The 72,089-nt window shown below is 39.1% G+C and overlaps 1 protein-coding gene and 1 long non-coding RNA gene across 2 annotated transcripts; both read left to right on the forward strand.

Moving 5' to 3' along the window:
• Positions 1-30,435: 30,435 nt before the first annotated feature.
• LOC121967952 (protein transport protein Sec24-like CEF) lies at positions 30,436-49,909 on the forward strand. Its single transcript, XM_042518489.1, has 16 exons — positions 30,436-30,528; positions 30,627-30,677; positions 32,138-32,215; positions 32,303-32,395; positions 32,578-32,632; positions 34,776-34,852; positions 35,908-35,979; positions 36,047-36,130; positions 39,098-39,217; positions 39,313-39,381; positions 40,295-40,372; positions 40,504-40,642; positions 40,881-41,045; positions 49,228-49,373; positions 49,468-49,647; positions 49,889-49,909. Exons 1-16 carry the CDS (start codon positions 30,436-30,438, stop codon positions 49,907-49,909), a joined length of 1,521 nt encoding a protein of 506 aa, XP_042374423.1.
• An 11,231-nt stretch (positions 49,910-61,140) lies between these two features.
• On the forward strand, positions 61,141-61,555 carry LOC121968015. Its single transcript, XR_006107897.1, has 3 exons — positions 61,141-61,179; positions 61,292-61,323; positions 61,431-61,555. It is a non-coding gene; the product is annotated as an uncharacterized LOC121968015 (long non-coding RNA).
• Positions 61,556-72,089: the final 10,534 nt, after the last annotated feature.

Genomic DNA, 72,089 nt, shown 5'->3' on the forward strand with positions numbered 1-72,089 from the left:
TTGGTTAGGTTGATTGAACTTATGTTGTCAATTGAAATTTTAGTATTTTGATATTCTAATTGGTAGTCTTTTAGGGTATGCATCATCCATAATAATTGAGATTCACATTCTCCTAGGGCTATGTATTCAGCTTCAGTGGTAGATAGGGCAACACAGTGTTGCTTTCTGCTTGACCAACTTACTAGGTACTGACCTAGAAATTGACATCTGCCACTTGTGTTTTTTCTATCTAGTTTGCACCCGGCATAGTCTGAGTCAGAATAGCCAATTAGTTCAAGGGTGTAAGTCCTAGGGTACCATAGTCCTATATTTAGGGTTCCCTTAATATACCTAAGTATTCTTTTAACGTAAGTTAGATGTGACTCTTTTACACAAGATTGTTATCTTGCACACATACCTACTACAAAAAGGATGTTTGGTCGACTTGCAGTTAGGTACAGTAGACTTCCTATCGCACTTCGATAGTATTTCAAGTATACTGGTTTTCCTTCTAAGTCTAAGTCAATTTTAATGTTGGTGGCCATTAGTGTATTAATATTTTTTAAATTTTCCATTCCAAATATTTTTAATTAATTCCTTAGCATATTTGGTTTAGAAAATGTAAATTCCATCTTTTGTTTGCTTAATTTGTAACTTAAGAAGAAATTAAGTTCCCCTACTAAATTCATTTCAAATTCATTTTCCATTAGTTTTATAAATTCTTTTAAAAATTTTGAGTTAGTTGAGCCAAATATTATATCATCTACATAAATTTGGGCTATGAAAATATCATTTTCTAGGGTTTTTACAAAAAGGGTTGGATCTACTTGACCTTGGTTGAACCTTTTTTCTATTAAGTAATTAGACAATCGTTCATACCAAGCCCTGGGTGCTTGTTTTAGTCCATATAGAGCTTTTTTAGTCTAAGGGCATGGTTTGAATGTTCTAAGTCTTCAAATCTTGGAGGTTGACTAACATACACTTCTTCTTTAATAAATTCGTTTAAGAAAGTAGATTTTACATCCATTTGATAGAGCTTGAATCCTTTATGTGCTGCATAGGCCAGCATCATCCTAATAGATTCAAGTCTAGCTACAGGGGCGTAGGTCTCATCATAGTCTAACCCTTCTACTTGATTGAACTCTTTAGCTACTAACCTTGCTTTGTTTGTAACTATTTCGCCTTGATCATTTAGTTTATTTCTAAATACCCATTAATTTCATAAAATTTAGTAAAGTTATAGTTTTCAAATTCTCCCCCATGGTCACTTCTGATTCTTTTTATTTGAGTGTCTTTTTCATTTTCTATTAGTTTACAAAAGACTTTAAATATTTCAAAAGTTTCATCTTTAGTTTTTATAAATTTTACTCAAGTAAATCTTGAGTAGCCGTCAATTATTACTAAGCAATATTGGTTTTTGCTTAGTGACTTGGCTCCATGCGAATCAAATAAGTCTAGGTGAAGGAGCTCAAGTATTGAAGTTGTTCTGTTTAGGTTGGTTAACTTATGGTTTGACTTGGTTTGTTTACCTTGTTGACAAGCATCGCAAGTTGAATTCTCAATGAATTTTAGTTTGGGCAGAACTTTAAATAGATCATTTTGACTCATTTTTGAAATGAGTCTAGTATGAGTGTGACCCAGTCTTCTATGCCACAACTCAGTTTCCTCTTGTTGTGTCAGAAGACACTTTATTGAGGATGTTGATAGGTTAATTGTGCAGACATTATCTCTCCTAGCGCCCTTAAGTAGATTTCAGGGTTATCAATATTTTTAACTATACATTCAGATTTGGTAAAGTTAACTAAGTAACCACTATCACATAATTGACTTATGCTAAGTAAGTTAAAGTTAAAATTTTCAACTAATAATACTTTTCGAATAATAAAGTCAGAACTGAGTTCGATGTTACCTCTTCCAATTACCTTAAGTTTACCGTCGTTGTCGAATGCAACTGATCCTAAAGTCTTTAATTTGAGCTTTGTGAACTTCAATCTATCTCCAGTCATATGTCTCGAGCATCCACTATCCAACATCCATTGTAATTTTTTATGTTTCTACACATAAAGTGTTGGAATTGGAATCTATTTGATGAAAAGATAGTTTGACTGAAGTTAGCTCCCTAATTTTTCATCTCACCCAATCTAGATTTTCAATCAGGTATCCCTTATGAGTGATTGTAAGATGGTTAGATTATCAAGTTATTTAAGTTAATTAAGTTGATTAATTTGACAAGATCAGTTTAATTTAAGTTTAATTTGAATAATTAAGTTTAATAAATTAAGTTTAATTGAATTAATTAAGTTTAATTAATTAAGTTAATTAATTAAGTTGATTATTAAAAAAAATTAAATAATTTTTATCACAATTTTAAATAACGTTTAAAATAATTTTAAATACATTTTTTTAAAAATAATTTTAAATAAGTTTTTAAAAGGATTTTTTAAATAAGTTTTTAAAGAATTTTTAAATAAGTTTTAAAAGATTTTTTAAATAAGTTTTAAAAGAATTTTTGAATAAGTTTTAAAAGAATTTTAAATAAGTTTTAAAAGGATTTTAAATATGTTTTTAAAGGGATTTTTAAATAAGTTTTAAAAGTGTTTTTAAATAAGTTTTTAAAAGAGTTTTAAATAAGTTTTAAAAGAAATTTTAAATAAGTTTTAAAATAATTTTAAACAATTTTTAAAAGAATTTTTAAATAAGTTTTAAAAGAATTTTAAATAAGTTTTAAAAGAATTTTTAAAATAAGTTTTCAAAAACATTTTAAATAAGTTTTAAAAAAATTTTAAATAAGTTTTTAAAAGAATTTTTAAATAAATTTTTAAAAGGAATTTTTAAATAAGTTTTTAAAAGAATTTTTAAATAAGTTTTTTATTTAAAATGCTTTAACTTGATTTGATTTTATTTTAATTTAATTTAATTTTTAAATTTTAATTTAATTTAATTTTTAATTTAATTTTAATTTCAATTTAATTCAATTTAATTTAATTTAATTTTAATTTTAATTTGATTTTAATTTAAATTTAAATTTAAATTTTTAATTTAATTAATTTTTGTCCTTAGTCATCTCACTCAATCTAAATTTTTAATCAGGGAATCCTATAATTTTGTGAGATGAATTAGGTTCAATTATAAGGTTTTGTTTAACTTTGTGTTAGATTCAGGTTTAGCTTTGGGCTCGGCAAATAGACATTCTTTGGATAAACTTCTGGGCTATGGTGAGTCACCTGGATATCATTAGAGTAACCATGCCTTCGAGGTTTTCCAAATAGTCCTATCCACTGAACTTAGTACAAAACCTTGGTCTAACTAGTTAGGATCCGTAAGGGGTAGCTTCGGTCAGTTCCACTTAGCCAAATGCACCGGGTCGAAGCCATATCTTCCTAGACATGCATAGACTAAGCTTCCCTAACGTACTATCATCCAAAACTTCACCAGTACCACAGGTCAAGTTAAACTGTTGTCCCTTTTTATTCTAATCCTAATTACCCTACCGGGTAGGTTACTTTTGGTTACCCTGTCGGGTAGATTAGTTTTGGAAGTGCCAGCTATTCAGGAGCCTCTCCCTGCATTATTGATTTTTTTAAAGATTTTTGTATATTTTTATTTAATTTATAAATTAGATTTAAGTTTTTAATTTTGAATTATATTCCTTTAATGGTTTATCTTTTTATCAAGATAGTTTTTCTTTTGGCTCCCCCTGGATCATAGCCACGATATGGTCTATCAAGGTAATGTATTTGATCCTTGGGGACCCAATATTGACCAAGTCCAACTTGATTGACCAGGTTGAACTTAGGTACCCATGCTTGGATTATCTTACTATTTGATATGTTAATAAGTGATAAATAGGAACAAAATTTCTTTTTAGCTTTAAATCCTAGTCCGGATCGATTGTATACAGCTTTCTATTTTCCAAGAATCAAGTCAAGATTTTTAGAACCCAGTGTAAATCGTTCCAATGCAGTCTTCAAATCCTTGACTCAACTTTTCAGGCTGAAATTCTCTTCCTCAAGTTTTTGGACTTGAGTTGAGGTTCCAGCCTGAACTGGGTCAGTCAAGGATTCGATATTAGTCGCTTCTTTAAGGGATGTTACCTCCTTTAGAAGTGACCTGATTCGAACATTGGACTTAGCTACTTTACGCATTAAATAATTAACTAAATTATAAAGACGATTCGTACTTACAGAGGGGCTTGGCCCTTCGGAAATGGATAGGGATCAGTGGCTTCTCTCGGACTCGGCTTCCGATTCGTCCTCGCTTCCGAATTCGTTGGTGTAGTCCCAGGCCGTCAACGCGAGAAAGCTTGCCTACTCGAGTTCTTCATCGTCAGACTCTTCTGAGGATGACTCGTCCCAGGTTGCCTTTAGAGCTTTCTTCCTTCTTGGTTTCTTCGGATCCTTCTGGTTCGGGCAATTCGCCTTGATGTGCCCCTTCTGATTGCACCCGTAGCACGTCACCTGGAACTTTACCTTTGGTTGGGCCTCCTTGGACTGAATCACCTTTTTTACATCTTTCTTGTTGAAGCCCTTCTTTTTGTAGAGTTTCCTCACCAGGTTGACAAGCTCGGTCGTGAGCTCGTCGTCGTCGTCCGAATCTGGTTCTTCTTCTGATTCCGGTTCGTTTCTGCGTCTTGGTTTTGACTCGTGCGCTCTTCTTGTACCTGCAATCAAAGTCAAACCTTTCTCAGCTAGACGTGAGTTAATCTGTTCATGGAGTTCAAACTCTGTAAATAATTCATCTAATTTAATAGAATAAAGGTCCTTAGAAACCTTGTACGCATCTACCATGGATGCCCACAAGGTATTCCTCGGAAAGACGTTTAAGGAGTACCTGATTATATCCCTGTTGTTTACCTTTTGTCCGATCGCATAAAGCCCGTTGATTAGGTCTTGTATCCTGGCATGGAGTTGGCTAGCCGTCTCATTTTCCTGCATTTTAAAATTATATAGTTTATTAAGTATCAAATCCCTTTCGCTTACCTTGGTGTCGGACGTCCTTTCATGAAGCTCGATCAGCTTCTCCCACAACTCCTTAGTGCTAGAGAAAGGCCCGACGCGGTTCAACTCCTCTTTCGATAGACCACACTGGAGAGTGTAGGTCGCCTTGGCGTTCGCTTCTACCTTTTTGATAAGCGTCGCGTCCCAGTCCTCGTACGGTAGTGGCTTGCCGGCACCGTCAGTTGGTAGTTGGAGCCCGATTTTGACGATCATCCAAACTTCAAAATGAGTCTGGAGATACGCCTCCATCCGGCCCTTCTAGTATCCAAAGTTGTCTCCGGTGAAGAGCGGTGGTCGAGCGGTGCTATATCCTTCTTGAAGCACCATTTTAGATCTAGCACAAAGAAAACAAACAAAAAGAATGTCATAGGACTTGATCCTAGATTAGTAGTGCGGGATATATAAAAGAAAAACGAACTCGAGTGGTGTTGCACTAACTACGAGCAAAAATCGATTCAAACTAAGAAAATAGATTGGAATATAGCAATAATACTAATTCCAATTGACTCCGAAAAATTGAAAACACCACGAAAAAATTGCCTGATTGGTGGTTGCATCAAATCAAAGCTACCTCTCTCTGATACCAATTATTGGATCGAGACCGAGCTAGGAGGGAGGGGGTGAATAGCGCTCGTGGCTTTCACAATCGATTTAAAACGTATCGGAATAACGTAGTGGAAATAACAAAGAAAACAACACACGAACACAAGATATTTACTTGGTTCGGAGCCTGTGACGACTCCTACTCCAAGGCCCACGCTCGTTGAGCGTTTACGTTGAGCAACACCTATAATCTCATAAAAATGTTACAACTGAAAGTACAATTAAAAAGCAACTTAGATTTACCAATGACAAAAGAAAAACTGAAGATTCTGAGCTCAGGGTCGTTGGCGTCAAGTCACAGCTTCGTCGGAACGTCTCGTCAGCAGCTTGTTGCACATAGGTTACGTAGAAGGTGATCATTTTGCTGCTGCCTCGAGATTGCCTTTTATTGGGCATTGAGGACACCTCCAATGTCCCATGGAGGCGCCTCAGACCCAAAACTCTATCCCGAGTTGACCGCTGCGATAAGCCTTCGCGTCGCTACTGTTTATCCGCCTGGAGGCTCCTTCATCATCCACTGAAGGCACCTTTAATCAGCAGCTCAGGGCGCCTCCAAGTTCCATGGAGGTGCCTCCGGCTCCTCTGCGCAACCAGCTTCTGCCTTACACCCGAGGCGCCTCCAAGCTCCATGGAGGCGTCTCGGATACTGTTCATCTGAGGCAAAACTTGCTCCTTTATACCTACAAGATATGTTAGTCCTAAAAATACCCTACAACACAAAGTTAACACATAACAGCAGTATAAATATGATAATAAAATACTCTGACAGTCTCCGGACTGTCCGGTTCTGACTTCGAATTTCCGACCGAAAACCCTAGGTCGAACCGACGCCTACTGTTCCCTCTTCCAGGGGAACACGTCCTCACCTACTCCCCTCAGGAGAGATTACCTGATGTCAGTCCGGTCCTCCAGACCGACTGGACTTTCTGCCTAGGGTTACCACCCCCTAAGACCTAGGGTTACTATCCCCTAGGGTTTTTCTCCACCTAGGGTTACCACCCCCTAGGATTTTCCTCCACCTAGGGTTACCACCCCCTAGGACCTAAGGTTGTCGCCCCTTAGGGTTTTTCCTCCACCTAGGGTTACCACCCCCTAGGGTTCTCACCTTGCCTAACCGCAACTAGAACTTTCCTGTAATCTCAATCAGACACATTAGATAACAAATAATCTTAACTTTGAATCTCTTTGCCATTATCAAAACTTGTGTTCTATCGTCGGATGCTTCCCACACTAACACCTTCGTCCCTTAGATGCACCCGAGCTCGCGGCTCCTCTCCGTGTCATCCTTCACGTTGCCTTGATGTCCGCTTCCCTCGGCTCCATTCAATTGGTTCTCATCCGGCGGTCCCTTGGATATCTTCCACACCATCCTTCACCGACTCAAGGATTCTAGCTCTCGGGTGAGCTTTTGCTCATGTGTTTCACCAAGTCTTACAAGACTCAAACACATATCAAACCAATATGAAAGTCTAACTTAAACTCTTTGACACACACATCAAAATCATGATCATACCAATCAAACCTAGGTCGATTGCACCAACAAAGGACACTAGATGAAAATCTTAGGGGTCATGGACACCAGGTGGAAAATTAGACGGGATGGGGATCGAACGTCCAGCATGAAGTCCTGATGTCTCGGACACTAAGCAAAAGGCCAGACAGTTTGGAGGACCAGTCTGTTAAAAGGTAATTTCTCCTGAGAAGAGTAGTTGAGAACGTGTTTCCCGAAGAGAAAATAATAGGTGTTGGTCTAACCTAGAGTTACAACGAAACTCAAAGTCAGGATCAGACAGTCCGAAGGCTGTCAAAGTTACTTTTTATATATTGTTTTCCTATTATTCCAAATCTATTTTACAGGAAGACTAATACTTTGCAGGTTAGGATTTTGCCTTGTTCGGTCGACCGAACCCCAGAGACCAGATCAGCTCACGATGAAGTTTCGACCAAGGGATCGATTGATCAAACCTAGGGTTCAATCGACCTAACAGTGGATAGACTGCAGGCCAATCAGACCGGGTTGATCAGACTAGATAAATCGAGGAGCGTCGAAGGTTCGGTCGATCGAACGACTGGATCAGTCAACCGAAGGAAGATTTCTATCCGAAGCGGCAGCACCTGAATAGAAAGTTAGGCTGATTCAGAAGGACCAATCGACCGATCAGAGAGGATCGATCGACCGATCAAAGTCGAGTCAAACAATAATCCCGAGATCAGTTTGGAGATCGAATCAGGTTCAACTTGACTATAAAAAGGGTTCGACCAATAGCTTTTAGTACAATCATTGACAACGAATTCTCACGATCTCTCTATTGTGTGCTACTCAAAAGACAAGTTAACAAAGCTGTAACGTTGCTCCGACGACCGAAAGCTCGAAACTCCAACTCTCTAAGTCATCGGTATAACTTTCATTTATAGCACTTAATTATTAGTCTCATTGTAATTATACGTGTCTTTGTAATTCTACGAATTGATAGTGAATTGCCTAAAGTAAACACTCAACGAATGTGGGCCTTGGAGTAGGAGTCGTCATAGGCTCCGAACCAAGTAAAATTACTTGTGTTTGTGACTATGTTTATTTATTTCCGCTGTACATTCTATGTTTTGTGAAAAATATGAAAACCACGAGTGCTATATATTGACCTCCCCTCTAGCGCAACGATCCTACAACTTAAACTTTACTTGTTATACCTGCATCCTGCATACTCATAATACATATCAAATATAATAATAACCCTAACTTAAACCTTTGCCCAAATATTAAAATCTAGGGTCACATATATTGCTCCAATAATCTCTCCCTTTTTGATGTTTAGTAACCCGTTTAAGTTAGAGAAACATATAACAATAACATGCAAATAACACATGCATATCTACTTATGCATAAATAATGGAACCTAATCCTTGGCTCCCTCTTTACCTAAACTCCCTCTTGAGCTAGGATTTTTCGTAAAGGTAAACTCATCCCCCTTTGTCAATAAATAAACAATCTACTCATGCTTATATCATGAAACCTAATCCTAAGTTTCCCCTTCACCTAAGCTCCCCCTTGAGCTAGGATTTCTTACAAAGGTATTTAGGTTTCCCACTTAAACCTAAACTTCTCTTCCTTTGCCAATCATCAAAAAGAGCTCCAACAATATCTTAATTATTGAATTCTTTAACCTCTATGACCACAATTAGCATGTATTAATCTCCCATAAGATTATATGCATGCACCTCATCCTTTTGGCCATTTTCTTGTCTAGAAAATCAATTTCAGATTGTATCAGTTGACTGTCATAGGCCTCAATCGACTGCCCTCATCGAAATCAACTCATTGAAATATTCTATGCTGAAAACCACTATTACCAGTTCATTTGTGTCTAAATCAGTCGACTAGTACCCTATATCAGCCCAATTCTACATTTTGAACATAATTTTAGAAATGCACCAAGAATTCCACAGATATCTAAAAATTCCTAAATTTTATGAAGAGATCTGTTTTACTAGTGTCTACTTGGAAAAAATACATTTAAAAATATATGTATCTCAGATCCCAAGATTGACATAAAATCTAAAATTATTTAAATGGTTTAATTAAACATTGACCTATAAAGTCTTAGTTTTGGCTTCTTTTTAATGTATCTACCCATATTAAACTATAATGCATCCCTAGCATTAGTTTATATGACATTTATACATCAAAAACTAATTTTCATATAATATGAACCTAATTCATATTTTCATGTATAAAACTCATCCCAATTATGTCAATTCCTTATATTTGAGACTTAATTTCATCTCTAAACCACTTTAGCACATTTGATGACCCGTCTAGAGTCCCAAGCAAGATCTGCTTGAGATCTATTGACCATAGGTCTCGAAAAGACTCTTTGAGCTCCCCCTAGAGTTCTTAAGTTTAGTCACCTTCCTAGGTGACTCATTTACTATGGCTAGACCAACATGATGCACATCGAGTGACATTTGGTTCAACTTCTTTAATCTCTTAACTTTAGATGTCTTATCTTTGGTTAATTTACCCCTGTTCTTAACCTTGGACGATCTATCCTTGGTTAAATTCTCCTTGTCATAGTTATATGCAACCCTTGCATATTTTTTCTGTTGGTGCAGGAAGCATCCGACGATCGAACCTTAGTTTTGATAACGGCAAAGGATTCAAAGTTAAGTTAGTGTGTGATCTAACATGTTTGAATGAGTGTTTCAGGAAAGTCCTAGCTGCGGTTAGGTAGGAGAAAAACTCTAAGGGGCGGTAACCTTAGGTCCTAGGGGGCGGTAACCCTAGGTGGAGGAAAACCCTAAGGGGCGGTAACCTTAGGTCCTAGGGGGCGGTAACCCTAGGTGGAGAAAAACCCTAGGGGGCGGTAACCCTAGGTCCTAGGGGGTGGTAACCCTAGGCAGAAAGTCCAGTCGGTCTGGAGGACCGGACTGGCATAAGGTAATCTCTCCTGAGGGGAGTAGGTGAGGACGCGTTCTCCGTAGAGGGAACAGTAGGCGTCGGGTCGACCTAGGGTTTCCGGTAGGAAATCCGAGACTGTCGTTTATTCTTTATTATGTTTTATCAGATTCTAACGCTGTCTTGCAGGGTATTTTGCTCGGACTAACCTTTGTTTGCAGGTGAGGAACCTGCTGGAAGAAGGAGGTCCGGGCGCCCGGGATGGATCCGGGCGCCCGGGACCAAGTTTTATCCCCTGCACGACTTCGCCATGTGGAGCATCCTGGTTGGTTGGCCACGTCACACTCCAGGCGCCCGGAAAGGATCTAGGCGCCCTGAATGTCATATAAAAAGAGGGTCGAGGTGCAGCTTCAAGACAACAATCTTCTAAGCTTTCTTTTGTGAAGTGCTGCCTACGAGACGACCTTGAAGTGCTACTACTCGACGTCGATAACCCAAAGCTCAGACTCTTCGATCTGTTGTTGTCGGTATTAGTTTATTTATTGCTTTAATTGTAATTCAGATTGTAAATTTTACGAATTATAGTTGTTGCCCACCGGAAGCGATCAAGGATCGCGGGCCTTCGAGTAGAAGTCGATCAAGGCTCCGAACGAAGTAAATCCACTGTGTTCATCTGCTTGTGTTTCTTTCATTTCCGCTGCGTTTTTACTCGAGTGTTTTACGATTCCGATAAACGTACAATTTAGCCACGAGCGCTATTCACCCCCCCCCCCTCTAGCGCTTTCGATCCATCAATTGGTATCAGAGCGGGGTCATTTTGAATCGGTGCAACCACCATTCAAAATAATTTTTCGTGGTATTTTTTTCGGGGTCGATTAGAATTTATCCTCATAGCTATATTCTAATTCTTTTTCGCTCGAATCAGTTTTTCTCGGAATTGGTGCAACACCACCCGAGTTCATGGTCCATTTTTTTTCTTACCGCACTACTAAGCCAGGACCAAGTCCTGGGACATGTTTTTTGTTATTTTTCGCTCTAGGTAAAACCAAAATGGCCCTTCAAGAAGGCTACAGTACTGCCCGCCCTCCACTATTCACCGGAGACGACTTCGGGTACTGGAAAGGTCGGATGGAGGCATATCTCCAGACTCACTTTGAAGTCTGGATGATTGTCAAAACCAGATTCAAACTGCCAACTGACAGCACCGGCAAACCACTACCGTACGAGGACTGGGATGCATCCTTGATCAAGAAAGTGGAAGCTAATGCAAAAGCAACCTGGACCCTCCAGTGTGGCCTATTAAAGGAAGAACTCAACCGCATCGGCCCCTTCAACATCGCCAAAGAATTGTGGGAGAAGCTAATTGAACTTCACGAAGGGACATCCGACACCAAAGTAAGTAAAAGAGACTTAATTTTTAATAAATTATTTAACATCAAATTGCAGGAAGGTGAAACAGCTGCACAACTACATGCCCGAATTCAAGATCTGCTCAATGGTCTGCATGCGATTGGACAGAAGGTAGACAATCGCGACATCATAAGGTATTCTCTAAACGCCTTTCCAAGGAACACCTTGTGGGCATCCATGGTAGATGCCTACAAGGTCTCCAAGGACTTGTCTACCATTAAATTAGATGAACTGTTTGCAGAATTCGAACTTCACGAACAGACTAATGCACGCCCGACCGAGAAAGGGTTGGCTTTGGTTGCAGGAACAGGTAGATCTCGCAAATCAAGAATCAAGCGGAGAACCGAACCTGAGTCAGAAGAAGAACCAGATTCAGAAGACGACGATGAACTTACCATCGAGATAGTCAACTTAGTTAAGAAGCTCTGCAAAAAGAAGGGCTTCAACAAGAAGGATCTCAGAAAGGCCATCCAGTCTAAAGAAGCCCAGCCAAGCTCGAAGGTTAAATTCGAAGTGACCTGCTACGGGTGCAATCAGAAGGGTCACATAAAGGCAAATTGCCCGAACCAGAAGGATCCAAAGAAACCCAAAAGAAAGAAGGCATTGAAGGCAACATGGGACGAGTCTTCTTCCGAGGAATCCGACGATGAAGAACAAGAACAGACGAACTTTCTTGCCTTGACAGCCCGGGACTTCAACAACGGATCCGAAAGTGAGGACGAATCGGAAGCCGAGCCCGAGAGAAGCCACGGATCCGCATCCGTTTCCGAAGGGCCGAACCCCTCTGTAAGTAAAAGTCGTTTATATAGTTTAATCAATTATTTAATGCATAAAGTAGCAAAGTCCAAGATTCGAATTAAAGCGCTTCTGAAGGAGGTAACACTTCTTAAAGAAACGCATAACAACCAATCCTTAACTGATCAAGTTCAGACTGGAACCTCAACTCAAGTCCAAAAACTTGAGGAAGAGAATTCCAATCTGAAAAGTCAAGTAAAGGATTTAAAAACTACCCTAGAATGATTTTCCTTAGGATCCAAGAATCTTGACTTGATTCTTGGAACACAAAGGGCAATCTACAATCGAACTGGACTAGGATATATGTCACGCCCCAGAGGAGTCTCTGTCCGAAGAAATTTCGGCAGCATCTCCCCTGTACGGCGGACAATATGAAACTTTCTACATATCACATATACATCAGCCACATGCGGCTGGAATGATAACAAAAATAAAAAAAAACAAACACCACGCAGTTTATAAAGATATTCAGCCTCTGGCTGTCACAACCACGTAGTTAATAATAGTAATCAATAACAATAGGACTCTGACTCGAAATCCACCCTACTCCACTACACTCGTAAAGCTCAAATCCAACGAACTCACCTCTTCTGCCGTCCAGGCAGGCACGTAGTAAAATGAAATCCAATATCATATCAAAAATCCATCAATAGACATCACTCCATATAATATCCATAGGAAAAATCCAAAGACAATACTAAACAAAGTCTGATATAGAAAAAGATCAAATAAAAACAAATAACTAACTAGTATAGAACTGACTCTATGTGTAGATGGGGGGCCAGCGACTGGAACTGCTCCGAACAGCCTCAACCTGAAAATATCAACAATGGAGGCGGGGTGAGTCCAACACTCAGCAGGTACAACTGATATGCATAATAAAACAAATAACAGACAACACTAATCATGCGTACAGTCTCCTGAATACGAGAAGGAATAAATGCAACTGGAACGAAATCAGGAGATAACTGTACTAACCGGGATCAAGGTACAAAGGTAACAGGTCGTCAGACCGAAGAAATCATAATCCTGTATGCATGTCAATCAAATGCATCCATACAAATGCAGCATATAAGTGCAGCAATCACAACAATAAAATGCAATAAATGCATATGGTGACCGTGCACTCGGACATCACTGCCCCTGACAGTGACTGAGTGGACGGAATGCTGTCGGAGTACTCCTGTCCTCTGGCCCCAAATCATAAATGGGGGAGCTCAATGCTCTCATCTCCCGGTACACAACGACGGGGAGGAAAAATCTCTGCCGGCTACCACGCTGAGTCTCCTGACCAACAGAGCCAAACAGAGTCCACCATCTGCCGGCTACCACGCTGCTACCCTAAATGCCAACGGAGCCAAACAGAGCGGGACTGACTGCCGGCTACCACGCTGAGTCACCTGACCAACGGAGCCAAACAGCAGAACCGCCACACACCAGCCAGATATACAACCAATCCATGGGTGGTGTGTGCAGTACATGTAACTGACGATGGGCTCAACCATAGTAGAGCCGACAATCGTACAGCATGCAATCATGATGCATGACACTAAAACATGGCATGGTCCATATAAATAAATACAAGTGTGTACCACGGAAAGATGTGTCAAATAAATGGTACACAACCAAATAGGGCATCAAACAAACCCTAAGTCTAGAACGTAGCATATCATGTGGTTGGGTCACTACTCAAACATATATGATCATATAGATAATATGCAGAGCAGAATAAATAAACAAACAACATGCTATAATCATGTAGTGACCAACCGAACAAAGAGTAACACGATTATTGTTATTTGTTAAACAATTTATCATGCATATCAAAGACATAAGTCAAAGTACCCGCCTCCGAAAATAGAAAGATCCAATCCAACTCCGAGATACTCGTCTCGAATCAGAGCCCTGTGTAAACAAATACATTTACTTTTATTTAGCTAGAATACAATAAATAGCTAAATAAATCCTAAATATAAATTTAGAGATAAACTCTAACCCATCAATCTCAATCTACCTAAATTAAATCCAACGGTTAATTAGGGTTAAATTTCAACTCCCTAACCCTAAGATTAGGGTAAAACCCTAATCAATATACACAACCCAAACCTACTCATATTCATCCATCTAAACAATCGAATCAAAACCATATTTTAAAGCATATATAAAATGCCCTACACCTTACCTCAAGTCAACCGAATCAAGTAGGAGGAAGTGGTGATCTCCAATAGCAACTTTCCATAGCAACCAACCTACTGTTAATGCTGGAACCAAGCAAATCCGCAACAAAGCAAACCCTAATTTGGAGTCCCCTCTTTGTCTCTCTGCCGGCAACTGATGGATGAAGAAGGAACCGGCAGTAAATCTCGGGGTTAGGCCACAGAAGGAAAGAATTCAACTAGAGTAGAAGGAAGGCGACCTGTGGTGTGCCAGCGTTGCTCTGTGAAATGGCAATCTAGGGCAGAGAAGTCTCGGCACTTGGAATCCCACGGCAGAGACCAGGCAAAGGGGGCGGCCGCCTGCCGGCTGTGGTGACGGTGAGCAACTCCACAGTGAGAGAGTAGGTTTCCGACGATTGGGGTCGGCGTCGGCTTCACCTCGTCGGCGGCAGAAACTAGGGCTGAGGAGCGGCTGGCCGGCACTGCTCGGTCCAGAGAATCGGCCGGTGCTAGGGCTCAGGGTGGTCGACGGTGGCTAGGGCTGACGGTCGGGCGTCACAGAGGCAGTGAGGAGGGGCGTCGGCGGTTAGGGCAAAGGGAGAGAGCTCGGGCGGCTACTCGGTGCGCGAGGGAGAAAACACAGAAACGGCGCAGGGGAAAAATAAAAAGAAAAAGAAATTTAAAAGGAAAAGGAAAAGGAATAAGGAATTTATAAAAGAAACAATTCCTCGTTAAAATGGGGTAGCCTAAACAGGCTTTTCCGGGTCCCATTTTTATCCCCGTTAACTCGTCCGTACGAGCTCCGAAAAATTCCCGAAAAGTATCCAAAAATTCCGGAAAATTCATTTATTAATATTCCCTATTTTTTTTTTCCCGGTATTTTACATTCTCCCCCACTAATAAAAATTTGGTCCCCAAATTTCAGTATCTACCATCAGCAAGTACTAATAAAAAGTAACAATAATAAATGCTGAACGGTAAATTAAATCACATATCTCAAGTGAAAAGATGGGGTATCGAGCTCGGATCGTATCCTCGAGCTCCCAAGTAACTTCCTTATCCGAATGATGCTGCCATCTGACTTTAACCAGCCGGATAGTCTTGTTCCGCAACTGACGCTCTTTCCGGTCGAGAATCCGTACCGGAACCTCCTCATAAGTAATGTCAGGCTGAACTGGAACTGGAATATCTGTCAGCACATGCGTCGGGTCGGGCACGTATCTCATCAGCATGGATACGTGGAATACATCGTGCACGCCAATCAAGGACGGCGATACTACCAACTAGTGAGCTACTGCTCCAATCCTTTCTAAGATCTAGAAAGGTCCAATGTATCACAGAGCTAGCTTACCTCTGAGGTCAATCTCTTCACCCCTTTCTTGGGTGAAACTCGCAAAAATACCTGGTCACAAATGGAGAACTCTAAGAGTCTCCCACTCCGGTCAGCGTAACTCTTCTAGCAGTCATATGCCTCTAACATCTTCTGTCCGATAGTATGGACCACTTTGCCTCACGTTGAGCTCTATGAGGTCCCAACAACTGGGCCTCTCGGATTCTCGTCCTGATTAACGACTGAGCAACTATGGTAACAAGACTACCCTGCTCGGTCTATCCCTGCTCCTCAAGGTCTAACTCGGAGAAACCCCGAATCAAGTTTGTTACCACTACTCGGTGGCAAACTAAAGTCCCTCTAGACTTCTGGCTAAGTGCATCGACAACCACATTAGCTTTTCCCCGGTGATAGCTAATGGTACAAATCATAATCTTTCAGAAACTCCAACCATCTCTTCTGTCGGAGATTAAGTTCCTTCTAAGTGAACCGATATTTGAGACTCTGATGGTCAGTGAAAATCTCAATGTAATATCGTACAGGTAATGCCGCCAAATCTTCGGGGCAAAAATAATAGTGGCTAACTTCAGATCATGTACAGGGTAGATCTTCTTATGCTCCTTCAACCGACGAGAAGCATAAAGAGACTACCATATCGTGCTGCATCAGAACAGCGCTCAAATCCTGAATAGATGCGTTGGTGTAGAGGACATATCCGTCCACTCCAGAAGGTAAAACCAAAATCGGAGCCGACACTAGTCTCCGCTTCAGCTCCTAAAAGCTGGTCTTGTCATCCTCAGTCCAAGTGAACTTCACGCCTTTCCAGGTCAGGCGTGTCAGTGACATAGCTATCCAAGAGAAACCCTCAACATATCTCCGGAAATATCGAGCCAAACTAAGGAAGTTGCGAGCCTCTTCTATAGACTTCGTCTACTTCCAATGGCAACAACCTCGATCTCCTGTGGAACCACGGTATACTCCTACTGGTGACCGTGTCTCAAACATCTCACAGAAGACAATCAAAATATGCATACTGATCTTCACATCTAGACGTTTCCATTGTAACATCTCTAGAACTATGCAAAGATGAAATGCGTGACATACCGCTGATTCGTAATAGATCACATCATCGTCTACAAAGACAATGGAATCCGATCCAAACATCCTCGACATACCAGGATCATCAAGTCACTAAATACATCTAAGGCACTGTAAGCCTATATGGCAAAATCTAAGACACAAAATGTCCGTATCACAGACATTCCTATCCATAAGATCTCTGATAATAAGTCAAAAATCTGATCATCCATAACATAAATCATCAAAGAATAAATCCTCCAGTGTGAGAGCAACGCTCCATCACAGGAAACACCACATATGTGGGAGCAACGCTCTACCACAAATAATCTGAAATAGATATCTGCAATAAATATAGGAGCTATGCTCCACTACTAGCAATCCGTAATATGTGGGAGCAAAGCTCCACCACAAAACAATACATAAGTGTCCCAAGGCACCTAACTATCCAGTTAGAGACTGTACAAGATCTCTCTACCACAACCCACTGTGGTTAACCTAGGCTATAACAACCTAGTAAACTAATCAAATCCATCATCAACTCTATCAGCATCCTAGTGGGTCATTCACTGATAGGAAAATTAGTTGATGGGTAAATCCAACAACTGACATAATGCAGTCACTCCACATTCTGCATTCAGCATAAGTAAAATCATCATGCTGCTACCAATATATACCTGGCACACGTACTCACACAACATATGTATGATCGACATATTCCTCCAATTAATATACACCAAACATACTCACAACATAGGTATAAATCATCTTGATACCTCCAACAATGCATACCGAACCCATGTACAAAATCAACATAGGTAAAATCAACAATACACCTCGAACAACACTCATATGACATATATACACCTATGTCAAGAGTATAACCAACATATACTTCCAATAAAGCATACTAAATCCAGGTGCGCTCACAAATCAAACATAATAAAAAAGATACCTCAAATACCACACCAATACATATGTACATTTCATAACTCAGATTAAATCGATAAAATACCTTCATCAAAACACCACCGATGTACTTATACTACAACTCGGATTTAATCGACAAGATATCTTCAATAATACATTCAGATAGATACACCGAACTACATATCTATGATCCACAAGAAACCTTCAACCATATCAGAACATGGATACATATACTACTTGCAAATGGACAGTCCACCCAGGACTCCTACAACACATAACAATCATCATATACGTGCAATATAGACATGCAAAATCAGCATACCAGCTCAATCAAAGAGACCAACCTTATGCTACCAACACTCATGGGTTACGGGTATATCTAAACAAAATTCATGCATATGTATCAAGCATGAATACATCAATCAAAAGCAACTCAAAATGGAGCAGCCTAATCATCCAGTAACAACCCTGCTCTAAGTTCAAAGGAACTAGTATCGGACAAGAAAAATATACACAGCCGTGGTATAACATTGCAAGTCAATGTCATACCCTACCAAGACTATATCAAATGGGAAGAATTTTATCATCACAAATCCAAATGTACTCTCCCAGTATACACTAGTAACGAGTGTATCCCATAAGTGTTAAGCAATTAGCTCTACACTTCCTTACATCAGCGGGGTCATATATCCCAATGCACCCTCTAAGTTATCCCACCAGATATATACAGTCCATGGTCAAAGTTTTCATGGAATAGGATACATCGATCCTCTATAACCTATCCAAGCCGACAATGATATACGGCTGAATCCGTCCTTTCCACGTCAGTACAAAGCATGTACTCAAATGTGCTCTAGATACATAACTAAGCACAAACAACCTAAAGGTTCAAACCTCTAAGAATAGAGTATGACAATCCTCTACTGATCAACCAACAAAACTAAATCATTCATCTACTAACTAATCAAGAATACCTTAATCCTCCACAAGCAACTAAGGTATATCAAACCACGATCAAATGGTATACTACATTATCAAATAACTAAATCAGTTCATGGGTCAATTCAACACTAATACATCATCTCAAACTAGAGAATGTCAATCCACATAATATCATATGAATAAATGTGTACGATCCAAAAGAAAAGCTAGAATTCAATATCATCAAGACACCCTCTTTTTTTTTTTATCCTCAAAAATATCAGCCCACTAATATCAGATGAATAAGTCTCTACTCTCCATGAGGGTAAGTTAGCATTCAAAACATCAAATCATTATTTATCCACATAGTTTAATATCAGATGAAACAAATATCAATTTTATCATCCTGTTAACTAACCACAATTAACCAGATTTATTAAAATCAAAAATCTCATAGGCACATAAACTCTCTAGCTTCCAATTTATAATCTGATCACCAATTATTAACATCAACCTGTGAACACCATACAGGATACTCACTATATCACCATCAATGACAACCCAAATAAAAGATCATCAAAATAGTTATCCACTAAAAGATCATCAACAACCACATAACATTTACTCTCTTAAATCATTAGAAATCAACACATCAAAATATCTGATCTCACAATATCCCTCAACCTCAAACCATTCTCAACAATGATCAAACATGGTAACTCCCCAATAAACAATTTTCATCGTATCGGGTACCCTAATATCCAAAAGATATGAGTATAAAAACTCAACTGACTAAGTCAACAGGAATAGGTAAGTGTCATCCACTACCCAACTAACAATAGCAGAGACTGGTATGTGGCTCCATCTCCTACTAGTAGTAACAGAAGATAAAACTACTGATGCTATGATAAGAAAATCACTAGAGATAATAATCCTTGATATCTATTAAGGTCAATCATGCTCAATGGATAACCCATCACATATAATATGTGCTACAACATCCAGACAAGTACTAAAGATAAAGTGCTAATACATGTCATAACTATCAAATTAAACATCATACCTATATGCCGTCTGGAGATGTTCCATCGCTGTCCAACCCCCAAAATTGACCTCGGAATTCCGTACGAGAAAAACAAACACCGGAAATCCATATAAATCCAAAACGGAAGTCCATAACATAATCGAAACGGACAAATCCGTGCAACCGAAAATAACTGCCCAGACTAATCTGTCTCACAACTAGGGCTAGTATAAAAATGTCCAAAATACCAAACGCAGGTATCACACCCTGCTCTGATACCAATGAATTGGTATCAGATAAATCCCGAAAATCCAACACACGGAAATCAAATAAATATCGCCAAACTTTGGCGCGCTGATACCCAATAAACTGATATCAGATTATTCAAAGTATCCATAATACGAAAACAAAGATCGTATAAATCCAGAACACACAGCAAGTATCGTATACCTGCTCTGATACCACTAAATTGTCACGCCCCAGAGGAGTCTCTGTCCGAATAAATTTCGGCAGCATCTCCCCTGTACGGCGGACAATATGAAACTTTCTACATATCACATATACATCAGCCACAGGCGGCTGGAATGATAACAAAAAATAAAAAAAACAAACACCACGCAGTTTATAAAGATATTCAGCCTCTGGCTGTCACAACCACACAGTTAATAATAGTAATCAATAACAATAGGACTCTGACTCGAAATCCACCCTACTCCACTACACTCGTAAAGCTCAAATCCAACGAACTCACCTCTTCTGCCGTCCAGGCAGGCACGTAGTAAAATGAAATCCAATATCATATCAAAAATCCATCAATAGACATCACTCCATATAATATCCATAGGAAAAATCCAAAGACAATACTAAACAAAGTCTGATATAGAAAAAGATCAAATAAAAACAAATAACTAACTAGTAGAGAACTGGCTCTACGTGCAGATGGGGGGCCAGCGACTGGAACTGCTCCGAACAGCCTCAACCTGAAAATATCAACAATGGAGGCGGGGTGAGTCCAACACTCAGCAGGTACAACTGATATGCATAATAAAACAAATAACAGACAACACTAATCATGCGTACAGTCTCCTGAATACGAGAAGGAATAAATGCAACTGGAACGAAATCAGGAGATAACTGTACTAACCGGGATCAAGGTACAAAGGTAACAGGTCGTCAGACCGAAGAAATCATAATCCTGTATGCATGTCAATCAAATGCATCCATACAAATGCAGCATATAAGTGCAATCACAACAATAAAATGCAATAAATGCATATGGTGACTGCAGACTCGGACATCACGCCTCGACAAAGGATCGAGTGGACGGAATGCTTTGAGTACTCTCCCTCCGCCCCAAATCATAAATGGGGAGCTCAATGCTCTCATCTCCCGACACACACGGGGAGGAAAAATCTCTGCCAGCTACCACGCTGAGTCTCGACCAACGGAGCCAAACAGAGTCCACCATCTGCCGGCCACCTACCCTAAATGCCAACGAGCCAGAGCGGGGGGCCACTACGAGTCACCGACCAACGGAGCCAAACAGAATCCCACACACCAGCCAGATATACAACCAATCCATGGGTGGTGTGTGCAGTACATGTAATGACGATGGGCTCAACCATAGTAGAGCCGATAATCGCACAAAGATGCAATCATGATGCATGACACTAAAACATGGCATGGTCCATATAAATAAATACAAGTGTGTACCACGGAAAGATGTGTCAAATAAATGGTACACAACCAAATAGGGCATCAAACAAACCCTAAGTCTAGAACGTAGCATATCATGTGGTTGGGTCACTACTCAAACATATATGATCATATAGATAATATGCAGAGCAGAATAAATAAACAAACAACATGCTATAATCATGTAGTGACCAACCGAACAAAGAGTAACACGATTATTGTTATTTGTTAAACAATTTATCATGCATATCAAAGACATAAGTCAAAGTACCCGCCTCCGAAAATAGAAAGATCCAATCCAACTCCGAGATACTCGTCTCGAATCAGAGCCCTGTGTAAACAAATACATTTACTTTTATTTAGCTAGAATACAATAAATAGCTAAATAAATCCTAAATATAAATTTAGAGATAAACTCTAACCCATCAATCTCAATCTACCTAAATTAAATCCAACGGTTAATTAGGGTTAAATTTCAACTCCCTAACCCTAAGATTAGGGTAAAACCCTAATCAATATACACAACCCAAACCTACTCATATTCATCCATCTAAACAATCGAATCAAAACCATATTCTAAAGCATATATAAAATGCCCTACACCTTACCTCAAGTCAACCGAATCAAGTAGGAGGAAGTGGTGATCTCCAACAGTAACTTTCCATAGCAACCAACCTACTGTTGATGCTGGAACCAAGCAAATCCGCAACAAAGCAAACCCTAATTTGGAGTCCCCTCTTTGTCTCTCTGCCGGCAACTGATGGATGAAGAAGGAACCGGCAGTAAATCTCGGGGTTAGGCCACAGAAGGAAGGAATTCAACTAGAGTAGAAGGAAGGCGACCTGTGGTGTGCCAGCGTTGCTCTGTGAAATGGCAATCTAGGGCAGAGAAGTCTCGGCACTTGGAATCCCACGGCAGAGACCAGGGCAAAGGGGGCGGCCGCCTGCCGGCTGTGGTGACGGTGAGCAACTCCACGATGAGAGAGTAGGTTTCCGACGATTGGGGCACCTCCGTGCGGCAGCGGCAGGGCTAGGGCACTAGTGGCCAGCGCTAGGAACTCCATGTAAAAGGCTAGGGCTCTGGGTGGTCGACGGTGGCGCCAGCACTGGGGCATAGAGGCGGTTGCAAAGGAGGGCGGCTACTCGGTGCGCGAGGGAGAAAACACAGAAACGGCGCAGGGGAAAAATAAAAAGAAAAAGAAATTTAAAAGGAAAAGGAAAAGGAATAAGGAATTTATAAAAGAAACAATTCCTCGTTAAAATGGGGTAGCCTAAACAGGCTTTTCCGGGTCCCATTTTTATCCCCGTTAACTCGTCCGTACGAGCTCCGAAAAATTCCCGAAAAGTATCCAAAAATTCCGGAAAATTCATTTATTAATATTCCCTTTTTTTTTTCCCGGTATTTTACAATATAAAAAGAAATATAAATCTTACCTATCATTAATAAACAAACCAAATAGAAAAGTGGTCCAAGCATGGGTTGCCAAATCCAACCTGATCAATCAAGTTGGACTTGGACAATATTGGGTCCCTAAAGATCAAATACATTACCTCAATAGACCTTATCGAGGTTATGATCCAGGGGGAGCTAAAATTCAAAATTAATTATCAAACTTAAAATTTTGAAATTAATATTAAACTCAAAATTAAAATTCTAAATTCTAAATTAAATTTAAAATTCAAAATTAATATTAAACTCAAAATTTGAAATTAAATTCGAAATTCGAAATTAACTTCAAAATCTAAAAAACTCAACAATAAAAATTAGAAATTAAATTCTAAATTCAAAATTCAAAATTAAATTCTTAATTCTAAATTCAAAAGAAATTCAAAATTTAAAATTAAATTTAAAATTCGAAATTAATATTAAACTCAAAATTAAATTCTAAATTCTAAATTCGAAATTAAATTCAAAATTTGAAATTAACTTCAAAATCTAAAAACTCAACAATAAAAATTCGAAATTAAATTCAAAATTCAAAATTAAATTTTAAATTCAAAATTCAAAATTCAAAATTAAATTCTAAATTCTAAATTTAAAATCAATTCAAAATTCGTAATTAAAATTTAAAATTCAAAAATCAAATAGAAGGAGGGTCCAGAATAGTTGGCAACTCCGAAATCTATTTACCCGATAGGGTAACCGAACTTAATCTACCCGAAATGGGTAAACAAGAGTAGATTACCCAGATGGGTAAATAAGGATAGATTAAAAAGGGGTTAAATTTTAACTTGAAGCACAGTACTGGTGAAATTTTTGGATGATAGTACGTTGGGAAAACTTGGGCATCGCATGTCAAGGAAGATATGGCTTCGACCTGGTGCATTTGGCCAAGTGGAACTAACCGAAGCTACCCTTAAATGGATCCTAACTAGTTAGACCAAGGCTTAGTATTAAGCTCAATGGGTAGGACTATTTGGGAAACCTCGAAGGCATGGTTACTTTAATGAGCTCCTTGTGACTCACCATTGCCCAGAAGTTTATCCAAAGAACGCTTACTTGTTGAACCCAAAGCTAAACCCGAATCTAACATAAAGTTAAACATAACCCTATAAATTGAACTAATTCATCTCACAAAAATAAATAGGATTCCTTGATTGAAAATATACATCGGGTGAGATGACTTTAAATATCCCTCCAAATTACTTAAACTAAAATTTAAAAAATTCCTCCAAAATTACTTAAACTAAATTATAAAATCAATTTCAAAATTGAATTAATTCTCAATTAAACATGTTTAAAATCAAGTTTACTTAAGCATCCTTAAGTTAATTAAAATATATATATATATATATATATAAAATATACAAAGGTCAAAAACCGGGGGCGGGCGCCCCCGGTATTCAGACCCCGGGCGCCCCGCCTCACACGACCCCGGGCGCCCGGACTCCCTTATATATAGGGGGCAGCAGGCGCCCCCTACCCTTGCACCCAAGTCTTCCTTAAGCTTCTTCTTAGCTTCTCTGCGAAGACTTTCAAAATTAAATTTTTTCGCGGTTGATACGAAGTCGTAACTCAACCGAGGTCGTCAGTTCTTAAATTTCTAACAATGGCTCCTCGGTAAAATTTCTATCCCCTCCTAAACTTTATTTCTTATAATTTTTTTTTCCTTTTCTTAGTATAATATTAGTTTCAAATTTAGGAAGCGTACTAAATCTGGTGTTGGACCCTCTACACCTAGCATTGACCCTAGGTTTCCCACCGACGAGCTTAGGATTAAGTTTATGTCAACTAATTACATGGCCATTAGAACCAAATGTATAGATAGATCGTTCTTTCTGCGCTCTTGTATTCCAGTCTCCGAGGCCATAAACCACTATAGGTTGCGAAACCTTGTTGAGTGCACCAACCCAGTAAACATAAGTTTATGTGCCGAATTTTACAACAACCTAGTGAAAGTAGACGACTACTCCTATACCACTAGGGCAGCTGGCACGGATATCACATTATTTCCCACTACCATTCGTGAGTTTCTAGGGTTACGAGAGTCACCCTGTACCTTTTTATGCTATCCTCCTAGGGAGCTACCTTTTGGAGATCCCTACTCACATATTACCCTTGATACGATCTATTCGTATTTCTTTGAGGACCAGCGTGATCCCACTGAGACTCAATTTAGGTCACTTAACCTTAGAATTCAGGACTATGCCCTTTATAGGGTTCTAGTGCTTTGTATTCTACCGCTAACCACTCATGACATTGCGGTGATGCGTCCATTTTACTCCTTTCTTCTCTATGCCCTGTGTCATAGGTTAGACATAGACATCAGCCTACACATCTTTTCCACTATTATTTACGCAGCTGGATACGTGACCAGCAGACGAGTACATATGCCTTACTGTCACATTTTGACAGCTTACATGTCCTCATTGCACATTGATGTCACCGGAGGTGACATCCGCCACATGACCGAGTTTGACATCATAGGAGCTAGGAACTTTTCCCTAGCAAATATCCATATAGACGATGAGGGTACCATGTCCTGGCGTAGGGGGGCACAGCATCAGCAGGCAGAGGAGGCAGAGCAAGATGAGTTCATGTTGGCACTATTTCCTGAGGAGGCTGCTCCTGCCCCACCACCACCTCGAGCACCACACCCAGATCCCCGCACTCTATCTGATCGAGTCTCCGGACTAGAGAGGGCTATATCGAGTCTCCAGCACGAGAGCTCCGAGTTTCATCAGTCCATGCGGCGAGAGGTCTCCGATCTTCGACGAGAGGTCCGACAGGAGGTCTCCGACTTACGACGAGACGTACGACAGGAGCTCTCCGACCTGCGCCGAGATCTACGAGAGGACGATCGGGCTCGTCACACTGAGCTCCTGACACTACTCCGGTCGCTGGGTTCCGGGCCACCTCCCTCATCATCTCAGTAGCTCCTACTGTAGCTCTATTATGACTCTAGTACAGCTTGTAGCAGCTCTATTATGACTCTTTTATCTATGTCGACTTTTTAATCTAATAGACTGTTTTACTACAGGCTTGATTGACTATAACTTAATCTAATAGATTAGTCTTTTAGTCACATTTTTTAACTTCTAGGCAAAACTGATTTTCCAAATCCCTACTTTACTAGACTTTCGAAAGTTGGATTTAGCCTAGGATTTCCCCCTAGAAATCATGTTCCCTCAGGACTCAGCCAGAGCATCTCACAAACACCTAGGTTTACCTTGATTGTGTTTGTAAAACATAGAACGGTGTGAGATGCATAGGGTACAGCCTGGACTCGAGAATGCTTATTTCTATGCATCAATATGAGTCTGGGCGTTAAATACATGATTAACAGTAATCAAATCAAGTCTTCCAGCCTTAGTCAAATCTAACTGGATCAATTGACTTGACTTGACTAACCAAGTGAACATTGTTGCCCTCTAGGCAATCAACAAGTAGCTAAATGGTTAGACAGTTGGTGAAGGAAATAATAAGTTTAAGCATGTCTGTACTTAAGGGATCTGATACCTGATCAAAACAAATCTTTACTCATGCTTGGACTTTAGGGCTCTGATACCTTACTAAAACAAAATGACAAGCTATTAACAAATAAGGTTATCGCTTCTCCTTTGCCTTAAGTATTTTTGAAACACATTTCAAAGCAGCCTTTTCAAAAACCTTCTCCAAATTTTCAAGTGGCAACTATTCTGAAATTTTTTTTAAGCTGAAACATCTTCGAAAATTTGTCAAGTTTTTTTTAAATTTATTTAAAGCTTTTGAAAATTTTTTTGGAAACTCTCTTTAAAAACTTGAATATTTTTTTAAGAAAATTTTTGAAATGGAACATCTTGTTAGAAAACTTCTGAAATTGAAAATTCTGTTTGAAAATTTCTGAAGTTGAAAATCTTGTCAGAAAAATTCTGAAGTTGAAAACTGTGTTTGAAAATCTCTGAATTTGAAAATTTTGTTTGAAAATTTTTTTTGAAGTTGAAAATCTTGTTAGAAAATTTCTAAATTTGAAAATGTTGTTTGAAAAATTTCTGAAGTTGAAAACTTTGTTTGAAAATCTCTGAATTTGAAAATTTTGTTTGAAAATTTTTGAAGTTGAAAATCTTGTTAGAAAATTTCTAAATTTGAAAATTTTGTTTGAAAATTTTTTTTGAAGTTAAAAATCTTGTTAGAAAATTTCTAAATTTGAAAATTTTGTTTGAAAATTTCTGAAGTTGAAAATTATGTTTTTCTGAAAGTGAAAATTTTGTTAGCAAATTTCTGAAATTGAAAATTTTGAAAAATATTGCTATGTTATCTCGCTCCTTGCCTAAGTTAAGAGGTTTTCTGCTAAATTCTGTCTTGAAAAATAGCTCATTTTTGATATATGGCAAAGGGGGAGAATAGAGAAATTCAAAGAAAGAAAGAATAGAAATTCAAATGCAAAAGGGAGCTTGTATTAAGGGGGAGCTATGTTTATGCTTATTTTGCTATCACGCCTATCTTGTTCTTATATATATAACTGCATAATTTTTACTTAACATTGAATTTCGGTTGCCATTATCAAAAAGGGGGAGATTGTTGGTGCAGGAAGCATCCGACGATCGAACCTTAGTTTTGATAATGGCAAAGGATTCAAAGTTAAGTTAGTGTGTGATCTAACATGTTTGAATGAGTGTTTCAGGAAAGTCCTAGCTGCGGTTAGGCAGGAGAAAAACCCTAAGGGGCGGTAACCTTAGGTCCTAGGGGGCGGTAACCCTAGGTGGAGGAAAACCCTAAGGGGCGGTAACCTTAGGTCCTAGGGGGCGGTAACCCTAGGTGGAGAAAAACCCTAGGGGGCGGTAACCCTAGGTCCTAGGGGGTGGTAACCCTAGGCGAAAAGTCCAGTCGGTCTGGAAGACCGGACTGGCATCAGGTAATCTCTCCTGAGGGGAGTAGGTGAGGACGCGTTCCCCGTAGAGGGAACAGTAGGCGTCGGGTCGACCTAGGGTTTCCGGTAGGAAATCCGAAGTCAGACCCGGACAGTCCCGAGACTGTCGTTTATTCTTTATTATGTTTTATCAGATTCTAACGCTGTCTTGCAGGGTATTTTGCTCGGACTAACCTTTGTTTGCAGGTGAGGAACCTGCTGGAAGAAGGTGGTCCGGGCGCCCGGGATGGATCCGGGCGCCCGGGACCAAGTTTTATCCCCTGCACGACTTCGCCACGTGGAGCATCCTGGTTGGTTGGCCACGTCACACTCCAAGCGCCCGGAAAGGATCCAGGTGCCCTGAATGTCATATAAAAAGAGGGTCGAGGTGCAGCTTCAAGACAACAATCTTCTAAGCTTTCTTTTGTGAAGTGCTGCCTACGAGACGACCTTAAAGTGCTACTACTCGACGTCGACAACCCAAAGCTCAGACTCTTCGATCTGTTGTTGTCGGTATTAGTTTATTTATTGCTTTAATTGTAATTCAGATTGTAAATTTTACGAATTATAGTTGTTGCCCACCGGAAGTGATCAAGGATCGCGGGCCTTCGAGTAGGAGTCGATCAAGGCTCCGAACGAAGTAAATCCACTGTGTTCATCTGCTTGTGTTTCTTTCATTTCCGCTGCGTTTTTACTCGAGTGTTTTACGATTTCGATAAACGTACAATTTAGCCACGAGCGCTATTCACCCTCCCCCCCTCTAGCGCTTTCGATCCATCATTTTCTTGGCCTTGGAGGGATTAGGTCAGTAACCCAAACCAGATTTATCATCATTTTTGGGTCTTTGACCACCGAAACACATGTCAAGTCCTCTAGATCCAATAATAAATCTATTTAGGACTTTCTCACTGTTCAATTGATAAGGTTTGAAACTGAAGAAGAGACACAGACTAGTAATGATGACCATCTTGAAGTCGGTTTGGTAAGAAATTCCATCGATGTTTGGAGTCATTGCATTCGTGGAGAGGGCCAAATATTCAAGGATGCTGCAGAATTTTGAAAATGTGCTAAAAATTATGCAGTTGCTACGAAACGGTCATTTTTGTATAACAAGAATGATAATAAGAAGGTTATTCTTGTCTGTAGCACAAACAACTGTTCTTGGAGAATATATGCTTCAAGACATAAAGATGACAAACTTTTTGGCATTAGAAAATGCAATCTAATTCATACTTGTAGAGATGACAATCTTCGTAGTAGAGGACATCCTAAAGCTGATGCTGCTTGAGTTTCTAATATTATGATGGACAGATTGAGGGGAGAGCCCTCGTATCGACCATGCATGATGTTGAAAGATATTCACAGAGATTATGGGGTTGAGCTTAATTACAACAAGGTTTGGAAAGGGAAGGAATTGGCAATGCATGATATTCATGGTGTAGAGGAGGGGGCGTATGATAGATTAAGATGGTATTGTAGTGCTATCAAAGAAACTAATCCTGGAAGTTTTGTCGAGTGTGAAATTGATCATTGTAGTAATAACTTTAAATGATTATTCATCTATTTCAACGCATGCGCAACTGGTTTTATCAATGGATGTAGGACCTTAGTTTTCTTGGATGACACTCACATAAAGAATAAATACAAGGGATGTATTTTGGTTGCTGTGGCAAAGGATGCTAATGATGATCTTTTCACATTAGCATACTCAGTTGTAGATGCTGAAAATGATGATAATTGGGTATGATTTTGTTTCCAACTTAAAAGTGCTCTGCTTTCACATCGCTTTATTGGGTTCCATGAGTTTACCTTTTTCTCTAACAGACATCTTGGAATAATCAAGGCTATTCAGTTAGTATTCCTAGGCATGTCATGCCTACTGTTTAAGGCATTTGGTAGATAATTTCGTGAAACAGGTTTGTCTAATGGTATACTTTTGTTAGGAAACATTACTTTTTAGATATTACTTCGTGTATACTAGTTTATATTCTTTTTTTTTTGTTATTTGAATGTAGGTCATGCGAAGCCTACCCTCTTCATAACAAAAAATATTGGTCATCTGTTTTCAAGAAAGCTGCATATGCCCTATCGAGACAAGAGTTTCAAGAACATATTAACAATATAATACGGTCAATGCCACTTGCTAAAGACTTCATAGTATCTTTGTGTCCAAAAAGTTGGGCAAATGCATGTTTTCTAGGAAATCGGTGGGGTGTCATGAATAATAACATAGCCGAATCTTGGAATAATTGGGTTAAAACAACACGTTTTCTTCCTATTGTGCCCATGGTGGACCATATACGCATTCAAATTATGGACATGATGCATAGACGACGTGAAGCAACAATGGGGATGGTTAAAAAATTGAGTCCATCAAAGGAGAATGCTCTTGCAAAAACATATGCGGAATCTCGTAGCTTGAAACTGCGTAAGGAATGTGGCTGGAGTTTTGAGGTTGTGGATGGGGATAAATCATTTGCTGTTGATTTGTCTGCTATGACTTGTTCGTGTAGAGCATGGCAAGTTAATAGGTTTCCATGCAAACATGCATGTGCAGCAATAGAGTCAAAGTCATTGTCATTATATGATTTCTGTGACAAATACTTTAAGATAGACTTGTATCATGAAAGCTACAGAGGAATTTTAAATCCAATCCCTACATGTCACATGTATAAGTCCAATCCCGAGCACCCATTTGTAATCAATGCTCCTGATGTTCGAAGTCAACCAGGCAGAAGAAGAACTCAAAGGATACCTTTACAAGTCGAAAAACGTGTGACAAAGTGTGGTCGATGTGATGGGCGAGGCCATAATCGATGCAGTTGCAAAGAAGCCATTAACTAACTCTGCTTTTGTTTTGCGAAATAGTGTGAAATTGTTTGATTTACAAGTAAATCACTGAAATTTCTTTAACGAGCATATACTCATATATTTGAACTAAAGATTATGATTGTTCTAAAAACAACTAATATGTTTTCCAATATACAGGAAAAGTGGGATGATAGAACAAAGAAGAAGCGAGGATGCATCGACAAGAAGGTGTACTCGATCTAGCGGCAGTATTCGTGGCATGTTATTGCGTTGATGGTCCTTTTTTATTATTGTATTCTGTTAAGTCAGTGACTCCTATGTACTATTTATGAAATGTGAGCTTATTAGTAGTTGATGTTTGAGAATGGTGTGATAACTATATTTCATACTTTTAGTAAGTGACTTGTATTTGTTGTTGTTGTGTCAGTGTATTTTCTAAAAAAAATTTACAGGACCTAGTTACTAGTTGATGTGGGATTTAGGGGATTGGAAGGGGAGGAACAGCCATTGAAGGGAGGAGAGAAAGCTAACATTGGAAAAAATGAGATTGGAGAGAGTCAATTGTTAGTGGAATAAGCAAAGCTAAGTGGCAGGAGCTAGCCATTTGTGAAAATGAAGGGTGAATTGTCCAGGAGGACTTGGAAAGCTGAAATGCCCAATCTGTTAGAAGGGATATGAATTACATGTATGCACAATTTGGCTCAGTAAAATGAAATATGGTCTTGATGTAGACACATGACCCGGTATCTTTAGACAGTGGTGCATGCCTAGATGAGTGGAATGGACCATGATACAATAGATCCCCCTTTTTTTTGGATTGTATCTGTATAATACTAGGTAATCAAGGTGGTTTGAAATGCAATAGAGAAGAATTTTTAAAAGGAGAAGCAACTTGAGAAGAGAAGAAACATCCAGGCCAAAACCTATGACTAGGAGGGAAAAGAATGATGATAATAACAGCCTGGGATATTTTTCTCATCTTCTCCCTCTATTATTCTATTTTCCTTCTCGAGTTGAAATTAAATGGTACTTTTAACCTGGCTAAAGCATACTAAAAATTCAAAAAAGAAAACTATCCTAGACTCAATTGATTCAATTCCAATTATCTTATGATTTGAAGTGATTATTCTAAGTGGACCTAGATTCAGCTGATTCAGCTTGAACAGTGGCTAAAATATGCTGTTTTATTGGACTCTTTTACTGCAATTACTGCATGTATTTCAATTTGAATATGTACTTTTGAGTTTTTTCTTTCCGAATTATTAGTTGATTGTTTCACTAACATACTTCTGAATGTTGAATTCATACTAGGACTTTTTGATACAATCTCATCAACAAAATAAATTTGAAACCATGTTTATTGCCACAAGTGTATTGTTTAGAATTTCATAGCCATGTTTTATTTTTCAGTACTTCTAAGCATGTAGTTGAAATATTGAAGAAATTTGTGTTAAAATATTTCTATTTGAATCTTGAAATCTCACAAGACTGGTATTTATTGTTGTCATGATTTTGGTATCATGTTCTGACAATGGATTGATTTATCATAGTTTTCTACAGCTTGTAAAAGTTTTGTTTCAATTTTTATTGCATTATCACCATTTTTTACTCAACCATGTGGGCTCTCCCTAATTGAAAAATAATTTGTGCGTTCTAACCTTTAATACTGTTGCTCTTGTTAATTGCAGCCTTTAATGCTCATTGTCCCTGATATTCATGATGTTTATACACCTCTCCATACTGATGTAGTCGTTCCTCTTACTGAGGTTAGCCAAGCTTCCATTTTTTGTGTACCTTTATGAATGATTTTATTTTTCTTTGATCGTGGTGCGGTGATCATCCTGAAAATTCAGTGCCGCCAAAGTGTGGAACAGTTGCTAGAGAGCATCCCAAGCCTGTTTGAAAATAATAAGGTTTCTGATTCTGCATTTGGTGCTGCTATCAAGGTAAAATTAAACTCAATTTATAGTCCTTCTGCCTTTACTTTTTATTAGGTGGCAGGACTTTTAGGATACCACTTCTACGTAAGTTATGGCGGCTTCAACTATCCTGCTAGTTAAACAATAGTATTGAATAACTGGCCTTTTTATTTAATTGAACTTGATGTTTGAGAGTATTGTTTTGTTAGGCTGGATTCTTGGCGCTTAAACCTACTGGAGGAAAGCTTCTTGTTTTTCAGTCAGGTAAGCTGGAAAATCTATTTCATTAAATTCATGTTTATATTAACTATTGACAGCATCTTTACAATTATCATTCTAAATTTGAATTGGACCTAATGCCCTAATAAATTATTAAACTGTTATATTTTTCTACATACATGATGCCATTCATCCTGCATTATGTTCCAGGTTATCCACTTTTTGCCACATAATAGACCACATTTCTGAATGTTATAATTAATAGTATATCTTAAATTTTTTACTATGTCTGGAAACAACTCCCAATTCTCCCGTGTAGCACTTGATCAAAGGACCAGAATAGGAGGTTTTATGCACAATGAGTCAGCAAAAAGTTTTCAAACGCTTCCAATATATTTTGGGTTGATTTAGTTTCATGTATATATTTTATCATTGTGTTCAAGCGTTGTGTTTTTTTATCATCAGATGTTAGAAATCTAGTTTACAGAATAGTTGAGATTCATGGCCTCCTGTAGTTGTACGCCAGAAATTTTTTCCTGATGGCATTGTGGTTTCTGGTCTTCATTAGCACCACTACTATCAGGCGGTTTTAAAGTCCTAATTATTTTGAGTTCACTTTTGAATTTGATTCCTCGATTGAGCACTATTCAAAGGCTATGTCTCCAATCAACATGCAGGTGAAACATCCGATCCTTGATAGGCATAACGACTTCTATACAACACCCAAGTTGGATGACTCATGAGTACACTCACGTTGCACCCAGAGACAACGTTGATCTTGGGGAATTGCTGAAACCTCTATAAGGTCCCGAAATGCTAACAACTTAAGTAGTGGTCCCCAATGATGGTGAATGCTTTGCTGGTGGACTGCAACAACGACATAATTTCTGGTCTTGAATGCATCTATGAGGTCCCAAACATGCAATATTTCTGACTCTTTCCTCCTTTTTTATTGCTTGCTCGGCACATCCACTGGCATCAACCCGACATTTATCAATCCAGTTGGGGATGAGAAATAACGGCTTGGCTCGAGATTTCAGAATTTGATTCAGTGGTTTTTTTAAAAAACCTCTTTAACTAATATATTTGTTTGTTAGTCTCTAGTCTTTGCATCATCCAGTCTTATCAACTATTTGAACTATCAAATCTATTAGTTTCCTTTAAAAATGCCCATATGATTTATTTTCTCTCATTTACATTAGTGATTAATACATATTCATTTTTTATATTATTATGAGAGAATTGCCAAGGATGTATTGGACTATTATCTGGTCAGTTCATTTTGTTTCTCTAAGACTATCACTAAAACTTATTTTTTTAGTATTGATTTTTTGGTGCTTTTTGAAGCATGAAACTATGGTGCTTGCTAGGCGATATGAGATAGTTAATAAGTTAGAGTTAAACTAGCTTGCCTTGATGATGATAATTGATGGAGCAATTTCCTTACAGTACATATTATAGTGCTAATTAATGAATTAAATTAAATGGTCATTCCCAAGATAGCTTGTGGAATTATGCTTTTTTGGTGAATGTATCCTACAGATTAAGAAAAATGTGATCAGCCATAATTGGTTTTATTGTCAGAGAAGACTCTACGCTCTGCCACTTTCATGTATTCTGCCAGATAATGATTGGAGATGATCTTTTAAGTACTCTACATGGTTATACTTCCTTTCTCTAGCATGGTCGTGAGCTGGGTTGATGGCATTTTCATACAGGGAACAGCTAGGAAAGAATGAAAAGTAAGGAATGAGGTTTAGGCCTAAACCTTTTGCTGCTATAATATGGTTCGAGTATAAGTCCTCTGGCAGTGTGACAGACTATCTGGCATGTGATACTTTAATTCAACATATAAGATAACGCAATGGGTCATATCACCTTTCATAGTGTGATTTGATGCCTGACCTTTATACAAATTGAAACAAATAAGCCCAGAATTGGCTTTGATCATGTTGGTTTGAGTTGTGGACTAGTGTAAACCTACTGGTATGGTACAAACTTGTTTGGATCATTGACGCCTGTCAATACATGCTAATCCATCTTTAGTAAGTGTGATCAGAAGAAGGATTGATAAAGCTTGTAATAGTCAGTTTACTGTGTTCTGTATCTATGAATTCTTGTTTCTCCTTTTCTTTTCCTGGCATGCGATGCTTGCAAAATAACCATGTTCTCCACCTACATTTTGTAGTCTTGCCATCAGTTGGTATTGGATCTCTTTCTTCCAGAGAAGCTGAAGGAAGAACTAATGTTTCTGCTGGTGATAAGGTAAAATGTGATATATGTTCTTTCTTTTGTTGTATTTTTCAGTTAGCTTATAGTTATTTGTTTATTTTGATTATCAACTTTTTGTGACTTGTCGGGAATTATGGTTGGTTGCTGTCTGAATCTGGATTCATTTTTATCCTCGTATATAAATTCTCTATGTAGTTTTGGTAAATTGCTAATAATGAGATAAGCAAGCTATAAATTCTCTACTTATAAATTTCAAGTTTTGGTTGACACTACCAAACATATTTCTGATTGATGTCAATGTGTCACCTGCGCCAATATAATTTTGATGGCACCAACTAAAACTGGGCTATATCAATAGGTACTATCTTAACCCAATAAAGATTCTCTTCCCATAACTCAGCTTTCAATCCAGTCTACTAGCATGTGGAGGAGATGAAATAGTAAAATGTGAGAGGGTTAGTAAAAGGACATGCTTTGATTTCAAATGGAAACAATAGTACTCTTCCTATAACTCATGCTTTGATTTCATAAAAGCGAAGAAGGGAAGTGGTGATGCGCCAATGATACTTGGCAGCAGTAAAAGGAGTGATGTCAATGCTGAAGAGTTTGAGATGCATCTATTTTGTAATTATAGTGCTCCAGTTTCAATTGTGTTAAGGTTCAACTCTCAGTGATTATCTATGTACATTGCTAAGACTAACCCCAATGTTGGATGTCTTAGAAGCAATCATTCAATGCATGACTCTTATTCTGGTAGAAGAAAGATGCAATCATTACTCATATTACATTTTTGTAACTAGTCGTTCTTGAATCTTAATGGACTTTATAATTGTAATAGACGTATATTCAGAGATGTATACATTACCTCTGGCCTCATGTTACTAATGCATGTGGGCAGACCATTGCCTCCTTTACTGACCAAAGAAAAAAAAGAAACACACTAACGGTAACTCACTTTGAGAATGAAAAAGGTCATCAACTGATGAGTTTAGGTGGCAAGAATTTACTATTTAAAGTTAATATGACTTGTGCTTATTATCTATTAGATTGCAGTATGTCTATTCTAATTTTCTTCTATTGGATGGCAGGAGGCACATAAGTTGCTCCAACCAGCAGACAAGACACTGAAAACAATGGCCATTGAGTTTGCTGAGTACCAGGCAAGATACTTTATCTTACATCGCTCCTATGGGGTTGAATTATTACTAACGAAGCTTTACCCTATAGGTTTGTGTTGATATATTTATCAACGCACAGACTTTTGTGGACATTGCTTCCATTTCTGTTGTTCCTGGAACCACAGGAGGACAGGTGATTTTTTTGAACTCCTTTGAACTGGGTGCAGAGTATAATACTTTTTTGGAATGCTAATATTGCAGTCTGCAATGCTGTGCTTAGATTTCTTTAGTTACTGATCTTGTTACTAAGACATGTTACTATATGTAGTTCATAAAATGCACTGCGTTCACCAACATAGAGTCGTGTTACTGGATCTAGTGATAGGTTATTGTTCTGACAAGGTGTTGAAGTTATTATAATCAAGGATTTAATTACCATGATGTGTCAGTTAGCATAGCTGAAGAATCTTATCTGCTTCCAATCAATACTGACATAGAATTGACATGACGAAACTTCCAGAGGAGGGCAAGCATGAGCTATCTGCTGGAGTCTGACTGTTAGGAGTAAGGATTGAAATCTTGTGTCACTTTTGGTTGGTGATCTTGTCCGAGCGCTGAGTCGACGGACGCTGGGTACGTGACGCTCTCCGCTGGTTCTGGCTGATGACGTGGATCTGCGGCGAACCTGCAAGGAAGTCGGGCCGGGAGGGGGTTCCCGGCGACGACCCTCCAACGCTCAAGTCAGGCAAGAGAAAGATATGAAGTGGCTCCAAAGATGCAAGCTCGCGTACCTCCGGTGAAGTCTGAGGGCTCTTATATAGAGCTATGGGAGCTTGGTGCACACATACCAAGGTGTACACGTGTCCTGTACCATACCGCAACATGGGCTTGTCAGAGGAGCATGTCTGACGCCATACTGCTACAGTCCGAGCATCTCCTTGATGGGACAGCAGAACCCTTTGTCGTACGATACTGAGTATGGCCTCTGATAATCGAACGTGCCTGTTGTCAGCAACAGGGGTTACTGAGATGACGCCCCCACTGTCCCATACCTTTTGACTTCCTCCTCCCGGGCCGACCGTCAAGCCGCTCGGCTAGAATATTTACCTCTGATCTGGCGTAGGTGGTCGTCCGTCCGGGAAGATTCAGGGTCGTCGCCTGCTCGGATCACCTTGCCTGACACCCTGGCCGAGCGGGCAGTCCGCTCGGCCTAAATTCTCTTGCCTTGCACCGCGGCCGAGCGGACCCTCCGCTCGGCCATATGATCTTCTTTCCTTCATTGGAACCCCGGGCTCACGGCCAGGTGGTTGTATCAGTCCGACCGGGAAGATTCGCGGTCGTGTGCTCGGCTGAGACTGTTCCTTTACGGCATTGCTGTCTTACGCCTCAGCCGAGCGGGCTACCCGCTCGGCCAGGCGCCCCTGTTCCCCATGAGCGTCGGAAACCCGACTCCCCGTCGGGCTGTCTTTGATTCCGCTCGGACCCGTTTGGCCGGTCAACCCATCGGGACACCACCCGATCGGCCGGTCGACCCCACCGGTCCACTCCTTTCGGCCGGTCGCCCCACCGGCCCACTCTGATCGGCCGGGTCCCATGTTGCTCCCCTTTTGCCCTTTGACCTCTACGTGGCGTTGACTCTCCTCCAGAGGAAGTCCCCCGACTGAAGTCCCCCGACCTTACTGCCGGATCAGTTGGCATAGGTGAAACTTACCATCCAGCTCGCCAACTTACCAATACTTTTTAGTATAAACATTCTGTAGTTAGAACAATTCATGCTGGCTGATATCTCATGGTATCACAATGTACTGAGCAAGTAAAAAAGATGGAAATTATTAAAATGACTTTTATAGGGCGATTTAACAAACTCTTAGTGTCATGTACTTGGTTGTTTTAGGATTGAGCTTCATCTCTTTGATTAGGGTCCATAAGCACCAGTTTCCTTTCCTAGAATATTTTAAATATGAAATCACGTCAAATTCCTGTCAATGTGGTTACTGCCCATTGTTTTGCTCCTAATGTTCTAGGGGTTGATATTTAAGCTTTTGCGTAGTTTGTTATTTATTAAACAATGTTTAAGGTGCCAAATCTGGATGACTTCATATCCCCAATCCTACTGTTAAAGTTTTGGTTGCTACTCATACAGACAGAATAATTGTTGGTACTGATAATGTATGAGTAGTCTGCAATAGCAGCACAACCTAATGGTTCATCTAACAAGGTTTTTTTTACGCTTGATAGAAAATTAATTATGTTTGGGCTAGATAGAGATGCCCCAATGGAACAATAAAATGCATAGAGATTGATTAACATTTGGCTCATATCATCGCTGACAAAAGGAGAGCCTATTTACTAATAATTCGTCTTGAATCTCTACTGATAAAAGAGAATATAGAGCAGTTTAAGAATGATATAGAAGTCAACCTGTTATGCTTGCAATTCAACTTGTTCACTTTCCTCTCGGCTGAAACTGCAACACACACTTGTAATTGAACACTCATGAAAACTACAGTAAATGCTGTGAATGAATCAACCCTACTGAGCTTCTTGTATGCTGCACACTAAAAGGAATAAGTCTCACTATTGTTGACAACTTCTTGCGTGCCGATTGATTGTTGGCACATCAATTTTATGCATGAATTTTTAACATTGCGTTCTTTTCAAATGAATCTTCTTTGTCATTCATCATGACCACATAAGCCAATTGTAACAGTCTCAGAACAATTGAGAGCGCCAGATGTAGATTGAGCATGCATACTGAGGAGGGGGGTGGGGGGGATGCTTCAACCCACCCCAACTAATCATTTAGACTCCACTATAAACATATGGGTTATTGTTGATGGATAATGGGCTTCCATGGTTCCAGGCAACAATAGAAGTCATTGGGATTATTGTTGTTGGACAACAGGCAGCCATAGTTTTAGGTGACAATAGAAGTCAATAAACTTGCTATCATCTGACCATTGGTATGTGGGACGTGTGAGACAGACTGTTTCCATTTGACTGGTATGAGTACCACAGTCAATTAAACACACTTTATTCTGTTTATCAATGTCTCCATACTATAATAGTATCATTTAGCTATCAATATATGAGAATAAGATATTGACAAACAAACTGTGCACTGGACTAGTAAATTCAATTTTCATATTTGATGCTGCAGGTATATTATTATTATCCATTTTCCGCTCTCTCTGATCCTGGGAAACTCTACAATGATCTTAGATGGAACTTAAGTAGACCCCAAGGTTTCGAGGCAGTGATGCGTGTTAGATGCAGCCAGGTAAAGCTATCTGGCATGAAACTTTTTGGTGATTGAAATGCTTGCTATCATAAGTTCTCATCTTTGGAATTAATCTTTATTTTACATTTTTCTAGGGCCTTCAAGTTCAGGAATATGCTGGAAGCTTTTGCAAGCGTATTCCCACTGATATTGATCTTCCTGCGGTAAGTTGCTCTGAAATACCATAACTGACATAGTTAACTATACAATTCCAAAACGCATCGTGGGAAGCTTCCTTATGCAGTGATCTGATAACATGGAAATTTTTTTCTTTTTCAATTATAAAATTACTAAGATAAGAACTAGAAATCCATAATCCTAAATAAAAATCTAGAAATTTTCACCAAATAGCATTTGCTAATTTTCATTAATGAATTAATTGAAAATTTGCAATTTTATTAAGGATTGACTTTTATGACTTCAACCAATCAAAATATGTACAAAACCTGAGTGCATGTCGTCTCCCATGACTTTTCCCTTGTCCATTGTTGTTATGGTGTCTATTACTTTGCAGCCCATGTTTTCTCATATTGATGGAGCACCACGCCTTACGCTTCAGCTTCAGTGACACACTATCCCATCTAGCCTCATCCTGCAACCCCATTGTCAACTTGGCTCCCACAATGCTTCTGTGTCAATGCCCATAACCTTTCCCTCCCACCTACTCTAGGTTCCACCTTACCCTCTGCTGTCTAGCAACAGTCACCCTCATCTACCTTACCCAAGTCAGTCAACCTTGGTGCCATTGCTTTCTGCTACTACAAAACCTGATTGGATTAGGTTGGGTTGTCCATCAGTGTTCTGGATCATGATATAGCTCAATTCTGGAATAACTCTGATCCCATGTGAATCTGAATCACTCAAAGCTAATATGGCATAGCATATGGCTCAGCTTTCTGGAAATTACATTATTTAACTCTACCTACACAACCACTTGAAATGGAAGGTGATATCTGCTCTTATCCAACATCAAGATATCTACTTACCTTCTAGACCTTTAGAGTTATTTTAATGATGTATATCAATTATTTGTTCATGTCTACACACGAACCTGATCTGAAGATGTCTGTGTCACAGATAGACTGCGAGAAAACAATAATGGTCACTTTCAAACATGATGATAAATTCCAGGAGAATTCAGAATGTGCCTTTCAGGTATGCAGCAGTCTATGCATCCAGAAGATACTTTAATAGGGGGTCTTTTCTCTTATTTCCAAACCTAAGTGTGCCTTGTCCTTGTACATGATCTTGTCGATTGTGACTTTTTCTTATGCTTCTTTATGCAGTGTGCACTTCTTTACACTACTGTGTATGGGGAAAGAAGAATTAGGGTCATAAACCTCTCCCTTCCTTGCACTAGCATGCTTACTAATCTTTTCCGCACAGCTGACTTGGATACTCAGTTTGCTTGTATTCTCAAGCAAGGTGAAATGCTTTAAAAGCTTTTATTTGTTTTTATATTTTTCTTCTTTTGATTCTTCTGTAACTTGCTATGCTTTGATCTACTGTTCGTAACTTAAATAACTATGTTTTTGTTTGTTTAGACAAGTATTACAGGTCCGTTCCATTTGAAAACTGGAAGTAATTGAACTTGTTAAGAAAATTTGCAGTATGTTTGAAAAAATCTGACAATTGAAGTATTTTTGATGTCTGGAATTTCTAGCTGCAAGCAGCATCCCAGTGAACTCTCTTTCTCAAGTTCGTGAACAAATCACAAACCTATGCATCAACATCCTACATGCCTACCGTAAGTTTTGCGCGACAGTATCATCTTCAGGCCAGCTAATTCTTCCTGAAGCTCTTAAGCTATTGCCTCTATATACTCTAGGTATGACCATATTTAAAGAACACATTTTTTGCATTGATGTATCTATTATTAGCTGTGATGGTGTCTACATATTGCTAGGTTATAGAATTTCGCTGTTGGGATTATTTGATGCGTAAGCTAATATATTAATGCCATGAAATGTATTGTTACATTGATGACTAGCTAGGATATTTTTATTGCCTAATTCATCATTGTTCAATATGAATAGAACTGTTGGATTTTGCATGGCGATATTGCTACAATAACAAACTATGTCTGAACTATTTGAGGTTGACTAAATAGACCATTATCATGCTGCTAGACTCTATATAAAATCATAATCGCCTTAAAGTAATTTGCATTATGTTAAATGGAACTCTGTTTTTTCTGTCACTTTTAGTTTCTACTCTGATGAATTCAACTTGTAATCTGATAGTTTTTCATTTCTGTTTTATTCTTTTTTGTGTTGTTGTTTAACCTTCCTTTCTTCAAAGGGTAAGTCTATTTGTCAAAAGAAATAAAGTGTATTGAAAAAAATCAGTATTGGTCATATCGAATTGGTAGCATCACTGGAATCGAAATAAGTTAAGATTAAATCAAAGAAGAGAAATTAAAAAATGTATTGTGTTTAATGAAATGCATTATTGAAATAACATATTTTAAATAATAAGAACAGTTAATAAAATTAGATTATTAACAACTAATGTCATTATAATCTCAATTATATCACATTATTGTTATTTCTAGTTTGATGATATTTGTTTTTTTTTATAATATACTAAAATAATTAATAATGTCATCTTTATTCATATAAAGTCATTAAGAAATAGTGGATTATTAATATGTAGGTAGAGGATTTTAAGGATTCTATTGATAAAGAGAGGTACTATCAGGGTTTGAAGTGCCGAGCCGTGTCGCCCAAAACCGCAGGAATTTATCGTTTTGGTGAGGAAGCGAAACTGGCACAATAGACGAACACATTCGCCTTCGTCATTTGCTCGCGATCGACACCTCTGTGTCGCTGGAAGCGTTGCAAGACGCTTTCGGCGGAGGCGTTACGCGACACTTCTGTCGTGGAGTCGCGCGACGCTTATGGCGCCGCTAGAAGCTTCCCGTGATGCTTCCACTGGCGTCGGAAGCTTCGTGCGATGCCTCCGTCGACACCGACGGAAGTGTTGTGCGAGCGCGACTCGCGGGATCGCTGTCTACAAGTACTGCAAAAGAAAAAAATTTAATTAATTAAATAATTCCCAACTGGAGTGTGATATTTTAAATATGCTTTTATAACCCTAATTAAATTATCCCTATAAAATATATAAAAATATATTTAAAATTTTAAAAAATTAAAATTTTAAAAAATTAAAGTTTTTAAAATTATTAATTGATATTATAAAAAATTCTTTTTTACTGTTTTAAATTTATCTATTTTTTTTAAATTCTAATAAATCATATTTATATTCTGATAATTTATTATTATTATTTTTTATTTTTTATTGCTGTTTAATTGATATTTTGATTTTTTTTCTATTTTAAATATATAAGATTTAAACTAATAATTAATTAAATGAATAAACAATTAATTTATATGATTATGATTATGATTATGTTTTATCAATGTTTTTAGTCTAGTTCCCTTATATAAGAATAAGGGAGACGTACAAAATTGCGCAAACTATAGGGGTATTAAACTAATGAGTCATACTAAGAAACTTTGGGAAAAAGTAATAGAAAAAAGATTAAGGAAGGAAATCATAGTGACAGAAAATCAATTTGGGTTCATGCCTGGAAGGTCGCAAATAGAAGCTATACATCTTCTTAGACAATTAATTGAAAAATATCGGGAGCAAAAACAAGATCTACACATGGTATTCATTGACTTAGAAAAGATATATGATAGAGTCCCAAGAGAAATTATATGGAGAATTTTAGAAAAGAGAGGTGTTAGTGTAACATATATTGAACTAATTAAGGATATGTATGAGGATGTAACGACCAGAGTAAAGACTTCATGCAGAGTAGCTGAAGCATTTCCAATAAAGATAGGGTTACATCAAGGATCAGCTTTAAGTCCCTATCTTTTTACATTAATTATGGTCGAACTCACTACACACATTCAAGACATAGTACCGTGGTGCATGTTGTTTGCAGATGATATTATTTTGGTAGATGAGACACGTGAAGGAGTAAATGCTAAGCTAGAATCTTGGAGAGAAACACTAGAAGGGAAAGGTTTTAAGCTTAGTAGATTAAAGACGGAATATATGGAATTTAAGTTTAGCAATATTAGAAGTAATGAAACAATTGTTAAGATAGGAGAGGACAAGTTGCCTGGAACCGAGAGATTTAAATATTTAGGATCATTTTTACAAAATGATGGAGGGATTGAGAGAGATGTCTTACATAGAATACAAGCAGGATGGGTGAAATGGAGGGGAGCGTCGAGTGTTTTATGTGACCGTAAAGTACCTCTTAAACTTAAAGGTAAGTTCTATAAAACTGCAGTTAGACCTGCTCTGTTATATGGAGCTGAATGTTGGGCTATGACTCGAGCACATGAGCAGAAGATGAGAGTTGCAGAGATGAGGATGTTAAGGTGGATGTGTGGACATACGAGGATGGACAAAATAAAAAATGAGAGCATTAGAGAGAAAGTAGGAGTTGCATCTATTGAGGAAAAACTCAGAGAGACACGTTTAAGATGGTACGGACATGTACCTAGATGACCAATAAATACTCCAGTTAGGCGATGTGAAACTATGATAAACATGCATATAAAACGAGGAAGAGGAAGACCAAAAAAGACTTGGTTAGCAACAATAAAATAAGATAAAATTTATTTAAATATAGATGATGATATAATAGGAGATAGAGCTCAATGGCGTAAAAGGATTCATATAGCCGACCCCACCTAGTGGGAAAAGGCTTGGTTGTTGTGTTGTTGTTGTTGTTAATTTGATTAATTAATACATCTTTAAAGAAAACTATATTTAATTATTTTTTCTAACCATGTTAAGTTTTTCAAACTTATATAAAATCAATATACAATTTATTTTTAAACACAATAAACATATTTATCTAATAATTACTATATATAAATAAAAAAATACCGAAACTGTCAGCACGATACGATACTGAAAGTGTATTGTTCCGGTCTGAGATTGAAATCTCGGTACGGGTTGAAATTTTAAACCTCAGGTACTATGCTATATTCTCTCTTGATTGAGACTAACTGTTAGGACCGAAAGTGAGCTAGAGGGGGGGGGGGGTGAATAGCTCTTCGTTTGCTCGTCGCGCTTCGTTGCTTCGTTTCTTCAAGAGATGGCAGCAGAAATACAAAGAAACAATTACAAACACGTTAACACTTGGATTTTACTTGGTATCCACCTCCAAAGGAGGTGACTAATCCAAGGATCCACACAACGCACGCACCCTCCACTAATGAACACTCCTTTTCGGTAACTACCGAAGGCGGAGAAGCCCTACAAGACTCTCAGTACAAAAGAAAGGGAAGGGATACAAGAATACAAGCACAAGCTTACAATAGGCGTAGAAAACCCTAACCCTAACTTTTCTCCTTGCCTTTGATCCGCCTCTTGACTTGGAAAGCTTCCAAGATCCTTCAAGAACTGGCGATCTGAGCTTGTTGAGAGAGCTGTGGAGGAGCTGGTGAAGATCTGAGATGAGAGCGTGGAAGAATTGCTGAAGACAACGCTCGCCTGCAGCTCAAATACGACGCAACGGTCGGATCCCAATCGATTCGATTATTCCCAATCGATCGAGGAGACTTTGGATCGATCCACGGATCGATCCAGAGCGCCTCTGTGCTCTGGGAAAAATGCCTGGATCGATCCACGGATCGATCCAGCGCTTAGAGACGTGAAACAGCAGCATCCCAATCGATCGACTGATCGATTGGGACCTTTGGATCGATCCATTGATCGATCTAGAGGCTTTCTGTTCACTGGAAAAAGCCTGGATCGATCCACTGATCGATCCAGAGGCTTTCTGTTCGCTGGGAAAAGCCTGGATCGATCCACTGATCGATCCAGTTCTTGGTTTCTGCCCAAAACCAAGTCCCAAGCCTCCCAAACCAACATCCGGTCAACCTTGATCTGTTGGTACATCATGCCTAGCATCTGGTCACTCCCTTGACCTGCTAGGACTCCCCACCAAGTGTCCGGTAAATCCCTTTGACCCACTTGGACTTTTCTCTTCGTGCCAAGTATTCGGTCACTCCCTTGACCTACTTGGACTTTCACCAGATGTCTGGTCAATCTTGACCCATCTGGATTTCCTCGTGCCAAGTATCCAGTCAATCCTTTGACCTACTTGGACTTCCCAACACCAGATGTCCGATCATCCTTGATCCATCTGGATTTTCCTTTGCCTGGCTTCACTCACCAGGACTTTCACCTTCTGCCTAGCTTCACTTACTAGGACTTTCCATCTGCCTGGCTTCACTCACCAGGACTTCCCTTCTGCCTAGCTTCACTCACTAGGACTTTCACCTGGCTTCACTCACTAGGACTTTCACCTAGCTTCACTCACTAGGACTTCCACCTGGCTTCACTCACCAGGATTTTCCTTCTGCCTAGCTTCACTCACTAGGACTTTCACCTAGCTTCACTTACTAGGATTTTCACCTGGCTTCACTCACCAGGAGTTCTCAGTCAAGTATCCGGTCACTCTTGGCCTACTTGACTCTCCTTCAATCAACCTTGTATTGTCAAACATCGAAACCCAAATCAAGACTCAAGCTTGGTCAACCAGGTCAGCCTTGACCTGAGGGATATTGCACCAACACTAACCTCTATTGATCAACATTAAGAGTGATTGATAAGGTGCTTGGTTTAGTTACTGAGATCGAAGTGTTAGGGCCTTAATGTAAATATTTGGATCTGTTTGTAAATTTTATATATATAGAGAAATGGTAGCCTACGAACTTTTATCTACGGAATGGTACGGACCACCTGCCACGTCATTTTGTTTTTCATAAAATCTTTTTCTCCTCTGTTTTTCCTTCGTTCTCACCGAACCGAAGCAGGTCACTGCTCCTCCTCGCGCGCCCGCCACCCGCCCGGTCGCCGGCCATCTGCCCACCGCCGGCGGCCTCCAGCCGCCGCCGGCGGCCTCCAGCCGCCTGAACCAACCCACACTATAGCCAAGGGGTGAACCCGTCGGGGATCGTGGCATGGATTCCGGCTGTTACCGCCTGCCCACCGCCGAGCTGAGAGGAAGCCTCGACGGCGAGGGGATCTAATTGCACCGGATTCCGACTACGATCGCGCCGGATTCTGGCCACGATCGCACCGGAATCCGGTCGCGATCTCGCCGGAATCTTGTGCGATCGAGTCCAGTCGCGATAGCGTCCGAAATACGGCCGCGATCGCTCCAGATTGGGTTCCTTCTCAGCTCGATTCTAGCCGCGATCCAGCGTTATCACGACCGTGTTGGGCAGGCGAACGAATTCCGGCGCCATAGCGTCTGGATTCCGGTGCCATCGCGTTCGGATTCCGGTGCCATCGCGTCCGGATTCCGGTGCTATTGCGTCCAGATTTTGGCGCGATCGAGTTTGAATTTTGGCCGCCTGCCTCCGGCCGCGATTGCGGTCGGAGGCAGTGGTCAGGCGGCCGACGGACAGGTGGGTGGCCAGCGGCGACGAGGCGCGGTGAGCGTGGCTTCGTTACAGCGAGAACGAAGAAGAAAAAAACCATGAAAGAGAAAATATTGTATTAAAGAAAATAAAATAATATGACATGGCAGTTGGTCCGTAACAATCCGCAGGGTAGAGTCTGTAGCATAACAATTATATATATATATATATATATTATTATTAGGGTCTTGATTAAATACTTCAATGATGAATAATGTATATAAGTAGATTGGAGTATTTAGGGGATATAACCATTAATTTTTCCCTTCTGTCTTCATGGTAAGGGAGCCTTCAAATTGGCACCAGCCTTCCTTAGCTTTCGCCACTCGGATTCACTAGGTAACCCTTGCACCACCTCACTCACATCCCTCATCTCATGATTTCTCTGCACCCTTGTTACCACATTGTAGCTCACTAATCTTGCCAATTTTCCAGGTTCACAAATAGATCATGCCGGATCATGGCTCTAGAAACACTAATGTTTGAGTACATGTCATTCCCAAATCAACTGCCATCTGCTGCATTGCTAGTGTTATTCATCGATAGTTCTTGATAGTTGTCACCATTAGAATCGCTAGTCATCCTACACGTATGGTCTCCTTTTCTTCCTATTTCTTGGATTTTTTCTGGTGATGGATTTGATCTTCAATAGCTGCTTCATCTTCTTGAGCAGTGGAGCTGTTTTGATCCTTCCTATAGTCTGTTGTTCTAAAAAAGACAATCAACACAAGAACTAGACTTGAGGAGAATGTGAAATAAATGCTTTGGACCTATTTATGTGAAGAAGGATTTTAGTTTTAGGGAGGAGGGAAAAAAGAGGCTGTTTCAGTGAAAAAAGAATTACAATATCAGCTTTCTTGACTACCACATGCTCAGTCTACTCCTTTGAATCTTTCCAGGTCCATTTATATTAGTACAAAAAAAAAAAGAATGAATAATGTTTCTTGGGCTATAATTGTTTGTCTTTGGTTAATGATTTGTGGTTGAAACACCTCACTATCTGAGTTACTGAGATTCCCAAGTTTATTAGAGCCTTATGGGAGCTTATTAATGCTCTGTTGCTTCCTCTTTGTCAGTCTAATCTCAGCCTTATGAGCATCCTTTGTGCTTGTTTTCATTCTACTAAGCTTGGGCACAGACTAAAGATCTATAAACTGATATCTATTGAGCTTATGATATTATGATGTGATTGTCTCTTTATGTCCTGGCAGTTTAATATGGAGATTGCCACATATATTGATTATATTCACACTGTAGTTGATCTCCAAGATATTTTTCTGATAATTTGAGATGTAAGGGTCAACTAGATCCTCATCATTGTGTTTCTTTCATCGAGAAAAGTCAAGTCATTCTTGAATAGTCATCATAAAGGTAACAAAATTTTTAAAAGCTTTGAAAGACCATAATGGAATGACTCATTTTCTCGTTGCCCATGTCAACATTCTCCCTATAAAACTTAAATTATGTGTGAATCATTTTCAAACAAAAGACGTTTACAACTTAATTAACTCTAAAGATAGGAAATTAAATCTATCAACAGATATAAAATGTAGTATGTATTAGCAATCTAATTATTTATTAACTAAATATCATAATTAATTACAATAAAAAATTATTTCTGTTATTAATAATTCAATTCACTAAGTACTGACACTGTAGTGGCATGACACAATAGGTATTGAAACCATATTGTTCCAGCCAGAGGATGAAGTTTTGGGTGGCTTAAAGTTTTAGGGAGGGAAGGTGAAGTTAGGCATTTCACAGTAGTCTCCTAATTTCTCTTTAGTCTTTACATCAGCTTTATCTAATACTCTGTCTAGAGGGTGAACTTATATTTTTATACTTTCTATTGATTTAGGATGTTAGATAGGGATTGAGTTGGTGTTAATTAAGTGAGATGTTTTCAAGGACTCTTACCTTTTGTAAATAGGTTATTAATAGGTTCTGTTAGACTTTTTAGGTCTTCCAATTTAGCTCTTATGAATCTAAGCCCCTCTTACATTCTGATAGAATCTTATACATCATCTACAATTTTCTCATATCTCTTATAATTGTGGTGGCACTATCTATCATCATGGCAATTTAGATATAGAAAATAAAATTGCATGATATTCTAGAAAAACAAAATGGACAAATACACCTTTTAGGACCAAGGAATGTGAATTTTGTTGGACTAGGATATACACACACACATACTTTAAAGGTAAAATAGAATTGATTTTTTTTTAATGGCTACTGTGCATATTCCCTTATGTTTTTTTTTATAGAAAAATTAAAGATATCCCGATGCACGAAGCTCCCACCAATGTGGGGTCCCAGGGAAGAGTTTATTGTATGTCTTACCTGCTTTGCAAGAGGTTGTTTTCGATTTTAGAAAAAATAACTAAATGCAAAAAAAAAAAATTTATTATGCTTTGAGATATTACTATCTTTTACCTCATCATGGTTTTATGTCATTAAAAGTTTCATGTTCGATTGTCTTTTTTCTATACACATGACTATTATTTACTTGTGAACCACTAATCTTTGTTTTTGGTCCATGCCATTCAGCTTTAGTTAAAAGCATTGGTTTGCGAAATGATGGCCGGTTTGATGATCATTCTTACTGGGCTAGCCATGTTATGTCACTTTCCATTTCATTAGCTGTTCCTTTAGTATATCCCAGAATGATATCTATTCATGATCTTACTTCTAAGGTATTTATGATTAATTGTTGATTTTAGGTTGAACTCTAGACTGAACTGGTACTTTCAGTGCTTGTTTGAACTTGAAAATATATCAATGCTACAGGAAAATGCTGGTTCCCTTTCATCTTCCAATATTCCTCTTTCAAGTGAGCACATTAATGATGATGGAATATATCTACTGGAAAATGGTGAAGATTGCTTAATCTATGTTGGAGATATGGTCAACCCAGACACACTTCAGAAATTGTTTGGAGTTACTTCTGTGGATGGACTTCCAACTCAGGTCACATGCTTTGTTACTTTTATCTTTGTTTGTCCATCTGTGAAGCTTCATAGGCACGATCAGTTACATTTTTTTTGTTTGTTTGTAGTAATTTACAATGGTAAAAGTTGTACCCATTGGAATGAATTCATAGGCATTAATGTACAAAAAGGAATTTGTAGGGTTTTACGCTGTTGCAGTAAAAGATAATTTAACTGAGGGTTGATATTTTGATCATATAATGCTCTGACAAATTTTCTAGGTTCAACTAGCTGCGTTCTAATTTTCTAGTTTAAGAATATAATGTTCAATTCCTAATTATGATGGAAATGTTAGGATCGTTTGTCACGCCCCAGAGGAGTCCTTGTCCGAAGAAATTTCGGCAGCATCTCCCTTGTACGGCGGACAATCTGAAACTTCTACATAACCCATATACCTCAGCCATAGGCGGCTGGAATAATAACAGTAAATAAAACCAATCACCACGCAGTTTATATAAAGATTCAGCCTCTGGCTGTCACAACCACGCAGTTAATAAAAATAAACAACATAGTAATACTCTGACTCGAAATCAACCCTACTCAACTACACTCGTAAAGCCCAAATCCGATTTTTCTTACCTCTTCTGCCGTCCAGGCAGGCATGTAGTAGTATAAAATCGAAAACAAATCCATCAACGAGACAAATTATATAATATCTAAGTATTCAACATCCAAATCCAAATATAGTCAAGTGAGAATAAAAAACAATACAAACGATAGCAAATAGCTGGAGGTCTGCAGGGGACTAGCAACTGGAACTCCCTCCTGACAGCATCAACCTGAAAATAACAACAATGGAGGCGGGGTGAGTCCAACACTCAGCAGGTACAGTTGATATGCAAAGTAAAGAAATAACACCTAGCACTAATCATGTGTACAGTCTCCTGATAAGAAAGATAAAAATGCATCTGAAGTAAACAGGAGAATACTGTACTAACCAGGTCCTGAGTATAAGGTCAAACAGTCCGAGGGATAAGGAAATCCTGTATGCATGTCAAACATAGGTATCCAAACAATATGCAGCATATAAATGCAGCAAACACAAACACAAGCAATAAATGCATCATGCATATGATGCCAATGATGCGTCCTGGTCACCCCTGATGTCAGTCGATCATCTCACACAATAGTGAGGCCGAGTGGGTAGGGCTGTGACAACTGTGCACTCTGTCGTCACTACTCCTGATGAGTGACCGAGTGGACGGGATGCTGTCGGAGTACACCTATCCTCCTACCCCAAATCATAAATGGGGGAGCACAATGCTCTCAACTCCCGGTACACGATGACGGGGAGGAATCCCTGCCGGATAACTCGTTGTGTCACACTACCCATGAGCGGACCAACGGTGCCTAACAGAGTCCCTGCTGCAACACACTCTGCCTGAATCGACCACTAACCCATGAGTGGTGGTGTGTGCAGATCCATGTAACTGGCGATGTGCTCAACAATAATGGAGCGGACTATCGCACAGCATGCAATCATGCAAATGATGCATGGCAATAACCATATAAACATCCTGACCTAATCCATATATATAGAAAAGTGCACCCTAGGTCAACGAATCATATCGAATCAAAGGTACACAGAAGGTATAAAAACCTAGGTCCTGAACATGGTGAAGCATGGTATATCACTACCCCCTATAAGCATGTATAAACAGGTAAAATATACATGAGATGTAAATCAATCAATCAATCAAGCACGTACCAAGATTTGGGTAGTGATTAACCGAAACAGATAAGAAACACAATTGATGCAATATGTTAATTTCATTACTAAGCATATCAAAGACAAAAAAGTCAAAAGTACCCGCCTCCGACAAAAGAAATGTCCAATCCGTCGTCGAGATACCGTCTCGAATCAAGGTCCTGTGTCACCAAAGCACATATATTTTATTTAGCTACATTCATAAAAATAGCTAAATAAAATCCCCAAAACTAATTTAGGGTAAAACCCTAATCACATAACCTCAATTACCTATTTAAATCTAATAGTTAACTAGGGTTAGTAACTTAATCCCCAATCAACTCATTAGATTAGAAATCCAACTTAAATCCACTACACAATTAGATTTAAAGTTAAACCTAAAACTAATTCTAGTAACAAATTCTTTCTTTTCTTCACAGTACACATTCTTACCTTTGCTCTTGATCCAAAACCCCTGACAATGCTTGTTTGAGTGCTGCCGGCAAGAAACACCACTAGAACCAAGATCACTTCCAACAAATCCTCACTGGTTGGGACCAAAAGAAGAGATCAAGCAGTGACGATTACAAATCAAAGAATATACCTCAATCCTACCTTACTCCGAGACCCCCACAGTTTTAAGAAAGAATAAAACAGTGATCCTTCTTCAGTGGTCGGCAACAGGAAGAATCCACAGACTATGCCATGCGCGGGAGGCAGCCGACTGATGCGGCACCACCCTTTGATCTGCTCCAACAAAAGGGGCGACTGAGATCTCCACGGTAAGGCGAAGGGTGCGGCGGTGCTACTCGGGTCGGCGGTGGCTCTGTGCAGAGCTCGGCGTGGAGAAGGTCGGCGGTGCTGAGGCAGAGGAGGAGTCGCCGGCACTGCTCGGCTTCGGCGGAGATGCTAGGGCTCGGCGGCGGGCCGGCGCTAGGGCAAGGAACCGCTCGGCTGAGGAGAGGGAGAAGAGAAATGCCAGCACCTCTTGGTCTCGGCCTTTTGCACGTGAGGGAAATGAGGAAAATCGCAGCGGCAAGGCTCGGGCACGGGTCGGCGTCGAGAGAGGAATAAGAATAAAAGAAAACGAAAACAAATAAAGAAAATAAAAGAAAAAGGAAATGTAATTATAAACATTTCCTCGCTTAAATGGGGTAGCCTAAACAGGCTTTTCCGGGCCCTGTATTCATCCCCGTTACCTCGTCCATACGAGCTCCGAAAAATTCCCGAAAAATTTCCAAAAATTTCTGAAAATTCCCTTATTAATATTCGCCTATTTTCGGTATTTTACATTCTCCCCCACTAATAAAAATTTGGTCCCCAAATTTCGTTATCTACCATCAGCCAGTACTAACAACAGATACAGAGTATAAATGCTGAACGGTAAATAAATCACATACCTCAAGTGAAAAGATGGGGATATCGAGCTTGGATCATATCCTCGAGCTCCCAAGTAGCCTCCTAGTCTGAATGATGCTGCCATCCGACTTTAACCAGCCGGATAGTCTTGTTCCGCAACTGATGCTCTTTCCGGTCGAGAATCCGTACCGGAACCTCCTCATATGTAATGTCAGGCTGAACTGGAACTGGAATATCTGCCAGCACATGTGTCGGATCAGGCACGTATCTCCTCAGCATCGATACGTGAAATACATCGTGAACGCCTGACAGGGACGGTGGTAGTGCCAATCGGTAAGCTACCGCTCCGATCCTCTCCAAGATCTCGAAAGGACCAATGTACCGCGGAGCTAGCTTACCTCTGAGGCCAAATTTCTTCACCCCTTTCGTGGGTGAAACTCGCAGAAATACATGATCGCCAACAGAGAACTCTAGTGGTCTACGTCTCCGATCAGCGTAACTCTTCTGGCGATCCTGCGCCTCTGACATCCTCCGTCTGATAGTACGGACCAACTCTGCATCCTGCTGAACTCTATGAGGTCCCAACAACTGAGCCTCTCCAACCTCATCCCAAAGGACAGGTGTCCGACAAGGTCTACCATACAACGCCTCAAACGGTGCCATCTGGATAGCCGAATGAAAGCTGTTGTTGTAGGTAAACTCTACAAATGACAAGTGGTCCTCTCAACTGTCTCCAAAATCCAATACACAAGACCTCAGCAAGTTCTCTAGAATCTGAATAGTCCGCTCTAACGGTCCATCTGTCTGCGGATGGAAAGTTGTACTGAAACAGAGCTGCGTGGCCAAGGCCTGCTGCAGACTCTGTCAAAAAAAAAACGAGACGTGAACTGGGGGTCTCTATCTGAAATAATAGTCGAAGAAACACCATGTAATCTGATGATCTCTCGACAATATAGATCTGCCTATCGATCCAGGGAATTAGTCTTCCGGATCGCTAAGAAGTGTGCAGATTTGGTTACTCGATCAACGATAACCCAAATCGCGTCATAGCCTCGTCGTGTCCTCGGCAATCTCACCACAAAGTCCATAGTAATATGTTCTCATTTCCACTCAGGAATAGGAATCTGCCGAAGTAAGCCGGCAGGTCTCTGATGCTCGGCCTTCATTCGCTGACAAACAAGACATCTAGCTACAAAATCCGCGATATCTTCTTTCATGTCGTCCTTCATGTCGTTCCACCAATAGAAACATCTCAAATCTTGGTACATACGGGTACCGCCTGGGTGGACAGCAAATCATGAGCGATGAGCCTCCGGAAGTAACTCCTATAAGACCGGATAAGACTGAAGCACGCAAAATCTGCCTCGGTAGTGTATAACACCCTTCTCGTCTCGTGTAAACTCGGTCTGCTGCCCGGAAGCTATCTGACTTCCAATAAACTGACAATGCTGATCACCAGCCTGAGCCTCTCGGATCCTAGTCCTGATCGACGACTGAGCAACCATGGTAACCAGAATACCCTGCTCTGTCAGTCCCTGCTCCTCAAGGTCTAACTCAGAAAAACTCTGAATCAAATCCGTAACCGAAATCCGGTGGCAAGCTAAAGTCCCTCTGGACTTCCTGCTGAGTGCATCTGCAACCACATTAGCTTTTCCCGAGTGATAGCTAATGGTACAATCGTAGTCCTTCAGGAACTCCATCCATCTCCTCCGTCGGAGATTATGTTCCTTCCAAGTAAATAGATATTTGAGACTCTTATGGTCAGTGAGAATCTCAAATGTAATGTCATATAACTAATATCGCCAAATCTTCATGGCAAAAATAATGACGACTTGCTCCAGATCATGTACAGGGTAGTTCTTCTCATGTTCCTTCAATCGACGAGAAGCATAGAAGACTACCATATCGTGCTGCATCAAAACAGCGCTCAACCCTGAATAGATGCGTCGGTGTAGAGGACATATCCGTCCTCTCCAGAATGTAACACCAAAATCGGAGCCGACGCTAGTCTCCGCTTCAACTCCTAGAAGCTGGTCTTGTCATCCTCAGTCCAAGTAAACTTCACGTCTTTCATGGTCACGCGGGAAAGTAGCATAGCTATGCGGAAGCAACCCTCGACGAAAGGTCTGTAATATCCTGCGAGTCACAAAAGACTGCGGATCTCCTACACTGATTTCGGCTGCTCCCAACGGTAACAACCTCTATCTCCTGTGGAACCACGGTACACTCCTACTGGTGACCGTGTGTCCCAAACATCATAACAAAAGACAGTCCAAACCAGCACTACTGATAATCACATATAGATGTTCTCGTCGAATCATCTCTAGATCTATGCAAAGGTAGTGTACGTGACTTACCTCGGATCCGTAATAGATCACAACATCGTCCACAAAGATAAGGGACACCTATCCAAACATCCTCGACATACCAGGATCATCGAGTCCCTGGAAACATCTAAGGCACTGTAAGCCTATATGGCAAAAACCAATACACATAATGTCCGTATCACAGACATTCCTATCCATAAGATCTCCAATAATAAATCAAAAAATCTGATCATCAATAACATAAATCACCAAAGAATAAATCCTCCAGGGTGAGAGCAACACTCCATCACAGGAAACACCACATATGTGGGAGCAACGCTCTACCACAAGAAATCCTCAATATGTTGAAGCAACACTCCACCACAAATAATCTGAAATATGTATCTGCAATAAATATAGGAGCAATGCTCCGCTACCAGCAATCCGTGATATGTGGGAGCAACGCTCCACCACAAAATAATACATAATTACCCCAAGGCACCTAACTATCCAGCTAGAGGCTGTACAAGATCTCCCTACCACAATTCACTGTGGTTAACCTAGGCTATAACAACCTAGTAACTAATCAAATCCATCATCAACTCTATCAGCATCCTAGTGGGTCATCCACTGATAGGAAAATTAATTGATGGGTTAATTCAACAAATGACATAATGCAGTCACTCCACATTCTGCATTCAGTATAAGTAGAATCATCATACTGCTACCAATGTATACACCTAGCACACATGCTCACACAACATATGTATGATCAACAAAATCCTCCAATTATTATACACCAAACATACTCACAACTCAGGTATATTCAGTATGATACCTCCAACAATACATACCAAACACGTGTGCAAAATCAATGTAGGTAAAATCAACAATACACCACAAACAACACTCACATGATATATCTTCACCTATGCCAAGAGTATAACCAACATATACTTTCAATAAAGCATACTAAACCCAGGTGCACTCACATATCAAACATAATAAAAAAGATACCTCAGATACCACACCAAACACATATGTACATTTCACAACTCAGATTAAATCGACAAAATGCCTCCATTAAAACACCACCGATGTACTTATACTACATCTCGGATTTAATCAACAAGCTATCTTCAATAATGCCTCCAGATACATACACCGAACTACATATCTATGATCCCCAAGGAACCTTCAAATCATATCAGAAAATGGATACATATACTACTTGCAAATGGACAGTCTACCACAGGACTCCTACAACTCAAAACAATCATGATATACATGCAAAATCAGCATACCAGCTCAATCAAAGAGACCAACCTTATGCTACCAACACTCATGGGTTACCGGTATATCTAAACAAAATTCATGCATATGTATCAAGCATGAATACATCAATCAAAAGCAACCCAAAATAAAGCAGCCTAATCATCCAGTAACAACCCTGCTCTAGGTTCAAAGGAACTGGTATCAGACAAGAACGATATACACACCGTGGTATAACATTGCCAGTCAATGTCATACACTACCAAGACTATATCCAATGGGAAAAATTTTATCATCATAAATCCAAATGTACTCTCCCAGTATACACTAGTAACGATTGTATCCCATAAGTGTTAAGCAATTAGCTCTACACTTCCTTACACCAGCGGGGTCACATATCCCAACGCACCCTCTAAGTTATCCCACCAGGTATATACAGTCCATGGTCAAAGTCTTCATGGAATAGGATACATCGATCCTCTATAAACTATCCAAGCCGACAATGGTATATGGCTAAATCAGTCCTTTCCACCTGATCACCGACTATAATCATCAAACCCGGGAACATCAAACATGACACTATGTCACCATCAACGACAACCCAAATAATAAATCATCAAAATAGTTATCCACTAATAGATCATCAAACAACCACATAACATTTACTCTCATAAATCATTAGAAATCAACACATCAAAATATCTGATCTCACAATATTCCTCAACCTCAAATCATTCTCAACAATGATCAAACATGATAACTCCCCAAATGACCAATTTTCATCGTATCGGATACCCTAATATCCAAAAGATATGAGTATAAAAACTCTACTGGCTAAGTCAACAAGAATATGTAGGTATCATCCATTAGCCAGCTAACAATAGCAGAGGCTGGTATGTGCCTCCATCTCCTACTAGTAGTAACAGAAGCTAAAACTACTGATGGTATGATATGAACAATCACCAGAGACTATAATCCTTGATCTCTATTAGGGTCGACCAAGATCAGTGGCTAACACATCACATGTAATATGGCTACAACAACCAGACAGGTACTAAAGATAAAGTGCTAATACATGTCATAACTATCATAAAATAAACATCATACCTATTTGCTGTCTGGAGATGTTCCGTCGCTGTCCTGTCCCCAACCTTTGACCTCAAACTCCGAACGAGAAACATCGCCGGAAATCCAAATAAATCCGAAACGGAAATCCGAAACATAACCATATCGAAAATCCGAAAATGCCCAGTTTGACTCGCAAACCTGGCTAACCCAAATATCCAGAATACCAACAACAGGTATCTGATAAATCTCCAGAACACCAAAAGTAGGTATCATAACCCGCTCTGATACCAATAAATTGGTATCAGATAAATCTCGAAAATCCATAATACAAAAATCCAACAAGTATCGCCAAACTTGGCGCTCTGATACCAAGTAAATAAATTGGTATCAGGTTATCCCAAACATCCAAAATACGAAAACAAAAGATCGTATAACCTGGCTCTGATACCACTAAATTGTCACGCCCCAGAGGAGTCCCTGTCCGAAGAAATTTCGGCAGCATCTCCCCTGTACGGCGGACAATCTGAAACTTCTACATAACCCATATACCTCAGCCACAGGCGGCTGGAATAATAACAGTAAATAAAACCAATCACCACGCAGTTTATATAAAGATTCAGCCTCTGGCTGTCACAACCACGCAGTTAATAAAAATAAACAACATAGTAATACTCTGACTCGAAATCAACCCTACTCAACTACACTCGTAAAGCCCAAATCCGATTTTTCTTACCTCTTCTGCCGTCCAGGCAGGCATGTAGTAGTATAAAATCGAAAACAAATCCATCAACGAGACAAATTATATAATATCTAAGTATTCAACATCCAAATCCAAATATAGTCAAGTGAGAATAAAAAACAATACAAACGATAGCAAATAGCTGGAGGTCTGCAGGGGACTATCAACTGGAACTCCCTCCTGACAACATCAACCTGAAAATAACAACAATGGAGGCGGGGTGAGTCCAACACTCAGCAGGTACAGTTGATATGCAAAGTAAAGAAATAACACCTAGCACTAATCATGTGTACAGTCTCCTGATAAGAAAGATAAAAATGCATCTGAAGTAAACAGGAGAATACTGTACTAACCAGGTCCTGAGTATAAGGTCAAACAGTCCGAGGGATAAGGAAATCCTGTATGCATGTCAAACATAGGTATTCAAACAATATGCAGCATATAAATGCAGCAAACACAAACACAAGCAATAAATGCATCATGCATATGATGCCAATGATGCGTCCTGGTCACCCCTGATGCCAGTCGATCATCTCACACAATAGTGAGGCCGAGTGGGTAGGGCTGTGACAACCGTGCACTCTGTCGTCACTACTCCTGATGAGTGACCGAGTGGACGGGATGCTGTCGGAGTACACCTATCCTCCTACCCCAAATCATAAATGGGGGAGCACAATGCTCTCAACTCCCGGTACACGATGACGGGGAGGAATCCCTGCCGGATAACTCGTTGTGTCACACTACCCATGAGCGGACCAACGGTGCCTAACAGAGTCCCTGCTGCAACACACTCTGCCTGAATCGACCACTAACCCATGAGTGGTGGTGTGTGCAGATCCATGTAATTGGCGATGTGCTCAACAATAATGGAGCGGACTATCGCACAGCATGCAATCATGCAAATGATGCATGGCAATAACCATATAAACATCCTGACCTAATCCATATATATAGAAAAGTGCACCCTAGGTCAACGAATCATATCGAATCAAAGGTACACAGAAGGTATAAAAACCTATGTCCTGAACATGGTGAAGCATGGTATATCACTACCCCCTATAAGCATGTATAAACAGGTAAAATATACATGAGATGTAAATCAATCAATCAATCAAGCACGTACCAAGATTTGGGTAGTGATTAACCGAAACAGATAAGAAACACAATTGATGCAATATGTTAATTTCATTACTAAGCATATCAAAGACAAAAAAGTCAAAAGTACCCGCCTCCGACAAAAAAAATGTCCAATCCGTCGTCGAGATACCGTCTCGAATCAAGGTCCTGTGTCACCAAAGCACATATATTTTATTTAGCTACATTCATAAAAATAGCTAAATAAAATCCCCAAAACTAATTTAGGGTAAAACCCTAATCACATAACCTCAATTACCTATTTAAATCTAATAGTTAACTAGGGTTAGTAACTTAATCCCCAATCAACTCATTAGATTAGAAATCCAACTTAAATCCACTACACAATTAGATTTAAAGTTAAACCTAAAACTAATTCTAGTAACAAATTCTTTCTTTTCTTCACAGTACACATTCTTACCTTTGCTCTTGATCCAAAACCCCTGACGATGCTTGTTTGAGTGCTGCCGGCAAGAAACACCACTAGAACCAAGATCACTTCCAACAAATCCTCACTGATTGGGACCAAAAGAAGAGATCAAGCAGTGACGATTACAAATCAAAGAATATACCTCAATCCTACCTTACTCCGAGACCCCCATAGTTTTAAGAAAGAATAAAACAGTGATCCTTCTTCAGTGGTCGGCAACAGGAAGAATCCACAGACTATGCCAGGCGCGGGAGGCAGCCGACTGATGCGGCACCACCCTTTGATCTGCTCCAACAAAAGGGGCGACTGAGATCTCCACGGTAAGGCGAAGGGTGCGGCGGTGCTACTCGGGTCGGCGGTGGCTCTATGCAGAGCTCGGTGTGGAGAAGGCCGGCGGTGCTGAGTGAGTCCAGGCAGAGGAGGAGTCGCCGGCACTGCTCGGCTTCGGCGGAGATGCTAGGGCTCGGCGGCGGGCCGGCGCTAGGGCAAGGAACCGCTCGGCTGAGGAGAGGGAGAAGAGAAATGCCAGCACCTCTTGGTCTCGGCCTTTTGCACGTGAGGGAAATGAGGAAAATCGCAGCGGCCGGCGGTTAGAACTCCGACGGTTAGGGCTCGGAGGAGTCGGGCGCGCGGCAAGGCTCGGGCACGGGTCGGCGTCGAGAGAGGAATAAGAATAAAAGAAAACGAAAACAAATAAAGAAAATAAAAGAAAAAGGAAATGTAATTATAAACATTTCCTCGCTTAAATGGGGTAGCCTAAACAGGCTTTTCCGGGTCCCGTATTCATCCTCGTTACTTCATCCATACGAGCTCCGAAAAATTTCCAAAAATTCCTGAAAATTCCCTTATTAATATTCGCCTATTTTCGGTATTTTACATCGTTAGAATGACTTGTGTCTGACTAGAGGAGGCAAATAGATGATACACATAAATTGCAAACAATTCAAAGTGTTAGTGGCTTGAGGGTGCTCGTGTCTATTTGGTTGTCCATGTCAAGTATAAAGACGCAACTGAGAGGTTGTCCATGTCAAGTGTAAAGACGCAACTGAGATAACATAGGAATAAATACAATGTTAACACATGATGTTTAATGTGGTTCAAATACCTGCTCCTAATCCACAATTTATGACGCGTCTGGTGCGTCACTTCTAAAAGTTCCACTATGAACTGCCAATTTTTAAAAGGTAATGGAGCAAACCTCTTGTGATCCCAACCTTCAAATGATTATAGTGATCATTGCTCTCAAATACAAAAAATGTATAGCTAAGAAAAGATAAGACTACTCAGAGCTTGAGTTGAGTATTAATAAATTGGTGCATGGACCATATTTATGAACCTAAACTGCAAGTAGATATGAAGATCTATTATTCTTTATCTTATCCAATAGAATTTTGATTTGCCTGAAGTGATCTTTTGTTGTCAATGCAGCTTGTATTACAGCAATTCGATAATGACTTGTCAGACAAGTTAAGTGATGCCATGAATGAGATAAGGCAGCAGAGATGTTCATACTTGCGGTATGCAGATTATTTTCTTGTCTTAATAGTAGCTAATCTTTTTTTATTATTATTATTATTATTATTATTATTATTATTTACAACAATACTGAAGATTCAGAATTCTCTGCAGTTTGCGGCTATGCAAAAAGGGTGATCCCTCAGGTTGGTTCAAATTCAAAGTCGTTTTGAGTAGAACTATGCTCTTCCTTTTAAATTGTTTTGGGCATATTTTCTCAGAACTCACTTATGAAGCATGTGGTTTTTTATAGGCATGCATTTTATGTCATATATGGTCGAGGACAAAACGCCTGGAGGTCTCTCTTATGTTGAGTTCCTTGTACATGTTCACCGGCAAATTCAAACCAAAGTGGCTTGATCCACAGATGTATGCTAGTGTAACAGATTTTGTTCTTTATCCTCTCTTTGATTTTGTGGAGCTTGCTATGACCAGAGTGGATGAGATAAGGAAAGCAGCAGACACTTTCTTGCACGTTTTAGGTGCAGCTGTTGCCGACTATCCCTTCATAAATCAAATAGCGATTACCGGTGTTTTCTGCAACTTCTACAATTACTAGTACTGGAAAGTAGACAATTGCAGATGTTTCCCGAGTAAATTATATCCGGCTGGACCTTGTTTTTTGAAAATTTTCCTTTACAAGATGTAGACAATGGTGGTGTACGATATCTGCGCAGAAGGTGGTGCTTAGTTATAAAAAATGTTTTTATTGCTACTCATGTTTCATTAGATGGTTCCAATTTTTAGTTCAAATTTATGAAGTCATATTGATTGCATGTTTACAATATTGTTAAACATGATTATTGATGAATTGTGGAATGCCGTCTTTATAGTTTCCTTGGCCCATGGTTATTTCCTTTTCTTCACTTGCCTCGTAATTTTGTAGCGTCTCTCATTTACTGTGTGACCCAGTACCCCCAAGTAGACCTGACCACGGTTCGGAACCGACGGTTCGGAACCGACGGTTCGGAACCGACGGTTCGGAACCGCCGGTTCGACGGTTCCAGGCAGGTCGACCCTTAACCTTAACCGCCCAAGACGGTTACGGTTCACGGTTCAGAACCGCCGGTTCACGGTTCGGTTCACGGTTCGTCACGGTTCGTCACGGTTCAAGATTAATATGTTAATAAAAATTAAAAATTAAAAATTAAACATTAAACATTAAAAATTAGAAATTAAAATTTATTAAAAAAAGGGCTTGCACTTATTTAAGTTGCCTACGTATCCCTTTAGGGGAATCAAAGCCCACGTAGTTCTTTTACATTTTTATCCTTTTACATTTTCATTCACTTCCATTTCCTGTTCCTGTCGTATTTGTTCCTTCAGTATCAAAATCTTCAACTTCGTCATCGAAAGTTGCATTCCTTGGATTCTTTTCTCCGCTCTGGTCCAATCGTCCAGTAATGCTTGGGCTTCCAATGAGTCGAGAGACAAAGTTGATCGTCGTTCATCTAATATGTTGCCGCCGGCACTGAACGTCTGCTCCACAGCAACAGTTGACACTGGACAAGAGAACGGGAAAGCTTTGAGCCTTCGTGACCACCACTTTAAGATATCAAGTTTTCGCTATCTGCTTCATTAAAATCAAAAGAAGTCGTAAAATAATTCTCAAGTTCTGTGTGGAACTTGAGGATCCCCGTGGACGTTTTGTCCGTTCTTTTAATAAGAGTTGTGCTTTTGTAAGTTTTAAATTACTACTAGTAGTTTGTTGAATTTCAGAAATATTAATTTGTGTTCCATATTTTGCATAATATTGATTATAAATATCATATAAATAAATTCTAACATTATATATAATATTAGTTGGATCAGGGAAGAAGAATCTTTAATTGGAATTAAAGCATCATAATATAAAGTTAACATTTCTTGTAAAACTTCTAATTTAAATCTAGGATCTAAAGCAAATGCAATTAAATAAATTTCAGGAATTAAATAAAATATTTTTCCCATTTAGTTTTCATAGCTAAGATGCAAGGAGATAAAGATTCATTATTAATATGTTCATTTAAAACTAATACTATATTAGAAAAATTTTCTAAAACTAATTGAGCAGTGGGATAATAAACACCGGAAAGTTGTTCGGTTGCATCATTAAATACTTTTAAAATTTCACAAATACTACTACAAATATTCCATTGTTGTGAAAATAAATATATATTAGCATTAGTGTTTTGTGCAAAAATGAACATAATAATTCTTTATATTGAAATGAATCTTGTAATAATTGGTATGTTGAATTCCAACGTGTTGGTACATCACGTGGAAATTTTTAGGTCTCATTCCATTAATTTTACAAAACCTACCCCATTGTTTCATTATAGATGGATGAGACCATAAATAAGAAATTGCAATTCTAATTGGTTTAATATAACTTTCTAAAATTTTTAAACCATCTTGAACACATAAATTTAAAACATGGCATACACAACGAATATGAAAAAATAAACCTCCAATAATAGGTTGACAAACAAATTTTAGATCATCTATACAAGCGGTATTAGAACTAGCATTATCTAATGATATTGAAAATATTTTATGAGTTAAACCATATTCTTCTAAAATTAAACATAATAATTGTGCGATATTATGAGCATTATGTGATTCATCAAAAACTCTATAAGCTAATAATCTTTTTGGAGATTCCAAGAGTTATCGATCCAATGGCAAGTCACACCCATATACGAATGTGTTTGCCAATTATCACTCCAAATATCGGAACATAAAGAAACTTTATTATCTAATTTACTAAATTCATCAATTAAATTCTTTTTCCTTGTTTTACTAATTTTTTAATTATACGAGTAAGTGTAGTCCTAGGAACACGTTTAGCACATGGATTAAGAGATTCTTTACAAAAATCTTCAAATGTGTATTTAGATCCAAAACTAAAAGAAAGATGTTCTACAGAAACAAATTTAGCTAATGATTCTCTTAATTTATTATCCGAATATAAAAATAAACCGGAATCGATACTACCGCTAGTTGAAGAAAATCTTGATAATTGTGTTTGAGAACGGTCGAGTCCATATTCCGTCGGATGCTTCGTTTCTACATGTCGTTTCAACGACCCATAGCCGCCGCCGGCTTGGAATTTGTAAGAAGCATTGCAGTGCTTACATTTTGCACGCATTTCTCCCGACGGAAGAGTGACTTCTCAAAATGTTTAGTGAAAATAGAAGACTTTAGAGGAGGAAGTTCTCGAACCTTAGAAATAATTGCATCGGTACTTCCTTGTGTGTCGGGTGTCGGATTCGGAAGATGCTCGATCTCATCATCGGTGGATTGAATGTTGGGGTCCTCCTCCCGCGGATTCATTATTTGCTTTCCCTTCCGAGCTCGAGATGATGCACCTCCGCGGCCTCCTTCCATTGTAATTGAAAACGAAAGCGTGTAGAGATTAGAGAATACGAAAATGAGATTAAGAGTAGAGAAGATGTGTGTGAAAAATGATGAAATAAGCTCTCTATTTATAGAGTTTTGATAGTAACGGACACTAAATCATAGCCATTGATCAAAAAACGGTCAAATGATCCTAACCGTTGAAAAAAAATACCTAAAAAACCCTCCCAACGGCTACGAACCGCCGGTTAACCGGCGGTTCCAACGGCTATGAACCGCCGGTTAACCGGCGGTTCAAGCCGTTTAAAAAAAAAAAAAAATTGCGGCTGAACCGCCGGTTAACCGGCGGTTCGCCGGTTTTTACACCCAATGAACCGGAACCGGCCCAGCAACTTGCCGGGCCGGTTCCGGTTCGACCCGGTTACGGGCCCGGGCCGGGTCCGGGCCAGACCCGGCCCGGGGTCGGGTCTACCCCCAAGTGACCCCAAGACAATGAATTGTTCGTGGGCAGATAAGAGTGACGTCAACTACTGTTTCTCTCGTTGCCCATGAATTTGTTAGATAGGACCAGTTTAGCACGAACACCATCGAGAATCATCGACACGAAGTGTATATAATGAGGTCACATTAATTAATTCTATTTTTTTTTAAGTAGTACATTTTTAATTTTTGTTAATCTAAGTATTTAGTTATTCAATTAATCTTGAAGGTGGTGGTCTTTTTCTATGAAAGTTTTTTATTAGCTATCAGGGTATATCAGGGAGTACAGATAAGTCCTAATGGGTAATTTAGGATTATAAGTTCTTTAAACTTCCAAATATAATATGTCATGAGTGAGATTTAAATTCTTGTTGTCTAAGAAGCTCACAATAGCTTCAAGGGGAGGTGAGCGGAGAGGATCAAGTGTGTTAAGATAAAGAGAATCACGATTTCATGTGAATTTATATTTCAAGATGATTTTCGCATTTGAATATATATATATAGGAATGATATGTTCCCCAACTCCTGCTATGTGATTGTTACGGTAGCAGTACTTTGTCATCATTTTTTTTTATTTTTCTACTATAGCAGTGCCCCATCAGAATTAAAAAAAATCATTTTCCTCTAAAATATTCAAACATCTCTAACAAATTCTTCGAACTTCCTCATTTTCCTTTGTGCTACCTCACCTCCTAGAATTGTCGATCATCGTCTTCACTGATCAACTCCCTCGTTGTTGCATCGCCTCGCCGAGCCTGCCTACCATTGTCATCTGTAGTAGGTTCCCCATGTACATACCCTAAACATCTTCCTTCTCCATCCAAATGCTACAGTTTTAAAGTTTATACAATGTTGTATCAGCTATGCAATCGTAGCTGTTATAATGCTTTTGTTTGTAGTCCTACCATATTGTAGCAGTTATGATTTTGTAGTTGCTACAACATTTTAGTGCAACAACATTGTAGCAGCTATGAAATAGTTGTAGTAGCTACAATTTCGTAACTGCTATAACGCTCTTAGACCAGAATGTTGTAGCAACTACAATTTCATACCTACTATAAAGTGGTAGACACTTTGTAGCAGCTTCTAAATCGTAGCTATTATAACATTATGATCTAACTAAGTTATAACAACTATGATTTCATAGTTGCTACAATATTCCTAGACCAGTACGTTGTAACAGCTACGGTACCCTACTTGCTACAACGTGCTTAGATCAAACCAACACATTGTAGCAGCTACAAAATCGTAACTGTTACAACGTGCTAAGACCAGCTTGTTGTAGTAGCTAGGGTACCCTAGCTACTACGTCTAGTTAATATGTCAATTTACAATATTGACAAATAAAATTACTTTAGGAAGAATTATTGAATCAGATTTTAAATTCTTTAAATTGCAATGCTTAAGTAATATCTTTAATTTGTGACAACCTGCACAATATATGAAATATGCTATTATTTGAATTACCTACCATGTAATGTTTAAAATGACATTTTAATCTAGAGCATAACCTCTATTCTTCTTAACAAGCTTGAATCTCTGTGCTGCAACAAGACCTAGTTGAGAACTTTAGATGATTAAAGAATATGACATTCCCAACAATGGAAGAAAATGACAGCAAGAGGCGGTTATAGATTCTCCAAGTTGTAAATGATCGAAGCTAAAAATTAGGATGAAATTCTCATCGATAGAGGATACATTTTCGTTTTATAAGCAATATGTACGAGAAACCATATTTAGTGCAAGGATAAACAATAACAAAAAAAATAAGAAGATAAATAAAGTTGTTTGGAAAATATTTGTATGCTTTAAATAAGGCCATACACATCAAATGTGATAGAATAAACATGCAAAAGGTGATCAATGGACAAGTGTTATAGTATGTGGCAAAATTAGAGCTGGTTGCATGCCAAAGATTTCACTTGTCAAGTAACAAACTAGACTTAATTTGGTTGTCACTAACTTCATGGAAAGCTATAATCATCCACTCTCAATTCTTTCAAAGATGCATTTGTAGGATTAAGTTCACATGGGTGGACTAAATCTAATTAAGTCCCCATGGATGAGCTTAATCTTCATAAAGTGGGTTTACATTTGATTAGCACATACACAAGTAATTGTCATTATAAAAACTAAATCCTAATTAAATGATCTAATGCGTTAATTGCATATAAGGGGGGTTTGGATTAAATAGATGTGGATTTAATGTGTAGATCTAATAACTTGGTTCATTATCATTGATGGACTGCTAATGAGGGATGTGCTTTATGGTACATAGTCCCAATAGATTGAGTCAAGTATATAAAGGAAGAGATTAGTTCAATTAGGGAATGTTGAATCTTGCTCTCTTCCTTTTGCTTCTTCTTCCCCATTGAGAATAACCTTTGGCTTGCCAGCTCAATTCTGTGGAAGACTCCCTCTACTCTTATAGGATCATTGGTGACAAATAAGAAGCAATCGTCTTGCGATGGATTCAGGTCAGCTCTTCATTAGCTATTGTTTCAGTTTTAATATTGCTTTAGAGACTGATGATAGCTAGATCCTGATATAGATGCATATCGACATAAAATTTTTAGTGGTTAAAGAAAGAATTCAGAATGATCAAATAATGATAGATCATATAAGGACAGATTCCATGTTAAAATCTATAGAAAATTAAACTGGTATATAAGAAAATATCAGGGTCAACTTAGAAGAATATCTAAAGGATATGTACCCCCTAAGTTTTTAACCAACTCTGTAGGAAGGAACCTTTACTGGGTTCCAAAATCTTTGCTAGTTTAAATTTTTTTAAGTTAAAGCTTACAGTGAGAAAATTAAACAATGAGTTCCTTTATGAAGGCTTTGTCTAAGGAAGTGGTTGTTACTCCAATAACCAAGAAGGCCTAGTGCCTCGCCACTACTTGGAAGTTGAAGTATCGAAATAAAATGTTTAATTAACTTTATGATAAAAGAATTAAAATTAGAATAAAAAATGCTTTAAAAAGTTACTTAAATATTTTAAAAATTATTTTTGAAAATGCTGCACTTGGATTTTAAAAAATAATTTTGTACTTAGAAAAATTTCTTTCAATTTTTTTTTCTTAGAAAAATTCTCAAGTTTTTCCTCAGTTAAAATCTCTTCTTATCTTAGAATTTTTTTTTGGAAATTGTCTTAACTATTTTTTTTAAAATGATTTAAATATTAAAATTTTTACTTAGCAATTTTTTTGGGGAAGAACAATTTTTTCTCTAAGTTAATATTTTGTTCTAAAATTACACATTTCTTTTCAGAAAAATTATCTTCCTTAAATTTTATTTAGAAAATTTTTTCAAAAGACATAGAAAACGCTTTGAAATTGTTTTGAAAATTAACTTAGATTTTATTTTAAAAATATTTTGTAACCCATTTTTGCTGTGATCAAAGGGGGAGGATAGGTACAAGTTCAGGGGGAGTTAAAAATATTTTCAATAATATTCTTTTCAAACAATTGGAATCAGCTACAACTAAAATTTAGCTAACTAAATTTCGATGTTGCAATTTATTTTAATTACAAATTTATGCCTAAAATGTTAGTTTAGTATTTTTTTTAAATTACTATCTGTTTGTTTTACCCTAACTTGAACTTGGGTCGATGCACATCAAAAAGGGTGAGATTGTTGGACCCTGTGGTTGTTTTGATGTGATCAACCAAGTTAGGTTAGGTCCTGTTTATTTTTGATCCCTGTGTCTAAGTGTGCTGGAGCTTAGGAGCGTAGGAAGTCGAACAAAAGATGCAGCTGACGAGAAGGATGACACGGGAAGGGAGCCGACGAGCTCGGTGCGTCCGAAGGATGGGAGAGTTGCGGAAGAGTACACCGGTGGGCGAGAAGAACGTGTACGACGTTCGAGGCATGTAAAGTTGGGACGGAAGACTGTTCGAGGAGAAGGCCGGGAACTGGGTTCGGGTGAGCCCTACTCCGGATGGCTGAAATCACCTATGTGAGTGGAACCAGAGCAAGTCAACCAGGAAGTTGACTTGACAAGTGTTCGGTTGATCGAACGCCTTTATCGGTCGACCGAAACCCCAATCCTTAAAAGCCAACCGTTGTTGTTAGTGAGAGCTCTAGAGCCAATCATGTGATGGTTACTTTTTGGACTCTTTGTATCATATTCTTGTACATATATTTCTGATATATAAATAAAGGCATTGTGATTATTATATTTGTGTGTATTTGTGCTATATAAATAAGTATAATAATGTCCTAGGGTAGTAGGTTCATATCTATATCAATCGATTAGTTGAATCGATAGTGAGATGATATAGAGAACACTACACTTAATTATTCCTAGTCAAGTATTAACATAGAAGGACAATGTTAATGCATTGAGACTAGCATGTAGGTCAACATGATGACTTGATCTCACAAGTCATGGATATGAGATATCAAGTTGACACATGGGTATACATTGGAGAATGTATATTGAATGACCCGCCCTGAGAAAGTATCATGGATCGTTATATGAGTGTCATATACTTTCTCAAGTGTCTATTAGTATGACTTTAGTCCTTAGACCTGAAGTCACCATGGTTCCTACATAAGGAGTTATGTACTTTGGTTTCGTCAAACGTCACAACTGGGTGGACTATAAAGGCGATTCTGGGTATGTAACAAATTATGCGGAGGGATGTGAGTGATGTAGATGGGATCTATCCCTCCTATATTACAGGAGTGATATCATAGTCTTGATAGAGTGAGATCACTAAGTGCATGGCCATGCCCAAATAAGGCAATATGTGATATTGCGCTTATTTGATTATAGTGAGTCTACTTGGAGTTCAAGACACTTAGATTGATTGGAGGATGACACGGTCTATGCCTCATATAAGATCAATTTAGATATCAAGGATAGAAGGACAATGTCACATATTGTGAGAGTCACAATTATTAATCATATTGGTGATGTTGGATCTCAACATTCTTGTAACTTGGGTAGCAATGATGTGTTGCTAGATACCTCTCATTGCTTATGTCCCTAATTGGATTTAGGGACATTGCCAACGTTGACAAGAACCTATAGGGTCACACACATAGAGCAATAGATGGAGACTAGTTCATATGATGAACCAAGAGGAAAGATGAAGTCAAGTTTGACTTGGCTAAATATGGAAAGTCTATAAAAGGCAAGTTTGACTTGACCTAAATCCACAAGTTTGACTTGACTATGAGTTAGACTCAAGTATGATCCAAATGTTGGATAAATCAATTAAGGGAGTTAATTTGGTCATGTTTGACTTTGGCCAAATTAGGAAGGTTGAAAGTCAATATTGACTTGACTTGGATGCCACCACATTTGATGAGGTGGCATGGGAGAACCAATGGGGATGCTACACATCACCATGCCACCTCATGCTTGCCACCTCATGGGAGGTTACCCATGAGTGGCCGGCCACATTAAGGGGGCAATTAAGAGCATTAATTGCCCACTTAATGACATTTATGTGGCCGGCCACATGATATGGTGGATTGATTGAATTTTTGAATTCAATTTTTTGGTTCTTCTTCTTCCTTGGTGCTCTCGGCAACTTCTCCCTCTCTTCCTCCTCTTCTTGGCCGAAAACCACATAGGTGCTAGCACACCTTGTTTCGGTCATCTTCTCCACCTAATTGCTTGTGTGGACACATATAGAGGGGCTCTACTTTGTGCCCTCTAGATCCAACTTCAACCTTGGTTGAGCGGGATAAGCAAAGGGCACGCATCAAAGGTAGTTTTTTCTTTAAACTATAGATCTAGGAGTAGATCTAACATATTCGGGTATTAAGCATGATATAAATACGTGGAATTTTTCGAATCGGATTTTTTCTTTGCACGAGATCCTTGGCTAGGGTGTTTCGGGGGTTCCAAGCGGTTCTCGTGGTCCGAAAAACCTAACAGTGGTATCAGAGCCATCGTGCGAAGCACGTATTTATTTTTTTCTGTATTAGATACAAAATTTAGATGCTTTTAAGTTTCTGTGATTTTTCTAAATTTTAGGAATTTTTGGGTATTTTTCTCGTAGAGGCGAAAGAACGAGTGCGAAGCACTTGTACACTTTTGTCACCGAGAAAAATTTCTCCGAAACGGCAAGTTTCACCCAAATAGATTTTGGGACAGCGGGTAAGGGCGCTGTATAATCGCAAGAGGACACTCGCGAAGGTTATTTCGCGAATAGGGGCGCTGCCCCTAACCCCCGCGATTACGCACGAAACCCGCATAGCGGCCCCGCCGTGGCGAAAGGACTCAAAAATTCAGAAAAATCAGTAGAAAAATTTTAAATAAAAAAAAATACACAATTCTGAATTATGTACAGTATGTGTTGGTCATGGCCCAAGTCCCAAAATTTTTATGAAAAATTATGCGTGTAATTCATAATACGGCCTGCGTGCCGTCATGTGTTGTGTGTGCTGTATTGTGGATGCGACCTGCGTGTTGCCTTTTTCCATTATTTTATTTCTGTAAAAATTAGTTTTAAGACTCGAATGTAACTCGAGTATAAATTTTGTAATGTACAAAATTTGAAGATGACGAAATTCCGGAGAAGACGGACTCGCGGGAGCATGCCGGCAACACATGGGGATCGGAAGGAGGAGCTTGGAGAAGCTGCCACCTAGACCCTAGGATGACCATTGGATCTTCTCTTTGGCTAGAGAGGATCCTAGTAGGGCCATGACCAATCACATAATTTAAATGTATATATTTTATTTTTGCTTATGTGTATGTGATGCATGTTTGTGTAGAATAGAATATGCATGAGTGTATGTGATGCACATGTGATGTGGGAACCACATCTTGATGTGCACAATACACATTTAGGATTTAAATTAGATTTAATTTACGCCTAAATATGATGCACATCGTCGATTAGATTAGATCTAAATCGAAATCAACTCGTAAACGCCTACCGGGCCATGATACCCATCACTACCTCGATCATATGCGATTGTCGTATCTGCCAAAGCAGAGCAACGCATTTAATCTTGGTAGGATGCGGAGGGACAACCTTGGTCCCGCCTATCACGCTCGGGTTAGATTGAGCTCAATTAGATTGAGTAGCTAGCAAAGCTCAATTGGATCGAGTGAAGCTATAGGCGT

Source organism: Zingiber officinale, chromosome 3B (assembly GCF_018446385.1).
Source record: "Zingiber officinale cultivar Zhangliang chromosome 3B, Zo_v1.1, whole genome shotgun sequence".
In the NCBI taxonomy this organism is placed as follows: Eukaryota; Viridiplantae; Streptophyta; class Magnoliopsida; order Zingiberales; family Zingiberaceae; genus Zingiber; species Zingiber officinale.

What these genes read in the sequence shown, in the direction of transcription:
- LOC121967952 (XM_042518489.1), top strand. Translation starts at nt 30,436, where the DNA reads ATGGGCGAGGCCATAATCGATGCAGTTGCAAAGAAGCCATTAACTAAC. An exon ending in CATTTGGTGCTGCTATCAAG is followed by an intron (nt 32,396 to 32,577) that starts GTAAAATTAAAC and finishes TTGTTTTGTTAG; the next exon opens with GCTGGATTCTTGGCGCTTAA. An exon ending in TTCATGATCTTACTTCTAAG is followed by an intron (nt 49,374 to 49,467) that starts GTATTTATGATT and finishes TCAATGCTACAG; the next exon opens with GAAAATGCTGGTTCCCTTTC.